The 70,935-nt window shown below is 50.9% G+C and overlaps 2 protein-coding genes across 2 annotated transcripts; both read left to right on the plus strand.

Annotated features, from left to right (window-relative positions):
- The first annotated feature begins 11,330 nt into the window (after positions 1-11,330).
- LOC100477006 (RNA-binding protein Nova-1) lies at positions 11,331-40,698 on the plus strand. Its single transcript, XM_034638996.1, has 5 exons — positions 11,331-11,902; positions 20,429-20,572; positions 25,699-25,865; positions 33,990-34,322; positions 34,358-40,698. The coding sequence occupies exons 1-5, from the start codon at positions 11,818-11,820 to the stop codon at positions 34,682-34,684; spliced, it is 1,056 nt and encodes a 351-aa protein (XP_034494887.1). The 5' UTR covers positions 11,331-11,817; the 3' UTR covers positions 34,685-40,698.
- Positions 40,699-62,768: 22,070 nt separating this feature from the next.
- NANOS2 (nanos C2HC-type zinc finger 2) lies at positions 62,769-63,255 on the plus strand. Its single transcript, XM_002928498.3, has one exon. The coding sequence runs from the start codon at positions 62,769-62,771 to the stop codon at positions 63,183-63,185; it is 417 nt and encodes a 138-aa protein (XP_002928544.2). The 3' UTR covers positions 63,186-63,255.
- The last annotated feature ends 7,680 nt before the right edge of the window (positions 63,256-70,935 follow it).

Raw genomic sequence — 70,935 nt, forward strand, 5'->3', positions numbered from 1 at the left:
TAAACAAACAAACAAATGTAGTTATGTCAGATTATGGTAAGTGCTATGGAGAAGACAAAGCAGAGTAAAGGGGACAGGGTAGTCAGAAGTGTCTCAGAGAAGGTGGCTTAGAAGGGAGACCTGAAGAAAGTGAAGGAACCAGCCTTGCAGGTACAGGGGTGGAACATTCCAGGAAAAGCAAACAATGAGTGCAAAAGCCTGGAGGTGGGAGCCTGCCTGATGCATTTAAAGAACAATGAGGAGGGGCACCTGGCTGGCTTAGTTGGTAGAGCACGTGGCTCTTGATCTCAGGGTCGTGAGTTCAAGCCCCACATTGGAGGTAGAGTTTATTACAAAAACAAAAACCAGGGAGGAGGTCAATATTGAGTGAGTGGGAATGTGGAGGAAGACACCTGGGAGGGAGCCAGAGGCCAAGTCATGTAGGGTGTTGCAAGCCGTTGTGAGGTCTCTGGGTTTTGCTCTGAGATGGGACCCATTGAAGGTGGAGGGCAGCAGGGACACACTTTTACTCATGTCTTAAGTGGTGATTCTGGTGGCTGTGTTAAGAATAGGCTGTTAAGGGCCACCTGGGTGGCACAGTCAGTTAAATGTCCAACTCTTGGTTTCGGCTCAGGTCGTGATCTCATGGGTCATGAGATCGAGCCCCACATCAGGCTCCTCTCTCAACATGGAGTCTGCTTGAGTTTCTCTCTCCCTTTGCCTCTGCCCTCCCCCTGTTCTCTCTTTCTCTCTCTCAAATAAATCAATAAATCCTTTAAAAAAAAAAAGAATCGGCTATTAAAATAATTCAAATGAAATAAAATAGTGCCACTGGTGGAAAACGTTTTGGCAGTTCCTCAAAAAGTTAAACATACGGTTACCATATGACCCAGCAATTCCACTCCTAGGCATTGACCTAAGAGTATTGAACACTGGTGTTCAGACAAATATTTGTACATGAATATTTGCAGCAGTACCATTCATAATAGCCAAAAGGCAGCAGCAACTCAAATGTCTATCCATAGATGAATGGATAGACGGGGTGTGGTATATCCACGCCATGGAATATTATTCAGCCATAAAAGGGAATGGAGTATTGGTCCATGCTACAGCATGGAGGAACCTTGAAAACATGTTGAGTGAAAAGAAGCCAGACACAAAGGTCACACATTGCATGAGTCTATTCATACGAAATGTCCAGAGTAGGCAAATCCGTAGAGACAGAAAGCAGATTAGTGGTGCCAGGGACTGGGGGTGGGGGTAGGGGTGGGAATGGGGGAGTCACTGTTTAATGGGCGTGAGGTCTCCTTTGGGGATGATGAAAGTGTTTTGGAACTAAATGGAGATAAGGCTTTCACAACACTGTGAAGGAACTAGATGCCTCTGACTTGTGCCCTTTAAAATGGTTAATATTTCAAGCAAAAGATTGAAAAAAAATCATTCAAATGAGAGACGATGGCGGCTTTTATGAGGGTAGCAGTGGAGGTGGTGAGACGCGGTCAGAATCTGCATGTTCTGGAGGGTAGAGCTGACAGAATTCACTGATGGATTCGGTGTTGGAAGGGAGATAAAGAATTGAGTCGAAATGATTGTGAGGCTTTTTGATCTGAGGAGCTGCGAAGATGAAGTTTCCATTTATTGAGATTAGATGAATAGCAGGTGGGGGGGGTGCAGGGAGAAGCAGGGATCAGGAGTTTGGTTTTGGACACAAGGAACTACCTAACGGACTTCCAAGTGGAAGTGTTGAGAGGCTAAGTGAATATATGAGTCTGAATTCTGCAGTGAGGTCCAGCCTAGAGAGAGATATAAATTTAGAAGGCCAAGAGAAGACCAAGCACTGAATCCCAATGTTTAAAGATGGGTGCCTGGGTGGCTCAGTCAGTTAGGCATCTGACTCTTGATTTCAGCTTAGGTCGTGATCTCCAGGTCATGAGATCGAGCCCCATGTGGGGCTCCGTGCTGGGTGTGAAGCCTGCTGGCATTCTCTGTCTCCTTCTTCCTCTCCCTCCCCACCCCCAACTCACAAAGAAACCAGAGAAGGAGCAGCCACTGAGATAGGAGGGAAATCATGAGTGTGGAGGGTCTCGGGAGCCAAGGGAAGAGAACAAGCCTAGGAAGAGGGTGTGACGATCACCGAGAAGGCTCAAGTGACATGAGGGCAGGTCACTGGACTGTTGGATTGAGCCACATGGAGGTCACTGGTAACCTCAAGGGTTGATTTGGCCAAGTGGTGAAGCCAAACCCTGGTTGGGATGATTCAAGAAGGATTGAGGAAAGGAACAGGAGACATTAGTACAGATCTCTCTCTCTCTCTCTCTCTCTCTTTTTAGGGTTTTGCTGTAAAACCATAAAGAGCAGCAGAACACTGGAGCTTTACCTAGATGGGGTTAATAAAGCATATTTGTACTAAAGCGTGTTTTATGCCAATGAGAACGATCTAGAAGAGAGAGGACAATGGGTGGTGCAGGAGAGGGAAGGGAGAATTGCTTGATTTATGTCCACAAATAGGTAAGAGAGGACGGAATCTAGCACCTACTAAGAGTGTTTCTGTATTTAACAGGAGGGAAGGCAGAGAATAGGGTCTCAGGTGCAGGTAGGGGGTAGATGCCCCCCCCCCCAACCTTCTGATGGTTTCTCTTCTCTCCACAACAATGGAGCAGGGTCAAGGGTGAGAATGAGGAGAGGGGCGGGGCTAGAGGTTCAAGGGAGAGGAGAAAGTGTGCAGTTATTCCAGGAGCATGAGAGAGTGAATGGACATGAGGAAGGCTTCCAGGCGGTGCCCAGACAAGTGATCGCTGTACCTGTGTCCAGCCACATTCAGCAGGTGCAGCCACAGAGCAGGCAGAGGGCTGGGTGAGAATTGCCCACCAGTCTCATTCACATAAAAGCTGGGAACAGGACCTGGTGCCCAGGGAGTGCTAGAAAGGAGGACAACAGTAATGGCTAGAAGTGCTTTAGGATAGGGACCGGGGTCTTGTTTAATCCTGTCCATTTACAGATAGGGAAACAGAGGCCCGGGTGGGTCCAGGTGTCCCACACCTTGACACCATTTCTTTAAAAATGTTTAAAGATTTTATTTATTTATTTGTCAGAGAGACAGAGAGCACAAGCAGGGGGAGCAGCAGGCAGAGGGAGAAGCAGGCTCCCTGCTGAGCAGGGAGCCCGCTGCGGGGCTCAATCCCAGGACCCTGGGATCATGACCTGAGCCAAAGGCAGACGCTTCACCGACTGAGCCACCCATGATTTTTTTTTTAAATCTGAGGTGCTATAATTATTATGCTTGTATAATGTCCCAATAGATAAACCCATTATCAGATTTACTGAGGCCATCAGCAAACATACCCCAAGCCCCCCTAGATTGTCCTGTCTGGTTATTACAGCTGATTAATATAGAGCAGTCATTAAGACATGGGTGCTTTTCCTGTATGTCTCAGTGAGAGGCAGTGAGGTGGTTAATGAGCCTGTCTGCCTGAGTTTGAATCCCAGCTCTGCTTCTTATTGTCTACTTCTCCATGTCTCAGTTTTCTCATCTGTAAAATGGGGATGATAACAACAGATGTGCCTCATAGCGGTTTTTTGTGAGGAATGAATAGGTTAATACACGTAAAGCTCCTAGCACAGCACCTGCCATGGAGGGAAACACAAAATAACCATGGCCATCGTCATATCTTTGAATCCTCCTAACAGTCTAGGGAAGAGGTAGTATTATGATCCCTTTTTTACTGCGACAGGAACTAAAGTATTAAAGGTTTAGTATTCAAAGCCTTACACACGCACACATACACACACACATAAACAGACACACACGGCTGCATGTGTTTGTAGTAATTCTGGGTGGAAATGAAGAATAAAGAAGCCTAGAGAAGCTAAACCGATCTACGTCAGTACATAAAGCAACATTTTCGCATCCGCTAGATTGGCCAAAATTAGGTGGTCTTGGAACACCGAGTTCTGGAGAAGTATATGAAAGAACAGGTCATCTGGCGTGGATGGCAGGGTATAAACAGGTGCGTCCTTGCTGGAGAGCAATCTGGAATACTCAGAGAAATTAGAGATGAGGATGCCCGACAACCCAATTTCTCCAGTCTCCAGCAGGCCTGTAGGGGAGCTCTCGTACGAGGATGCGAATGGAGTGCAGTTTAGAGGCAAAGAATTGGAGGGAATTTGATGTCCATCATTAGGGCTCGAGAAGCAGAATGTGGACTGTATGGTGGGATACCCCACAGCCACAGAGAAGAGAAAGATGTGCACGTCAGTGCAGTGCTTAGTAAATGCCCGTTGCTAAATGCTTTAAGACGCCAGCTGGCAACGATCCTTATGAGAAAAGTGCCAAATATATATTTTATATATTTTTTTTATTTTTTTAAGACGGAAGGAGATTACAGATTAAACATTAATTTCATTCATTCATTCATTCATTCATTCATTCTCTTAGGGGTGCCTGGGTGGCACAGCGGTTAAGCGTCTGCCTTCCGCTCAGGGCGTGATCCCGGCATTATGGGATCGAGCCCCACATCAGGCTCTTCTGCTATGATCCTGCTTCTTCCTCTCCCTCTCCCCCTGCTTGTGTTCCCTCTCTCGCTGGCTGTCTCTATCTCTGTCGAATAAATAAATAAATAAATAAATCTTTAAAAAAAAAAAAAAGAGGGAAGGAAAGGGAGAGAGAGAATCTTAAGCAGGCTCCACGCCCAGCCCGTGCGCGCAATGCGGGGCTCGATCTCACCATCCTGAGATCATTATCTGAGCCAAAATCAAGAGTCGATGCCTAACAGACTAAACCACTCAGGCACCTCAAAAGTGCTGTTATTTGACAACCTCTCATTCTACACAGAGAGGTTAAGAAACTTGCCCGAGGGCATTCAGTTAGTGCGCAAGCCTGGCGGGTTACTACAACCCAGGCAGCCTCTCGGAAGCCTCTCAAGACTCACTCACCCTGACTAGAAATAAAGCACAGCCACACAGAGAGCTCTCAAAACGCACAGTGAAAGGAAGATAATGAGGTTTGTGGCCCAATGACACTGTTGCAAATTTAAAACACACACAAAGAAACTAACTGTAAGGATACACATGAATCTTAATAAAAGAACAGAAGAAGGATGGAGGCCAAAAATTAAGCACGCTAGAGTGGGTGCCTATGGGAGGGGGCAGATGAAAGGGGGAAATTTCTAAAATTAAATTCAACCAAAGATGATTGCACAGAATCCGCTCAAGTCCGGGCACTTGTGGTTCCAAGGTAGGGAAACATCGAGACTCCTGGAAGGAGGGAGATGGGGGGGGCAGCACATACCTTGGGGAACCTTGGTCAGAGAAGAGGGGCCAGTGAGAAGCAGAGGCAGGGTGGTAAAGTTGTTAAGAGGGTCACTCTGCAGCCAGGCTGCCAGGGTTCAAATCCCAACTCAACCCCATGGGACTTGACTTTTCTGTGCCTTTGTTTCCTGTATTTTCTTTTTTAATGCCAACGTGGGGTTTGAACTCATGACCCCTGAGATCAAGAATCACATGCTCTAGCAACTGAGCCAGCCAGGCACCCACCCACTCTATTATTTGTAAAGCCACAGCCTTGAGGGAGAGAACATAGAAAGCCCCTTCTTCCTCCACAAACCCCGAGGCAAGAAATCTATATTGCTCCTGGATGTTCTTACGGAAATCCCATTTTTTCTTTCTCTTGGATACAACACAGCGTATGATCTGACTTGCCTTTTAAAAGGCTGGCTCTGGCTGCTGTGGAAAGGGGGCAAGAGTAAAAGCGGGGACCCAGGAAGAGGCTCCTGTGAGAGAGTCCAGTGGGGGGCTGTGGGGGGCCCGCACCTTGGTGGTGTTGACAAATGGGGAGGGCAAGACGGGGTCAGATTGAGAATGGAAGGGTGCGGCAGAAAAGGTTTGCCGATGGATTGAATGTAGGTGTGAGGGAAAGAGGGGGTGTCAAGGGCGAATGCGAGGTTTTTGGCCTGAGCAACAGGGAGAGTTTGGAATTTATCCCAGAGGCAGTCGGAAGTCATAGGAAGATGTTGAGGCTGGAGGGGGAGGGGACTGGGTCAGATGCCATAATCACCAAGGAGGCAGCCAGGACTGAGAACACAGGCCTGGGAGACAGGCCATGAGGATGGATTCTAGCCCTGGCCCAGCCCCCAATTCACTGTGGGCTCCTGGGCAGGATACAACTGTTCTCTGGACCTCCATTTCTCCATCCTACAAAGAACCTGGTAGGAATAAAAGACCCCTAAAGGCCCCCTCAGGGCAAATATGTTTGGTCCAAGGTTCTCTGACTCGAATATTCTCAGGATCAGATAAATACACAATCGTTATTCAAGACCAAGCACTTCTTTTTAAACCTCCTCCCCGAAGCCCCCTTGGACAGGACACAGGATTTCTCTGGTCTGGGGAGGCGGGGCGTAGTATCAGTGACAAGGGCAGGCAGTGTTTATTGAGCACATATTTTGTGCCAAGGGCTTTCCGCGCTCTATCACGCTGTTACCAGAACAGGAGCCCTGGGAGATGGGTGCTTTATTATCATCCCCATGTGTAAATGGGGAAACTGAGGCTCTGAAGAGGTGAAATGATTTGCCCAAAGCCATGTCGGAGCACCAGGACTCCAGTGATGTCCCCAACCTGCACGGCTACCTATCACCCTGGTCCAGCCAGCCACCAGCACCTCTCACCTGGGTGGTCACAATTACCTTCTCCCTGGGGGCTCCTTACTTCTAGCCCCCACCCCCACACACACCATGTTTTTCATATGCAACCAAAGGATCTGTGATAGAGCAAATGTCAACTCACATCCCTCCTCTGCTCAAAACTCTCCCATGGCTGTCATCTCACTCTGAGTCAAAGCTAAGACTTTACAGTGGCCCCCAAGGCCCTACACGGTCTGCTCCCTGCCTAACTGGCCTCATTCCTCCCACTCTCCCCTCCCCCACTCTGCTGTAGCTTCCCTGGGCTCCTCTTCTTCCCTCCAACATGCCAGGTGCACTCCTGCCTCAGGGCCTTTGCACCTGCTCTTCTCTCTGCCTGGACCCATATGGCCCTCACCTCCTCCTCCTTCAGGTCTCTGCTCAAATGCCGCCTCCTCCTTGAGGCCTCCCCTGTCCACTATATTTAAACTCAGAGCCCTAGTATCACCCCCTTGTACCCCAACCCCTCATCCCCCTTCCCTGATGTATTTTTCTCCACAGTCCTTATTATCTAACATACTATGTATATGTTTTACTTCTTTTGCGTGTTGTCTATTTCCCTCGAATGTGAGCTCATGAGGTCAGGAATTTGTGTCTGTTTTGTTCACCGCCGTATCTCCAGTGCCTAGAACAGTGCCTAACACACGGCCCATGCTTGGTAAATATTTTTGTCAAGTGGATGAGTAAGGATCTGTCTTCAAGGCTCATAACCACCATATATTGTGTTCAAAACATTGTGTTTACTCTCCATGTATTGGCTTCTGATCACATCTCTCCATCTCTCCTGCCCCTGCCAGTGTCCGGGCAAAGAGCCCCCTCCTCCCTGGAGTCTGTCCCAGCTCCGTCCCAGCCCCCAAGCTGGCCCCTTCCCCTCCATTCCCCCTTTGATGCCCACATCACTCCCCTGTGTAAAATCCTCCAACGATTCTGGGATTACACCCCAAACCGCCACTCTGGGGTTTTTCATCCTGTTGGTCACATCTGGTTAGGGGACTGTGAAATCGACCAACATTTTTCAATAGAAAAGAATAGATCGGAGTCTGTGCACATAGTGTTGACATAGTAGAGACAAAGGTATAGGTGAAGTACGATTTCATGAAACTTTTGTTTCAGTGTCACGTGCGTTGGATCATGATACAATATCTCTTACCGTGAGTCAAAACGGTTTGCAAAATCCTGCACTCCATGGTCCTGACTCCTAAATTCCATGCACAGACGGGACGCAGAATATTAATTTCAGCTCAGATTTCTCTCTTCGCTGGCTGGGCCCCAGGCCAAGTGGTTTCACCTGCTTTTATTCTTGGACACCCCCCCCACCACACCCTAATCACTGTTATGATTCCCAGTTGACAGATGATGAGATGAGGCTCAGACTGGGGAAAGCCCATGCCTGAGGTCACAGGGCTGGCAAGAAGAGACAACCTCCCTTCTCAGACTACCCACTTGCTGGCTTGCCCTGCCCCTCCCGATCTGCTCCCCATCTACATGGAGAGCTCAGTTGTGCCAAACCATCCTCAGCGCCCCAGGTGCAAGGTGCCTCATAGATCCTCCAACACCTTGGCTGGCGGTACCATTTGAACTCCCATTTTGCAGGCCAGAAAACTGAGGCTGGCAAGCATTTCCAGGAATCCACCATTCTGTCACCCTTCTCCAAACTTGTTTAAGTGGCAGGAGAGAGAAATGGCTAAGGTCATGTCTTTGACTGCCTGGGTTCAAATCTCATGTTTCAAAACTCTGTGATCTCAGGCAGCCTCTCTGGGCCTCAGTTTCCCTTCCTGCAAAATGGGAACAATAATAGTACTTACCCATAAGGCCATGCTTAAGACTTAAATAAGTTGGAATACATGCAAAGTTCTTAGCTCAGCAGCCACACCCCTTTGCTGGGAATCATCCAAACAGCCCTAAGTAATTAGATTACTATGTGCCCCCCAACATTGTTGCAGAAACCCCGAGTTCCTTGCCTGAGTTCATACAGCTAGAAAACGGGAGAGTAAGAATTAGGAGGAAGATCGGGCTGGGCTTTTAGCCACTGAGTCACAATAGCCCTTGGGGTATTAGTATCGACAGCAACAGCAGGAACATTTTCCAAATTAAGGAACATGAGACTCAGAGAGGTTAAGGACATGCCCAAGTCACACAGCATGTAAATGTCATAGGCAAGATTCAAACCCAGGCTCGTGTGTGTCCAGGGGCAGGCTGACCTTTGCCCCATGAGCCCCTCCATAAAGCTCTGATAGAGCAGGAGGAAAAAGCAAGTTGAGGGGTGCATTTGCTTGGTCTGGAGGGTCTTGTATCCTTGGCTCCAGCCCCTCCCTATCCGCCCTAAGGTGGCTGCTCCCCTGAAGGCCCTGGGGTGGAGGTCCTGGGGTGGCATGGATGATGGCAGAGGGTGTAGCAGCCCCCTCCTCTGGCCTCTGATTGGGGCCCTGCAATCCCCCAGGATTTGGTGCTTGGAAAGCTGACGTTAGGTTGCTATGGCAATGGGTTTGGGGTGGTTGCCATAGCAGCAGAACTAGCCTGGGTTTAAAAATATCTAGGAGGAGGTTTGTGTTTGTGTGTGAGTGTGAGTGCGTGACCAACCGTGCTGTTGTGTGTGTCCAAATGGGAGGGCTTTGTGGGGGGGGTGTGAGCTGGGGCTGCAGGCATGACTTGGGGGTGGGGGCTGACCAATACTCGGGATTCCGTGTGTATTGAGCATGTCGCTGAGTGGCCTGTGAGATCCCGTGCATTTTGTGCATTAGACGACGAAAGCCGTGTATCTAAATGTGTGTGATTATCCAATTTACGTGGAAGGCAGGATTGAGTCTGTTTGTCAGTCTGTATATCACATGTCACTAACATGTATGCCTTATGTAACATAGGCTGTTTATGTCTTATGGCTTTGATCACGTACTTGTAACTTCTCGGGGGTGTGTGGCCAAGTGTGAAGTTATTTTGGCTTTGAATATGTGCACCTGGGACATACTCGGATATCAGATGTGTGTCTATCTATTTTTGCATGAGAGCCTGTGATATATATGGTCCACATGACTGAATGTGCGTTATGCATTATGGGTGAGTGTGTGTGTGTGTGTGTGTGTGTGTGTGTGTGTACCTATCCCCATGAGTCTTCTTCACACATCAGAGTGTGCCTGTGTGAAACTGTTGAATATACACCTGTGTGTCAGAAGGAGGGCTAGTGTGACTGTGTGTGTGCTGAGGATGTGGAACTTCACGCCAGACTCCATGGGTGTTGGGATATGTACCTGTGTGGTGTGAGTATATGTGAATCAAAGGGTCTAAGGTGTGGATCTCAGCCTGACCCCAGTGCCTCCCTGCATCTCTCTTGCCTCTTCCTTGTCTCCATAGCAACTAGTTCCTCAGCTCCCTCCAGGAAGATGGAGGGGGAGGATCCAGACTGCAGTGGACCACAACCCCCTCGAATCCCCCTTGGCTCCGGGGACAATGGGGGGGAGGGGACAGATGGGAGGCCACTTCATCCTCCCCAGGCCATCTGCTACCCTCCCCATCCTGGGGACCTGAGAGCATGGCAAGGGAGGGGCAGGAGTGGGATGGAGCAGAGGGAGATTCCCCTCCCCAGCTACAATTATCCCCACCCAGGCCCCCTCTGAACCTAATCTTTTTTTTTCTTTAAGATTTTATTTATTTATTTGACAGAGATAGAGACAGCCAGCGAGAGAGGAAACACAAGCAGGGGGAGTGGGAGAAGAAGAAGCAGGCTCATAGTGGAGGAGCCTGATGTGGGGCTCGATCCCAGAATGCTGGGATCACGCCCTGAGCCGAAGGCAGACGCCCAACCGCTGTGCCACCCAGGCGCCCCTGAACCTAATCTTGCCTTTGGCTGACCTAAGGAAGAATCCTTGAAGACAAGGAATTCAGGGAGAAGAAAATTCAATTATCAGAGACCACTGAATATTAGCAATGACCCACTCCAAAGAAGGGCCCCCTACTTCAGGTTCTGAAATTAAGCTTGTCCTGCGTTCAAATCCCAGTTTCCCCTCTGTCGGTCTACCTGTGTGCCCTTGGGTGAGCCACACTCCATTTTCTGAGTGTCCGCTTTGTTGTCTGAACAAAGTTCCCTGTTGTACCCCAGTGTTTGGGACAGTGCCTGACACTTAGTAGGTGGTTCGTAAGTGCTATTGATTGACCTGAGCTCCAACGGGATGTTAAGCTCAGCTCTACACGCTAAACACAGGTATTCACTGAGCTCAATCCCCGGAGCCCTTGCAGTAATCCTGTGTTGATTCTTCAAGAGATGGATGAAAGATTCGTGGGGGGAGCTTTCCGCTGTCAGAGGTGGGAGACATGCGAAGTGAGATTTCTTATCGCGACCAAGTGACGTCAAGGCTCTGAGGTCCAGTTTCCTTCTCTGTAAAACGGGGATAATAAGAGTACCAGAGTCGGTTGCTCTGGGAATTAAACGTGGTAAGGTTTGTGAAGCGCTTACTTAGAACCGGACTTGGCACACGGTAAGTGCTCAATAAACGTACGTTACAGGTAAGGGGTGAGGAAGGTGTGGATGAGTCCAGGGTCCTTCTTGTAGCCTGGGGGATCCTGGTCCCTCTCCCAGCGGCGGGAAGGGGTGTGGTCAACCCAGGGGGCGTGGTCCAGGCTTCAAGGACAGACCAATGGGGGCGCCGAAGGGCGCGGCCCTGACCGGCATGGGCGTGGCTTTGATCGGGTGGGAGGGGCCAGGCCTCTGTGGGAGCCTCCGGGAAGAAGATGCTCGGGCCAGCAGCCACCGCCAGCCCTGCCGCCGCTGCCGCCCGCTCCCACCGCCCCCCGGGTCCCCACTAGCGGCTGCCTCCGCCTCCCACCTCCGGTCCCGCTCCCCGGCCCCCCGCCCCGAGCAGGGTCTGGGGGGCTCGGCCCTCCACCCCGGGGGAGCAAAGAAGGGGGTCCCGACCCCCCCCCAGTGGCGCGGCCAGTCCCTGGCCTTGGTAATCTTGAGAGAGACCCCACCCCTCAGTTCTCTCCGGGCCCTATCGGGGACCCCCCTTGCCCTCCCGTCCTGCCCACATCCGCTCTCCAGGCTCTGTCAGCCCCCCAGAACCAGCTCCCTCCCTCCTTCCCTCTCCAGGGTTCCCCCTCCCCCATCCCTCCGCCACCGCCGCCGCCGCCGCCGCAGCCGCCGCAGCAGCAGCAGCCGCCGCCCCAGGCCCCCCCCATGGAGCCCGAGGCCCCGGATTCCCGCAAGAGGCCCCTCGAAACGCCCCCCGAGGTGGTCTGCACCAAGCGCAGCAACACGGGAGGTGAGAAAGGGTTGCGACTCGGTGTGGGGGAGCGGGCAGGGGGCCTCGCCTTTCTCCATCCTCCTCCCCCCGCCGTGGCAGGTGCAAGGGCTCTGGGGCGGGGAAGGGCGCCCCTCCCTAGACCCGGGAGCTGAGAGGGGCGTTGGGAGGGGGCCGGACCCCCTCCCCCTCTCGCCGCTGCCCGGGGCTGGGAGCTTTGTCTGCGATGAGAGGGGATGGGGGGGAGGGGGTGGTTAAGTGTCCTTGGGGGCCTCAAAGGATGGGGGGCGTGGGTCCCCCTGAGCGGGCGTCTCTGTGTCCTTGAGGGGTGTGTGATGTGACCCTTTCGGGGCAGGGGTGTTCCCGGGCTGGCGTGTCCTGGCGCGGGGGAGGGGAAGGAGTAGAGGAGGCCTGTGGACCCGGAGCTTCCCAGCCTCCCTCCCTGGGGATGTCCTGAGCAAGGGTTGTCCCAGAGGGAGGCATGAGTGGGCCATGGGCGAGATTGTGCGTGGGGACAAGCTGGGCGGGTGTGTTGGGTGAGATGGAGGAATGGGTGGGTGTGTAAAGCTAGGTGGGAGAATGTGTGGCTGGGACAGGTGTGTGTGTGTGTGTGTGTATGTACACTTGTGGGCCCTGTAAGGCCTGGATGTGTGACATTAGGGATCATGGATATGACAGGAAAGAAGATGTGTGTGTGTGTGTGTGTGTGTGTGTGTGTGTGTGTGTATAAGAGACAGGGTGAGATGAGGGGCTGGGCTCTGTGTTTGAGACCCTCAAAGGGGTTCGTGTGGTAAGGGAAAGTGTGTGCATGTCAACCTAGAGGGGGCTGTGGCAGTGTGACACATGAGTGAGAGGGTGTGTGTGACATGCAAGGGGGTGTGTGGGGGAAGCTGAATGGGCCAGCTCTGGGTGTGAGCCATGAGAGGCTGTGTGGATCAAGGAAGGCAGTGTGACACAGGCGTGTCTGGGGCGGGGTGGGACCAGAAGAAGCTGGTGAGGGTATGTGACAAGAAAAGGGTGTGGGTGTGACTCCAAAGAGGCTGTGGCTGGGTGTGACACATGGAGGTGTGCAACAGTGACATCAGAGGGGGCGTGTGCGACAAGGGAAGGTGGGTGTATGACGGGAGAGATTAGAGCTCTGTGGGTGAGCTGCACGAGGGTGTGTAACAAGCAGAGGGAAGGATGGGTGCCCGTGTGACAGGGAATGTGTGTATATGACACCCCAGGGGTGTGAAAAGGGAAGGGGTGTGTGTGTGTATATATATATATATATCTGTAACAAGGGGAGGGTGTGTGTGAAATGGTTGAGTATGTAACACTAGAGATATGGGAGTGATTCTGTGTGTGAGAGAGACAAGGGATTGTGTGTGTGTGTGTATGTGTGTGTGTGATGTCTGAGTGTTTGACAACACAGAAGGTATGCGCGTGTAAGACAGGAGGGCCCCCGCTGTGTGTGTGACCTGAGGAGGTATGTGTACCAGATAAAAGACAAGCTGGGAACTCTAGTGGGTGTCTCTCTGGCCGGGGACTCAGGAAGGAGGTAGGGATTCTCAGCGTCTCAGAGCCCAGTCTATTAACTCCCTGGATGGAGGGAGACCCCAGAGCAGACAAGCCCCTCCCTGCGGTCACCTTGGCCAAAATCGGCTTCCTCTGGCCTTTTCCTCCGGATGGGAGAGGGATGACCTGGGGCAGAGTGCATGCTCCCCAGTCTAGCAGGCCCTGTAGTGGGTGGGTGGGGACCTCCCACCTCTTCCCCGAGATGGAACACAAGCCAAGTCTCTTTCCCCCATTCCGGCGCCGCCCTCCCCACTCCTGTCCAGGTGGGACAGGAATTGGGGACCCCCTGGCTGCCTGTGAGAGGGTGTCCAGCAGAAATTGGAGGAAAGGGAAGTTGGAGGAGGGGTGGGAGGGAGTTTCCTGTCCTTCTTCCTGCTCCCCCCACCCCCAGCACACACATGAATATGTCCCAGCCAACTTCCTTCCCTTCTTCCTGCCCCACTGCCATTCCCAGTCCTGGAGAGAGTTGGGGACCCAGGCGGGGACCCAGGCGGCCCCTGAGCCTGACCTGGCAGCCCAGCCCTGCCCCTGCTTGTGGGGGGGGAGGGGTGTCTCATCCTTCTTTTAAAGGGGCTGAGGTGCTCTAAATCTGATTGCTCAGAGCAGCACAAAACTAACAATGGTGACGCTGCCAAGGACGGTCAGGCCCGAGCGCTTGGCACCTACTAGAAGTCAGGCTCTGAGATATGGGTTAATTTCCAAATACAGCCCTCTGGAGATGATTTGAGCTGCTTTTTCACATGAGGAAAACAGGCTCAGCGAAATGAAGCCACTTGCCCGAAGTCACACAGCTCGTAAGTTGGTGGAGCTGGGATCTATTCAGCCCTGGGCCGTCTGGCCCTGGAGCTCGTGTGCTTAACCACTGGGCATCCTGCCTCCCTCAGCAGCGGGGAAAACTAGGATGAGCCCTTAGGGACCCTCTCCTCCAGATGCTTCCACCTCCCCTCCTGTTGACCCGTGGGGAAACTGAGGCCTGGAGATGCGAAGGGACAGTCCTCCGTTTACAAAAACACTCAGGAGGCAGCGTTGGGCAAGGATCCGGGACTTTCATCTCAAAATTGGGAGCTCCTTGCAATAATACTGTCCTGAGTGGGGGATGCTGGGTCAACCTCACCCCTGTCCTGAGCCTCAAGGGTCACCGTCTGTCAAGTGGGAAAATCACAATAACCACAAGGATAATAGTAATAATCACTACCAATATTATTGCTCACTGCTTTATAGGCAGTATTTCATGTAATCCTCCCAACACTCTATGATGTAATAATTAACCATAATAAATTATAATAATGGCTAATATCTTTGGCCTGCAGTACACCAGGAAGTATTATGGAAAATGCTTGGCACAGACCAATCATGTAATCCTTACAATTCTTTTATGTTACCCTTCTTAACAGATGACAAACTGAGGCACAGAGAGGTTAAGTAACTTGCCCAAGGTCAGTCAGCTAATTAGAGGCAGAGTTGGGCTTTGAACCCGGGAGACTGGCTCTATTATGTGGGTACACACTATAGTGAACCCCATTTTTGGGTGAGGAAACCGAGGCCCAGAGGGTTGAGGGAATCTTCTGGGGTGTCACAACCAGTCGTGGCAGACGGGGCAGATCGAGCTCTCGCCCGCAGCGCCAGCCTGCCACTCCTGCCCATTCTCGGGGGCTGAGAGAGGAGATGGTGTCTGTTCCAACTAATGTCTGGGCGCTGTGACTGCCAGACGCCATTGGGAGGGAGACAAGGCACCTAAGGACAGGAGGACTCGGGTGAAGAAGTTGAATGGAAACTCAGGTTGGGAACTCACTCATCAGAGAGACAAAGGACTGTAGTTTAGCAGGACAATACCAAAGGATGCCCCCCCCCCCTGAGTACAGATGAAACTCCTAAGGTACCACCAGCAATGCATACTCCTAACTGTATTCCCACCTCTGTCACCCCCATATGTACAGAAGCAGCAACTTCCCTCCCCACATACACATGGTCATACGCACCTGTCACCCCTGAACGCGATTCCAGCCGCCAGGTCTTGCTCCCAGCATCCTCCCTGCTTACCATAAAGACAATGTCACCAGGGTCAAGAGCCCCGAGAGTGAGATGGACTTTCCACGGTCTATTCATCTGCCATGGGCTTGGTGTGGGACCCTCGGGCCAGTTATTTCACTGCTCCGAGCCTCAGTCTCCTCATCTGGAAAATGGGAGCCGTAAGATGTGCTAGTAAGCCCCTGGGGCTGTTGTGTGGGTTAAATGAGACTCTATATACGAAGCCCACAGCAAAGCGTCGACACATGATAGTGGTCGTTACTACTGTCAACAGTGCCACCGAGAATGTCATCGGAGGCCTGTTGCACCATCGCGCGGCGCTTCGCCCCAAGGAAATCATACCCATCCACCTTTCTCTCACTCAGAGACAGTGTCACAGCTCAAAGACGGCATCACACCTCCGGCATGCTGTCCCCCCAGGTTCTGTATTGCGCTTCTCACGCGATCGGGCAACACCGTCATTCACAGAGAGACTGCTTCACACACCTGCCGTCCCCGCCCTCCTGAGCGGTGCTGCTCCCACCCCACACCCCGCCGTGTCGTCTTGTCTTCCACCAGCCACATCCCCACATGCTCCCACGACAATGTCAACATCACACCCCTGCCGCCTCACACCTCCGTGGAACACACCGACACTTCCGTCCCCAACCCGCAAGCCAGAGCAGGTCCCATGAGCACGGCACCCCAACTTCGGTTCCCCCTAGAGCTCCTGTCAGTGGAAACACCCCTACAACACACACCCCCATCCCTTCGGCTCTACCTTTGTCATTAATGAACCCCCCTCCCAGCCCGCTTTAAAGCCACCTTTCAGGGTCAACTCTCTGATAAAAAGTGCCACTCTTACCACACAGCACCCCACATCTCTTGGGTAGGTCACCATTATTTAAGGGAAGAGGGGTATTGGTTGCTTTTTGGAAACTCCAGAAGCATTTCTGAAGAAGATGGGCACAACAGGCAGAGGGAGAGAGCAGAGGGAGCTGAGGTGAGGATACTGGACGTTGTAGCAGGAGGAAAACCAGCAGGAGAGAAGTGGGCATCTCTCCTTCTTCAGTCATGGTCAAGGGTAAAGGGAGCTTCCTGAACCCCAGGGGAAAAGCTAAGAGGAGGGTGGAGGTAGGCGGGTGCGGAGTTCTGGCATTCAGATCCTACTTCAGTAGAAGGAAGAACTTTCTCACAGGCAGAGCCTTGGTTGCTCGAACCGGGTGGGGAGCGTGTGAGGTCTGGGGGCTCCGGGTTCAGCTGAGGGTGTGTGTCTCCCCTTGCTGAAAGGCAGGCTGGGAAAGAGAGGCCTGGCTTTTTCCTGGGGGGCGTGGGATTCACACGGGGCCTTAATGGTGGGGGGAGGGGAGTGCTCCCAAATGGGAAAGACATGCAGAAGATTCTGAAGAGTTCAGAGCGGTCTGTTGGCCGGCTGCCGTGGGGACTCCTGGCCTGAGTTCCGACCTTCTGCAGGTGGGAGGTCCTGCCTACTCAGTCTCCATAGGAGGCTGCCCTCAGGTAGAAGCTCCAATTTATACTCGTCTGATACGGGGACCCTCGAGCACCCAGAAGGGGACCCTCGAGCTTGAGTTGGTCCATGGACAAACTTTTTTTTTTTTTTTTTTTGCCATTGTATGTTTATATTCTGTGTCCCGGAGGGGAAAACATCACCACCCTTCAGACTCTGATTATTAGCAGTGTTTTTTTTTTTAAGTGTCCTCTTTACAGAGATGCATTTAAATTTTGAAAGTGAATGGACTTGAAGGAAATGGACTGTCTGTCTTGTTCCCTGCTGTGTCACCAGCACCTCAAACAAGGCCTGGCACAGAGTGGGTGCTCAGGAAGGATTTGTTGGAAGAAGGGAGGGAAGGGGGAGAAAAGGAAGAAAACAGCACCGAGGGAGTCACAGAGATGCTGGGCAGGGTCTCGCGTCCATCAGTGAGATCATTCCTCCTCCAAAAAGCAGGCCTGCCACAGCCCCTAGGGAGCAAGTGATGAAGGAAGTGGGGTCTCCCCTCCTTCTCCCATTGCCCAAGGAGAACCTCAGACCTTAGAGGCTCATCTCCCCATTTGTAGAGCACTTACCCTGGGCCAGACGCTGTGAGAAGAACTTTGCTTGTATTTCTGACATTGGTAATAGTCATGATGATGGTGGGGGTAATGAGAGCTAACATTTCTCAAGTGCTCCAGGTGCCCGAGACCACCCTAAGTACTTTATGGTTTATCACTTGATTAATCACCGTAGCCCTATGAGCTAATACTATCACATCCCCATTTTACCGATGACAATACTGAGGCCCCACGAGGTGAGGTGGTTTGCCCAAGGCCCCGCACCCCATCAGGGACAAAATTCACACTCAGTCTAAGGCTGTTTCTGCTGTTGTATACAGAGATTCCTGGGGAAGGGGAAGGCAGAGGGCACAGAAAACGGGGTGGGGGTGTACCCAGTTTTCTTCAGAGTAGATGAATACCTTCTACCTTCAAGAAGGAAGTTGGGGAAGAGGCCCTGGCTGGAGAGAAAATGGGGATGGAAGTCAAAGAAGGAAAAAGAGGATGGAGTCCTTCATGAGAATGCCCTCCCCATCTTTCGGAGCCTTTCAGGGATGGAGGACTGGTCCCCCATCTCTGTGACAGTTTTAGGGGCGGGCAGTGGGCAGGCAAGAGGCTGCCTCTGTGAGCCCAGGGAAGAAAGTGAATTCAGGGGGGGTCAGAATGATTGATGGGAAGGCACTCTGGGGGGCTAATTACCTAATAGGTTTAATGGTCTGAAGAGGCAAGTTTAAGTGGATTGCCTTGGGCTCAGGGCAACCCCTTCATCCTGGACTCCCTCCCCATGCCTGCAAAGCCACATCCAGCTCCTTGGCCCTATACCCCTATCTTAACACATCAGGGAGCCTGGAACCTTTAATCTTAAGGGATCAGGCAGATATGGGCAGGGCTCCTGGCCCCCCGCCCTGCCCCCACTTTTACCAGAACAGTTTCTCTTTTATCTGCTCTGTGTGTTGGAGTTTCATGTGAGACATTGAAAATAGATTTCCTTTGCTTAAAAGAAAAAAATTTTAAAAACCACTGGGGGATGTTTTAAGACTTAAACTTTGGAAGCAGAGTGGCCTGGCTCCTCCCTTCCTTTCCCCAGTGTTTATTGCATGCCTACTGTGTGCTGAGCACTTCTGTGATACATTGTCCTGAAGGCATGAAACAAACAGAAGGGGATCCATCTCCTCCTCAGGGTTCAAGGAAAGCTTCCAAGAAGAAGCATCATTTGAGTGGGGACCTGAAGGACAAGAGGAATTCACTGGGGGGGGGGGAGTTCCAAGCAAAAGGAATGTGCAAAGGCCCTGAGGTGGGTGGGAGGAGGGAACGTTTAAGGAACAAAGAGGAGGTATGTCTGATGCACATAGAGGAAGATGAGGATGTGAAACTGGAAAGAAGTGCAGGGCCAAATCACAGAGGCTCTTATACTGAGAAGGCTCCAGAATTTGAATTTCTACCCTATGAGAACTTAGGGGCAACATTTGGGTTAGAAGGTGGGAGAGGTGAGGCATGAGCCTTGAGTGCATTAACAAAGCGCTTTACACAGGACCAAGAAAATTGGTCCCTAACAAAGAATGGGACAGTCCCACAAGTGACCAGTGGCACCACCTCACCACTCCTAGGTCTTAGAGACTGTCCTTGAGTGCGTTGGTCTTCAGCCACCAGCATTGGAAGGTGGTAAGTAAGTGAAGGCCAAGAGTGAAGCAGAATTGCATTGGAATCTCAAACCAGTGAATTTCTTGGTGCCCTTGGGCAGCTGACCTTGGGCTGGTGCCTTCACCGCCTCCGTGCCTCAGTTTCCTCCTATGTAAAAACGGAGCTCATTATACCCCCCTCATGGGGAATTGTAGGGAATGGTTGAGGTCAAACTTGCAAAGCACTCAGCACAGGACGGGGTCCATATTAAGTGCTAAGAACATCTCTGGATATTCTCCTCTGGATCCCTCCTCCCCCACCCACCCCTCGATGGTTCCACAAGTCAGCCTGCCACCACCTCCTGCCTCATGAACATCAGAGGGATCTTCTGGAAACCTAAGTCAGATCCCACCCCTCCTCTGCTCCAGAACCATCTCTGGTTCCCCTGGTTCCCATCTCACTTGGAGTAAAAACTAAAGACCTCACTGTGACCCCACCACTACCACCACCTCTCTCTGCCCTCATCCCCTTCCACTCTCCACCTCTCTTCCTCAGCCCCAGCTACACGGGCTACCTCACCTTCCCTCGCACAACTCAGGCACAATCCCACCCCAGGGCCTTTGCACTTGCTATCCCACAGATCCTCATGGTTCCATTCCCACCTCCACAGCCTGGAAACAATCGGTTATAAGGGTCCAGAGCCTGGACTCTAAAGCCAGGTTATAAAGTACTTCTTTCATAGCATCAGTGTGAAAATTAAAAGAACTAGTATTTGTGTAGTACTTGGAACAGAGTCTAGTGTCTGCTAGGTTCTGTAGAAGTATTTTTAAACAAAGAATGCCACATTCTTGGGGAGGGCTTTTCTGGCCACCGGATCTGACACTGCAGCTCCTACAATCCCCCTTCCCTTCTCCTGCCCCTTTTTGTTTTCCTGGTGCTGTCTCCCCCCCTCTAGAAGAATGTAGCTGTGTGAGCTCTTGGCTGAATCACTGAAACTCTCTCGGCCTTATTTGCCTCATTTGCCTGTGAAATCAGGGAGTTTGTCTGTTTTCCTCATGGCTGTTTCACTAAAACAGTGCCAAGCGTGTGGTAGCAGGTGCTCAGTAACTATTCGTGGAATGAATGAATGAATGAATGAATGAGCGAGTGAATGAATGAAGATCATTATTTGTATTATTCTCCCTGCTGCTATTCTCATGGCCATTGCTCCTGTATGTTCCTGTGATGCCAGTGGTTTCCTATGCCCACACCATGCCGAAGGTGAAGACCCCTTCCCCTGCCTCCCTTACCTTCCCTCCCCGTGTGCCCCTGCAGAGGAAGGAGAATACTTCCTGAAGGTGCTGATACCCAGCTACGCGGCAGGCTCCATCATTGGCAAGGGCGGGCAGACCATCGTGCAGCTGCAGAAGGAGACAGGAGCCACCATCAAGCTCTCTAAGTCCAAAGACTTCTATCCGGGTGAGCCCTGGCCCAGGACTCTGCCCTTGGCCTCCTGTTCCTCCCACCTGGGCCCTGGATAAGGGGGAAGAGCTGCCTTTGGGGCAGTCATAGTGATGGGGGGCCTCCCCTCCTCCTAAGGGGACAGAACTGCCCTCAGCCCCAGGGGCCAGGCCTGAGCAGATGGGGATGGGGGCAGGGCAAGACAATGGGCCTGCTGCATATTCATGAGCTCATTTGCATGATGTGCTGGCAGATGTGCCCCTTCCCACACACCTGCCCCTTTGGGTCAGTTGGAGTTGCTGGAGGGGGGTGGGCAGGGAGGCAGGTGTCAGGGTGTCCCTTGGGGTTGGGGGTCCCGCCAGCCATGTTGCATACTCCCCCACACACACTTCTTTCCCCCCACTCTTGCCCTTTGAATTTCTCTGTTACCCCATCCTGCCCAGTTTGAGTCTCGCTGGTTTTCTCAGTCTGTGTCATTCTTCCTATGTCTCTCTCATTCTGTTTCTGACTTTTTCATCTCTTGTTCCCTGACTCTCCGTTCCCATCTGCCTCTCTCTGGCCCCTCCTGCTCTTCTTTTTGCTTCTAACTCTCTGATTCTGTTTGGATGTCCCCACCCCTTGTCCCTATCCATCTGTCCTGTCCATCTCTGCTTTTCCTCCTCCCTCTTTCCCCCCTTCTTGTCTTCCCCCCCTCGCCCCATCTTTGCCTTCCCTCCACCTCTCATAGTCTCACGTTTTTCTTTCTCTTGCTCCTTAACTCTCTGTGGTCAGTCATCCCTCAATGATCTGTTGGATCGCCCCTCATTTCTTCCTGACTCTACTCACTCACCTCTCCCTTCGTGTTTCCTTCCCGGTGTCAGCCCTCACGTGCTTTTTCTTTCCTTCCTCCAAACCCAGTCCCTTTTCTGCCTCTCCTCCAGCTTGCTTTCTCCCCACAACCACAACACTTCCAAGGCCCCTCCACTCCCTCTACTGCCCCCCTGCGTTATCTGTCCCCCCCCATCTCCCCCTCCCAAGACCAGTGCCTGAGCTTGGACATCTAGGGATGTCCCCCAGAGAAGGCCCCCAGAATCGCATCTTTGGTCCAGAGCTGATTCTAGTTCATCCTTAATCCCCTTGGATTTTTTAGGTCAAACACCAGAGCTGGAGCTCAGGGTCAGGACACATTCATATTCTCCCTCTCTCTCCCTCCTCCCTCCACCTGCCCTGCCTCCCATCTCACTAAGCAGCTTTGGCAAGAGGTTTAGAGAACTGTCCAGGGAACCAGGTACGCCCCCCACCCCGCTTTCCTCTTCCGCCCTGGCCCAGTTTCCCCCATATGACCCCTAGGCCATAAGATATGAATAAGACCTCTGCTTGGGGCATTTATCCGAGGACACTTTGTTCCTTAAGACTGGATCACATTCTGTGACATGAGACACATCATCTCCACCCAACTCAGTGACACACCCCACAGGCCAGGCAACTGAGAACCCAGAGGATGGGACAGTCATTGGCTTCTTGGGCCAAATACTGTTCAAACAAGCAACGTGAGCCAGCATTTCTCTCCAGCCCCAGGACATGTGTCCAGTGCCCCATCCCCACTGCTGACGTGGAATTTCCAGATCATATGGCTTGTGCCACCTCAGAGATGCGGGACATGGCCCCCTACATCCTAGTCCTGCTCCTAGGACTTCCCAGGACCCACAGGAACACAAGAAATGAAGGTGCTACTGCTTGAAAGGAAGAGCATATTTTCCTCTGCTCCTGGCTAACACCCTTTCGTTCATTTATTCAACCTACATTCTCTGAGCACCTGTTCTGTGGACAGAGATGAGCACATAGCAGTGATTGACATATCCCCCACTTTTCCTCACAGATCTCACAGCCCAGTAGGGAAGACAGACTGAACACCAGCAATGATCCAGCGTGGTCAGGGCTAGGAAGGGGAAGCCCAGAGGATGGTGGCAGCCCAGACGGGGCACCTGACCCAGCCTGGAAAGGTCAGGGAGGGCTTCCTGGAGGAGGGGCCCGGAACAATAAGTAAGAGTGAGCTAGATAAAAGCAGGGAAGAGTACTCCAGGAAGATGAACTCGCAGGTTCAAAGGCTGGAGGGGGAGTTTGTTCACTGTGACTGAAACATACAGAACAGATGAGAAATGACAATGGAGAAACACACAGACAGATGGACACACACGCGCACTTGCACTCACACTGCACTTGTGTCTACTACATGAAACAAAAACCTACCCGACCCTTAACCCCAAGAGAGGGGCAGAGCACAAAGGGTGTCCCCTCCTTGGCACAGGAAACACCAAGTTCCAGACTCTGTCCTTCCAGATCATTCATGGAGAAACTGAGACCTAGAAAGAAGCAGGCATCTGCCCAAAGCCACACACACAGACTTCCATACATCCACTCCGACACCGTAGTGATTCCAAACTCCTTCTGACTTTGAGCATCTGCCTGAAGCTCTGTCCCCCAAAGAAAAGCACAGACACACACTTTAAAAAAAAATTATTGATTTATCATATACTGCTTTAAAGTACAAAATCTTAAGTGACTACTTAATAAATCCATACATATTCTTTTTTACTATCAAAAATACAATAACAAAAATGAAGGTGTCTTATGGCCTCCTCCCAACACACACACAAGCACACACAAGAGTTTGTACCCCCCCCCAAATTGAGCACAGGGTGGCTCCAGGGTTAAAAGCCCAGACTCTGAAGCCAGACACCTGGGTGTGAATCCAGGAACTTTCACTACTGGCTGAGTGAACTCGGACAGATCCCAAACCTTTTCTGTGTCCTTAGCAGTAAATCGAGAATAATAATATTGCCTACCTCCTACATTAAGTGCACAAATATATTCAAAGTGCTTAGGATAGTGCCTAACACTTGGTATTTTGTAAGCACCAGCTGTCATTATTGGACACTCTTTCAGGGACTAACCAAGCCCCCCAAAGCCCTCGTGGACCCCACTAGACAACTACAAAGGGTGGGAAATCCCAGACTTCTGGAGCTGGAAGGGAGCCTCGCAGGAATGGAGAGCGGAGCCACTTCAGCCAGGCTTTCCCTAGGGCCACCCCGCCCCCCCCCCAGTTCCCACCCTGACCCACACCCTTTCCTATTTACACCCAGACGGAGGCAGCCTGCACGCTGACTCACCCTTGGCTCAGACCAGTCCATTGTTCTGGGGTCGGGGGGAATCAGTGAGGAACCGTAACCCAGAGGAGATGGAGGATGTCAACCACCCAAGTGCCCCTAAGACAGTGACACTCGGACACATGGCGAGACTGGCCCACCAGGCTGAGATGGCCAGAGAGGGGTCAGGGTAGTGGCACCACCATGCTGCGGTAGAATGCCCACAGGAGACTGGACCCTTACCCCCAAATGTCCCAGACACTCAGGCACATGGAGCCTGGCACACACTCAAGACCTTTTACAGACCCAGGGAGCTAACTGGTCCCTGCAGGCAAAGTCCCACCCAGAGAGAGACACAGACACCCACTCCACACACCAAATACATGCAGCTCAGCCAGGCATGCACACTGTCACACCAGCCGGTCACCAAGACGGTAGAGCCATCTTTGTCCTGCTGTAACGCATACACCCAGACAGACAGACAGACACACACACACACACACACACATCAGTCCTCCTGTCATGCTGACCCTTGAGTCTGCCTGTCGGTCTCCCTCTCTCTTTCTCACATTGACACACACCAGTGATAGAGTCTTGTCTGTCTGTCTGTCTCCTACACACAGGCTCACGCACATATACACACATACCACACACCAGTCATCCAAATGGTCTTTTGAACACCAAAAGGTGTCTGATTGTCTCTTTTCTGCCAACACTCACGCTGACATCCGGTCTCAAAGTGATATTCATTCATCATACAGCCCCAGTGCTGCTTCATGGGACTCTGTTCCTTTCTCTCAGACTCTCCTGTACAAGCAGCTTGGTCTCACAAACAGTACATACATAACCTTGAACATCACAGTGACACCCGAAGTCTTTCCCGCGTGCAGGATTGCACAATCTCTACTGGATTCACTGTGTCATGTTGTCTGTTGACATCTCAGGCTCTCCCACGCTTTCTCTTATACATATACACAGATAAAGATAACTTAGCCAGTCCTGCCCAGGTATACACATGCATTGAAATGTGTGCATACGCGCACACACACACACACACACACGACTCACCCAAACAGCCTCACAGATGTATTCACACTGGTCAGAGTGTCCCCAGAGTCTCTGTCCCGCACACATATATCCCAACATCACCCAGAGTTGGCTTCTTTTCACCCCACTGCCTCCCTACCTTTCGTACACACACACACACACACACACACACACACACACAAACACACACAGTAAGGATGCTTAGGTTAAAACCATAGCCAAAATCTAGACAATCTCCAGCAAAGGCATCCACCCCACCCTCCTTTCTCCATCCCTGAGTCCCTACCCTTCCACAAGTTGCCTCTGCTCTCCCCTGTCCACACCCTCGCCCTCCCCCACCCTTCGGCCCTCCATCTGGTGGGTCCAGGCGGGTACTCTAGCCTCTCTTCTGTCTTCCCCATCCCCCAGCCCTTCCCCATCCTCTCCAAAAGCCCAGAGGCCTTCGCTGCAGGCTTTCAGAGGTTGCCACGGCAACGGGGCTTCGTCCCTCGTCCCCCTGGGGGTGGGCTGAGGACCCGGCCAGCCAGACCGATAAGGGGGTTCCAGTTACTGTGGCAACCGTTGCAGGCCTGAGCTCCCGGCTTCTGGGGGTGGGGGGGGAGTGAGTGAATGGTTGCCAGGGCAACCGGGAGCCGGCAAGGACTGGGAAGAGGCAGCTGAGCCCTGTCTCCCCTGCCCAGGGCTGCTGTGGGCATCGCAAAGCGCTTAAGTATCATTCTTCCATCCCCTGGGGTTGTTTTGGGGGAGGGACACGAAGTGCAGATTATAAAACAGGCATTCCACTCACTTTCCCAGCTACCCACCATGGCCTGGGAGCCCATGCCAGCTTCCCCAGGCTTACCATGTGACCTGGGCCCAGTCAGGTCCACTTTTTGGATCTAGGTTTTCTCTTTCCATTAAATGGGGCCCGTCTCCCAGGAATCTTCCCATTCCTGTGTGATGAGGGTGCCCTCTCTCTCCCTTGCTCAACAGGAACCACAGAACGAGTATGCCTGGTACAGGGCACAGCAGAGGCCTTGAATGCTGTGCACAGCTTTATTGCTGAGAAGGTCCGAGAAATCCCACAAGCAATGACCAAGCCTGAGGTGGTCAACATCCTTCAACCCCAAACCACGATGAACCCTGACAGAGCCAAGCAGGTCAGCAGGGGCAAAGACTGGGTTTCTGTAAAGCCGGTGAGGTTCGGGAGAAGACACTTCTCCCATATCACTGGATTACTGTGGGAGTTGAATGGGATAAGGCCGATAAGACGTTTGCCAATCAAATACGTGGTAGTAGTTAGTCGTATTATTAGGGAGTCAGCCTAGGGACGCCAAACCTCTTAGAGTGGGCTTCATGCAGAGAGAGTGAGGGTCTGGGAGACTTTGCCCTGGACCACCTCCCACGCCCCCCCCCATCTTATCCCTCCTTCCTGGGATTCCCTAGACCCTCTTCTTCCTTCCACCTCATCCCATCGTCTCCCAGAGCAACCTGCCTCCCACTTCCGGTTGTCACCGGAAGTGACTTCATTGACAGCCCATCCACATCCAGAAGAGTTTAGAAATGTCCTCATACTCCCTCTTTCCATTAATTATTGTATGGGATAGCCACCATTTTGAAGAAATGGTGTTTTGCTAGCGAGGGAGGGGGCAGGTCCCTCTCCTACACAGGACTCTCTAAGGAGGGATGGAAGGAGGAGGACAGCGCCTCTTGGTTGCCTCAGTTACGGGGAAGCGGTGGCGTAGGGGCGTGGTACGGAGCGGACCAATCACTACTCCGGCCTCTCTGGTTGCCATGACCACGGTGCTCGCCAAGGGCAGGTGGGCTTGCTGCAAAGCCCCTGGCGTGGCCCTGGATGGGTAGGAGGCGGAGGGGAGGGGAACTGCGTACAATCCCCGTGTTCTCTCCCCTTCCCCACTCCCATATACTTGCACACACAACGCAGAGGGGAGAGAGCCCCTGGCAGGAGGACAGGCCACTTGTGAGGGCTCCTTAGCGTGTGCCTAGAAGCAAAGACGAGGAGAGACCCTCGGTAAAAGGAATCTGGAATTCTTGGGAATCCTTGTTACTCTGAGATGGGAGAAACCACCGACCTGAGTACCCCCAAGCTCCTGGGGAACCGGTGGGCGGAAAGCCCTGGAAGAATGCTGCCAAGCGGATCATTCCCAAAAAAGACTTCGGGTTTGGGGCTTGGAGCGTGGCTGCTGTCCTTGGTGCTGAAGCGGCTCTGCCAGGTCTCTCCCGAATCCCTTCCCACCAGCAGGCCACACCGTTTACACGGTGGCAAGGATATTGCCTCTTCCCTCTGCCTTGGTCACGGCCACAAAGAGCTCAGAGTTCATGAAGGGTTTGCACGTGTTTCAGGGAAGATGGGGTCAGCACCATCTGCGCCCTATCCTTTCACCCCACCCCCTAATCCACAGGAACTCTGAGATAGTGGAATCAAAAGTTTATAGAACCAGGATTTTTCCTCTCCTTATATATTACTTAGGGGGCTCTAAAGAATGAAAGAGATAATGGCTGAAGGCTCAGGCTCTGGAGTCAGATGTTGAGTTGAATCTTACTCTGATAACTTACTTCTTTACCTGTGCGACCTTGAACAAGTGACTTGATTTCTCCGTGCCTCATTTTTCTCATCTGCAAAATGAGATTCATGATGACACCTACTTAAGGGCAGTGATCAGTGTTCACTGATGTTGAAAAAGCGCTTAACCTGAATGCCTAATTCATAGAAAGTTCTCAAAAAATGTTAGCTGCTTATATTATTATGGGATTTTTAAGTAAGAAGACAGGTCTACTCTCTTTCTACATTGGACTTGCTGTGTTACTCTGGGTTCCTTTCCCTTCTGTAAGCCTCAGTTTCCTTTCTTTACAGTGTGGAAGCTGGGCCAAATCAGGGATTATAAATTGAAATGCCTCCAAGATTCAGCAAGGGAACATAAAGAATTGAGGCCTCATCAGAGAGATATAATGTGATTCAAATCTTGCCCTTTGGGAATGTAGACAAAGTGCTGCCACATCTTACAAATTTTTCAGAAGAAGCCAGAAACATGTGAAATCAACTGATTTTCAAAGGCTGGCTCTATCTTAAAACCACTATGTGGCTGTGGGCTGTCTGTGGCCTGAGGACCACCAATTTGCCGCCTCTGGGATAGACTGGTGGTTCTCAGGCCTGGCTGGTATCTGAATCATATAGGCAGCTTAGAATGCAGATTCCTGGGTCCCAGCCCAGAGCCACTGAATCCGAATTTCTGGGGTGAAGCCTTGGGAATCTGAACAGAGATTCCGGACTGGGATCAGATCCTGGCTCTATTACTATCTGTGTGACCTTGAGCAAGTTACTTAACCTCTCTTGCCTCTGTTTTCCAAGCCATAAAATGCGATAATAATAGTGCCTGCCTCTTCTTGTAGGGTAGTGACTATATGAAAGTGTTTACCAAAGTGTCTGGCAAATGGAAGCACTGTTAGCAGTGTAATTATTATTGTATTATGACTATTTGAAAATCTCCACAGACTTGCAAATCATGGGGAGAGATGTGCTCTGAGGTCTTTCAGGCCCTAAAACTCCTACAATTCTACGGCTCTGTGATTTCAAGATTCTCGACGTACATTATTCTAAGACTCCACTGTTCTGACTGACATCCTGGCACTCCAGGATTCTATGAAACTGCACCTGTGATGTCTCTAAGATGCTGTGGGTCTACCACCTGGGCCTATCCTGAAGACAGTTAACGATTTGCTAAGGGCTTCCCATGTGCCAGGCACTCTAGTCATTTACTATTCCCAATGGTTGTGTGGAGTAGCTGTGGTTACATCCGTGTTGGAAGAAAGGAAACAAGGTGCAGAAAGGTGAAGGCGTTTGCTCTTACCATTTCTTGGTGAACAGTTACTTCATCCTTCCTTTTTCCCTCTGAAATGCTGTATCATACTAAATACCTCTTGACTCTTGGGTCTGGTTTCATACATTCTGTTCTATCCTCTTGACTTGGACTTTTTTTCTGATGATTTTTTTTTGCATATATAAATTGAGATATAATTCACGTGCTGTACAGTTCACCATTTTAAAGTATACCATTTAGTGGTGTTTAGTATATTCACAAAGTCACGCATTGATCACCTAATGTAATTCCAAAATGTTTTCGCCACTCCAAAAAGAAGCCCCGTATTACGCTTTGGCAGTCACTGTCCATTCTCCCGGCTCCCCCTCCCTGTCCCAACCACTAACCTACTTTTGGTGTTTATGGATTTGCCTATTCTGGATGTTTTATATAAATTGAATGACATAATACATGGCCTTTTGTGTCTGGCTTCTTTCCCTTAGCAAACTGTTTTCAAGATTAATCCGTATCGTAACATATATCAAAACTTCATTCCTTTTTATGGCCAAATAATATTACGGATATACCACACTTTGGCCATCAGTTGATAGTCATCTGGGCTCTTTCTTTTGAGCTATTATGAAGAATGCTGCTATGAACACATGTGTGGGTATGGTTTTCAGTTCTTTGGACTATATACCTAGGGATGGAATTGGGTCAGATGATACGTCTAACTGAAGAACCGTCAAACTATTTTGCAAAGCACCTGTACCACAGATGTGAGATTTAAATCCAGGTCTACCCATGTGGGTGACAATGACGACAACCATTTCTTGAGTATCTACTAGGAGCACATATGACCTGCACCCTCCCATGGCACCCTATGTTTAGCACATCATAGGTGGTCAGCAAATGTTGCTTGTTTGAATGAATGGATGATGATATGCCCATAAGGGCCAAGCAGAAACATAACTAAGGGGCACTAGCCCCTGAATCAAACTCATCATTTCATGAATGATCTCAGTTCGGCTTCACAATAATTCTGTGGAGGAGAGATGGATATCCCCATTTTATTTTTATTTTTTTAAAAGATGTTATTTATTTATTTGACAGAGAGAGAGCCAGCAAGAGAGGGAACACAAGCAGGGGGAGTGGGAAAGGAAGAAGCAGGCTCCCAGCGGAGCAGGGAGCCCGATGCGGGGCTCGATCCCAGGACAGTGGGATCACGCCCTGAGCCGAAGGCAGACGCTTAACGACTGAGCCACCCAGGTGCCCTGATATCCCCATTTTATAGACCAAAAAACTGAGTCTCAAAGAGGTTGGGTCCCTTGCCCAGCATTAGTGGTGGAGCCAGGATTTCAAACCTGAGCAAGTGAGCAAGTGTCTCCAGAGTCCAAGGCAACTTTTCAGGGATTCGTATGGACAGACTGCAAACTAGTGGTCTGGCTACTACACAGTAGTTCCAGTAGTTCATAGACCTTTTGAAGAGGTAGCCAATAGATAAAAACTAAGGTGCCTCCCATTTTACAAATCAGAATGTCCAATTAATCTAGAAAACTCAGATCAGGCTGCGTTTGTGTAGGCAAATGCACAGCACTCTACTTCCCCACCTCCACACACACACCACCACCACCACCACCAGGTGAGATAACCTGGGCACCTCCATCCAGTCCCATTCCTGCTTGGTCCTGTGGGCACATCACCGTTCCTTCTTTCATCCATCCATTCATTCACACGCTGTTTGCTGAATGCATACCAGGCATTCCCCTAGGCATCAAGAACCCCGCAGTAAACAGTACAGACAGAAATCTCTACCCTTGTGGATCTTACATTCTTTCACAGGGAAACCAAAAAACAAGCCAGTGAATAAGTAAATGTCAGAGAGTGAAAAGTGCTATGATGAAAAATAAAGCATAAAAAGGGGGGGAAAGAGTCCTGGGGCATTTTTTTCTCCAAACTTTTTATTTTGAAAAGTTGAAGAATAATACAGTGAACTCCCTACACACTACACTTAGATTCACTAGTCATTAACATTTGCTTTATCTCTTTACACACACACACAAACACACACACATACTAACATGCACAAGCACTGGCTGGCTTTATTTGCTTGTTTTTTTTGGGTGGTTTTTTGTTTTTGCCGATCCATTTGAAAATAAGTATAAACCCCATGACTCTTCATCCCCAAGTTCTTCAGCATGCCTCTCCCAAGACTAAGGACGTGTCCTATATTGTTACGTTACTGTTATCACACCTACAAAAATTAACACCAATTCCATGCCATTAGTCAATAAAGAGTTCATACTCACATTGTCCCAAAATATCTTCTATGTCTATAAAGTATTTTTCTATCCAAGATTCAGTCAATATTCATGCATTGCATGGGGTTGTTATACCTCATTAGTCTCTTTTAATCTAGAATAGTCTACTATATATATATTTCTTAAGATTTTATTTTTTTAAAGTAATCTCTACACCCAACATGGGGCTCGAACTTACAACCCCGAGATCAAGAGTCACACACTCCACTGACTGAGCCAGCCAGGCACCCTGTCTACTATACATTTTGAAGGTAGAGGCAACAGAATTGCTGATCGGATGTTGAGTAGGAGGGAAAGAGAGGACTCCTAGTGTTGAGCCTGAGGAGTGAAAGGGTGCATTTTCCATGTACTGGAATGAGGAAGACCCTGGTAGAAACACATTTGAGCAGATGAAGAGTTCCACTTTAGATTTTAAGTTTGAGGTGTCCACTCGACATCATTCTAGAGATGTGAAGTTAGCAGTCAGATACAAGTCTGGAGGTGTCTGTGCTAGGGACATAAAATAAGCAAATAAGGCCTCTCTGAGGAGGTGCACTTGTGCAAAGACCTGAACGATGAAAGAGGTGAGCCTCCTTTTCTGGGAAGGAGCATTCTAAGTGAGGGCATAGCAGGTGCAAAGGCCCTGATTCCGGACCAAGCTTGGGACTTGGAGGAACAGCAGGGAGTCTAGTATGCCTGCCATGGAGTCAGCAAGAGGGAGGGAGGGAAAAGTTGAAGGCAGATCAACAACGAACAGAGCAACTAGAGCAGTGGTTCTCAGCCTTGTCAAACCCCGTGTCCTCTTTCCCCCACAAATATTTTCCCAGCCCGCTTACCTCTGAAATTACACACACGCACACACACATACTAATTTCAGTACATGGAAAATGCATATCATGTAGATATATTACCTATCTAAATCTGTGAGATTTTTAACAGTTTTATCGAGATGCTAATTCACACACATACAACGCACCCATTGAAAGCATGCAGTTCCAAGCTTTTATTATATTCAGAATTGTGCATCCAGGCCCACAGTCAATTTTAGAATATTTCATTTCCTCAGAAAGAAATCTTGATCCCCTTAGCTATCACTCCTCAATCCCCACAGCTCAGCACCACCCCCCAGCCCTAAGCCACCACTAATCTACTTTCTGTCTCTATAGATTTCCCTGTTCTGAACATCCGTATAAATGGAATCCTACAATACATGGTCTTTTGTGTCTGGCTTCATTCACACAGCGTGTTTTCTAGCTTCACCCATGTTGTAACCCGGATCAGTACTTTGTTCATTTAAATTGATTGCCAAGGAATATTCCACTGTACGTATGTACATTTTCTTTCTCCCGGAAAACTCTTTTAGATAAAGGAGTGATGTGGTATAAAATGAGATGCATTTTCATAGGTTAATGTTACAGATCGCTACAGTAGAACTAAGGAACGACTCAGCCACTCACACCTAACATAGGCTGAGAGAGACAGAGACAAACACGGGATCCAGGGTGTCATATCGGAGATGTAAATAAGACACGTGGCATTACTACTGTTGTCATGGTTTTTTTTAAGTGATGAACCACTCTGGGTAAAGTTCAGAACAAAACAAAATACAATCCTCCCTTCATTGGCCAGTTAGTCACATTCCTGGAAATTTCAGCAGATCTTATGGATCGCGGGGTTCAGGTCTGGGCTCTGAGGTTTATAAACAGGCTTTTCACCAACATGAATGTCCGGGGAGTCACTCAAAAGCCATACGGCAGGACCCAGACGGTTGTAAAGAACTGAGTCTCAGGTTGTGGGGTGTAAACATCCAAGGACCTGCCCACTGCATGCTGGCATCTGCACCCCCAAGTCGTCATGACAACCAAAAGCGCTCCCACAGATTTCCCAAACACCTCTGGGGTCTGGCTCAGGGGGCGAAGAGGAAAGTCAGGGGCTTCAGGGGGTGGAATCCACTGGTCTGAGAGGACGTGGGAAGGATTGAGCAAGAGGAACTTACGTGTAGAAGTATCCTTGGGTATGTGAAAGGAGAGACTTTTGGTTTTGAAATCTCCCCCTCCGCCACCCCCAGAATTAAGATGGATAGGATTTGCAGCTGCAAAGGATGGGCCTTTCTGGACCCGAGAAGGGGTCCTCTGTATTTAAGTGCCCAATTGCCTCCCTGCCTCCTGAGATGTAAGGTTTTCTATCTTCATTTTACAGATAGGACAAGTGCGTTCGATTGCTTGGGGGCCCTAACAGCGTACCGCAGACCAGGTGGCCTAAGCAACAGAAATCCATTTTCTCACAGTTCCGTAGGCTAGAAGTCTGAGATCTGGGGCAGGGATGGTTTCTTCCGAGGCCTCTCTCCTGGGTTTGGAGATGGTCGTCCTCTGCATTCTCACACCGGCTTTCCTCTGTGTGTGCCTGTGTCCTAATCTCTTCTTCCTATAAGGACACCAGTCATATTGGATTAGGGCCCACCCCAATAACCTCACTTAAACTTCATTGCCTCTTTAAAGACCCTCTCTCAAAATACAGTCATATCATGAGGTACTGGGGGGGCTTAGGACTTCAACATCTGAATGGCGGGGGGGGGGGCATACAAAAAGAGGTTAAGTGCAGTGACCTTGCCTCAGGAGGGGAAACACGATGGAGCAGGAATCCAAGAGGCTGAATTGCAGCTCCTCGGCTGCTCTGGGTAACTTTGGGGCAAGCCCCTTCATCTCCCAGGTCTCAAGTGGCTCCTTTGTCAAGTGAGACTTAATGTCCCCTTTTCTGGGGCTGGGAGTCAGAGTCTTTAATGATCTAGAAGGCGTGAGCACCAATGTAAGCTGGGAGCACCCGCTGTCCTGGAGGGCACCTACTGGGTCAGCCATTAAGCCTTTAAGGTGCTGGATGAAAGGGAGGCCCCCGGGGGCCCCAGGCGTAAGGGACAAGGTGGCTGAGAGCCTACTGAGAGGACGTGGAGTACTAGCTCTTTTTTTTTTTTTTTAGCCAACCAATGTGGAAGAATTTCACTATTTTAACAAGCAGTCCGACCATACCCGCATCTATCAAGGGGCACAGCGGGCTTGATTTGGGACACGTGAGAGCGGGGGCGAGTTAAGACGGCAAGCCCTAGCCTAATGCTGCTGTTCGGTCCCCCCCCCCACCACCCTAAAGAACCTCCCTCTCACCCCATACGCAGGCCAAGCTGATCGTCCCCAACAGCACCGCGGGCCTCATCATCGGCAAGGGGGGCGCCACAGTGAAAGCCGTGATGGAACAGTCGGGCGCCTGGGTGCAGCTGTCGCAGAAGCCAGAGGGCATCAACCTTCAGGAGCGTGTGGTGACAGTCAGCGGCGAACCCGAGCAGGTGCACAAGGCCGTGAGCGCCATCGTGCAGAAGGTACAGGAAGACCCCCAGAGCAGCAGCTGCCTCAACATCAGCTACGCCAACGTGGCTGGCCCCGTGGCCAACTCCAACCCCACCGGCTCACCGTACGCCAGCCCGGCCGATGTGCTGCCCGCCGCTGCCGCTGCCTCANTTTTTTTTTTTTTTTTTTTTTGGCCGCCGCAGCTGCAGCCGGGGCCGCCGGGGGCTTCCTGACGGCAGAGAAGTTGGCAGCTGAGAGTGCCAAGGAGCTGGTGGAGATTGCGGTGCCTGAGAACCTGGTGGGGGCCATTCTGGGCAAAGGGGGCAAGACGTTGGTGGAGTACCAGGAGCTGACAGGCGCGCGCATCCAGATCTCCAAGAAGGGGGAGTTCCTGCCTGGCACGCGGAACCGGCGGGTCACCATCACGGGCAGCCCTGCGGCCACGCAAGCCGCTCAATACCTCATCAGCCAGCGGGTCACCTACGAGCAGGGAGTGAGGGCCTCAAACCCCCAGAAAGTGGGATGAGGCCTGTGGTGTGTGCTCCCACCCTTCTCCCGGCCCCTTCTCCTCCTCTTCCTTCTCCTCCCTTCCCCCCCACCCCAACTCCTGACCTCAGCTCGGGTGTAGTCCTGCTCCTCGTGGGATGGGGCTGGGGTAGGCCTGACTGCACCCCCCCCCCTTCTGGTAGTCATAGGCAGGATTGAGCGATGGCTGGGGATGGGGCCCAGAAGCTCCCTCCCCAGCTCTGAACTGACCCCTTCTTCCTTCCTCCCTACGCTTGACTGGACCGGACCCTCCTCCCAGGGCCCGGGTCTGTGTGATATTTGTATATATTGCATTTTGTTGATTTTAATAGAAAACAAAGCGTTATTTTCTCTTTCTTTCCCTCCTTTTTTTTTTCTTTTTCCTTTTTTCTTTTCTTTTTTTCCTTTTTTTTTTTCCTTTTTCTTTTCTTATTTACTTTCTTTTTTTTTTTTGGTAAGGATTTTTCCCCCTTTGTAAGTTTTTGTTTCCATATGGGAGGAGGGGAGGGAGCCTCTGGGCCACCTAGAATGAGGGGCCTCCCCCAAACAACACCCCACCTCTCCTGCTTTCAGTTCCAGATCTGAGAGAAGGGATGGGAGTAGAGGTAGCAGAGGGGTCTGCGTTGAAATGGGGTATTTGGAGCAGGGACCCCAGAGTTCCCAGATTTTCTCAGCGACTCTACCCCTCCTTGGAGTTGCCCCTCCTAGGTGGGACTGTTCACTGTTTAGTTGTCAGGTCGTATAGGGGGAGGGGGTGCAGTGCTGCTGGGAATGAGGCCAGCTCTGGGATTGGTCCAGTCCTATGCGCAAGACTCTTGTGAGAGGCTTCGACAACTTCCCGTGGCATCTTCTATGGTTTTACCTAGAGTAATGGGAGTGAAGTTCCCTGTCAGGATGTCACTGAGTTAAGTACTTTCTGGGGTGCCGCTGACACTCCTTATGATGTCACGGGAAGTAGCTCCCCAGAGGTCACTTCCTGTGATGACAGGACAGATAGGTACTTCCTATGATGTCTCAATGGGCCTTCCTCGAAAGTTACTTCAGCGACATCGTGGGGGCATGTACTTCCTGTGGTATCTCCGGGTTATTTCCTGTGACGTCATTGGGATGGAGCATGCACTTCCTGAATTGGGCCATGGCCAGTCACTGACACTCCTTCTCCACCTGCACCCCTCTTTGGTGGGTCCTGGCCTGGGGGTCTGCCTAGAAGGAGAATAAGGGGTGGGACTTGGATCATATCTGGAGGGCTCGAAGGAAAAAGACCCAGTATTGTCAGGGTCATCTCTATCCAAATACACCAAGTCTGTGAACTCACCTGGCAGGGATGGGTGGGAGGTGGAGCTAGTGAAAACTGTTAAAGACCCCATTCCCACCCCCGCCTTTTGTGTGCATGCTTGTGTCTGCGTGGCTTTGTTCCATTGAGTCTGGTGAGCCAAACGTGTGGTGGCTCTGTCAGGCCATCATGACCCAGTGTCGAGTTCAGTGAGCCACGGTAGAGTCCCTTGAGCCCGAATGCTTCGTGTGGTCTAATAGATTAGATTGGCTTGTGGTTTTCAGCAAGCTGGAGTACTTTGGTAGTATTGGAGGGATCAGAATGCTTTGGTGCTCTCGCCATGGACTCTGAGGAGCTAGAATGTTCTGATGGAGTCTGCCAAGCCAGGCAGCCCTGAGAGTTGGTTTGGGAGTGGCTCCCTGAGCACTGCGACTGTGGTCAGCTCTAAGGCTTTGTTGGTAGGCTGAGATTTCAGGGCCTGACAACCCTATGGACTTAGGATAGCTGAGACCCACCTCTACCCTCATCCATCTCCCCTCCCCCTTGGAGACCACCTCCACTTCCTCCAACCCAAAGCAGGGCCTCCAGGTGCCCTGGTTCCATCATCAGCATCTCTGGGGGAGGGGCACCCCATGCCTACCCTCTCCCCCATTTGTCCCCCTCCTAGGTCTTCCAGACCCTTCTCTACTCCATGGCTTTGGGGGAATTAGGCCTCCTTGTCTCTCTCCCACAAAGGGAGAGAAGAAAAGCCAGAGACAATTCCCACCCCCAAAGCCTGGGAGACCCCTGCCCCTCGCTAGAGAGCCACCCCTAAATTAAAATGTGAAAATCCCTAGAAAGCAATAGCCTTCAAGGTACCTTGCACTGAATTTCCCACCCCGGCCCTTCCACCTGATGGGAGGCTGTAGCTTGGGCACTAGGGTGACTTTTTCCATGCCCTTTTCATCTCCAGGGTGGGGGGCAGGCCCCATTTCCCCATCCCCCATCTCCCATCGCTGCTGCCCCCACCCCTAATCTCCAGACTGAACCCAGATGGAGATTCGAGTGCCAAAACAATTCTTGATGTAACTTTGTACATATCTTCTGCGGGGGGGGGGGGGGGCGCCTCTTGGAGTTAGAGGTGGAGGTGGCCCTGTGGGCCACTGCTCCCCTCTGCCTCTCAGAAGACCCTATGGTATTTCACAGTATCTCCACCCACAGTGGGCATTGTAGTGTCTAGCTGGAATTTCCCCCCTACAGCCCCCCAGGCCCCCATGAGGAGGGGAAGGAGCCAGGGAGAGGTAAAACACGGTCTGGGAGTGGGGAGGTGGGATTTGAAAGCACTCATTTGCATATCATTTGCATCCTCAGCTGCCCTGGTTTGTCAGATGCTTTCTATAGCCCCTTTCATGGGAGTCTGGGTCCCCATCAGCGGGACCCAGTACTCCTCTCACACAGACACGTCTCTGGAGGCTGGGCCTCCCGAAAAGTGTTCCCTTGGGGTATCTGTGTGACAACCCCCTCCCTATTCAAATTTTCGGGGACCCCCTACCCCACCAGCCAGGGCTATCTGAAAGGTAGTTTGCTAGCTCAGTGAGCTAGTTCACTCACCAGGCTGGTGAGTGGAGAGCCACATACCTTTCCCCGTTTTTACCCTAGGAAACCCACTCTACCATCTTCCCCATCCCGTGAAAGTCTCTTCTGCATTCTGACCTCAATCTTTTGTGCTGCAGTATGTCCAGAGGGGACACAGATGTGGGGTCAGGGATGGGGATCATTGAAAAACCCACCGCCTCTTTTCCTCCTCTTCCCTGTTAGCCAGTCAGATCTCAGAGACTCTGAGTGGCCTCCTTGCACCCTGCTCTTCAGCACCCAGTAGGTGCTTAATAAGTGTTTGCTGCATTGAATTGTCTCCCCGTTCTTTCCCATTTGCCCTCCAGCTCCCAACATCTTCCTCCAGAGTCTCCCTCTCTCTCTCTTTCTCTTTTTCTTTCTCGGGCTCCCTATGGCTTTCTACTTTCTCTCTTGTGGCTCCCATTGTTACCTGTCCTGTCTCTATCTTTGTCTGTCTTTTCCCCTCTTCTCACCCCCCTTAACTCTCTCTCCTCCCCCACCTTCCCATTGATTAAAAAAAGTGCCAAACTTCCTTGGAACTGAGCCGCTCTGCGGGGGAGGGAACCTCAGATAGAGGGGAGGAAATGGGACCACCTCTCTCTGGGGAGGCCCCTAAGAGGCATTGAAAAAGTCTGTGGACACTTAGCTAAAATGGGTCCCCCTTCCTCACCCCTCCCACCCTGAGTTTTTCTTAGAATCTTTGTAAGAAAAAAAAAAAAGACAGAAAAAAACTCCCCTTCAGCTAATCCCTAACCTTTGGATCCCCCATTTCCACCAGCCGGGGAGAACCCCACTTGCCTCCTTCGGGCAAATCTGTAGAAATTGGGGAGGGGGGAAACAAGTTCGACCCCTCTTCTCCTGGCCCCAGGGACGGTGCCACCTGGATTCCAGAGAAGGACCTCAAAGCACTTATGAGAAGAAGGGATTCAATGTGCCAAATTCACCTCCTTCATCCCCCGTCTTGGGGGCTCTGAGCCAACCTGCCCCAGCCACCTTCTGCCCTGTCCCAACCATCTCTCCATGGGCAAGGAGTCTTCACTGCAATAATTATTAGGGGATCAGAAGGTGAAGATCGTGCCATCTTTATCTGCCCTAATGCCTGCCCTGGACTTGTAGGTGGAGATTATTATGGGTACCCCAAGCGGAGTTTGGTAAGAGTCGACTTATAGACGGTTGGGGACCTATACTTGGAAGAATATGGTACCACTTTTCTCTGAGTGGTATTTCTTCTCCCCCTTCTTAACCCCCAAGTCCTTGATATCCCCTTTCTGTTTCTCTTGCCTTTTCCTCCATCCCACGCCCTCCTTATTTTGTTTCTGATTGGTGGCCTACTGTTTGGAAAGTGAGAGGATCCCCCTGCATTGATTATTGCTGTTGCAAGACGAGGATGTGAGGTCGTGATGCGCTGAGCGGTGGAAGAAGTAAGGACTAAGAGTGGCGACGAGGGTGGCAATTTGGGCGTCCAGGCTGCTGACTGGGTGCACACCTCTCGCGACAGCCAGGCAGGCCTTCGCGCTGTTTGCCACGCACCTGCCCCGCCGACTTGGAACTCCGAGGCCGGCTGTCGCGAAAGCCTGAACCGGATGTCACGACGGGGAGAACGGGATCGCGATGCCCAAGTTGGGGCCCTGAGGGCCGGGGACACAAGTTTACGGCTCTCGTGGAGTCGCGACACCCAGCCCTGCTATCCGATCCCTCCCCACTGCAGTCAGCTGTCTGGACGCCGTGGTGGAGGGGCTTGTCTCCGTGGCGCCGCTGCAGGTGTGTGTAAGGTCCGTCTCAGTGCCCTCTGCCAGTCGCGTTGGGGATTGCTGGGTGGCAGGGAGGGAGATGGGGAACGCCTGGAGGGGTTGGGGGGGCTGCTAGTTTTTAACCCCTTCTCAGCCAGTCCAGGACACTCTTGTCTCCCAGAGATATTTGGGGGGACCGCCTAATCCCCCTCCCCCACACCTTTCCTCCTCCCTACCCGCCCCCCCCAAAACCACCAACCTCTCATCTTCTAAGTGACTCCATCACCACCGGCCACCGGGACCTGCGGCCTCATTGCTCCAGCCCGCCCCACTCGACCGTCAGACTCGCTCATCGAACTCTTTTTGATTAACCCTTTCTGTGTTCATCCCACGGAAAACTGTGTGTCCGGCGAGGGGGAGGGGAGAGGCGAGGGGCAGTAGCTACCTTTCCTCCATCTCCTCCCACTGCCCATGCCTCCCCACCCGCACCCCATCCCATGCCCTACCCCACCCCTCACCTCTAGGGTCCTCCCCGCCCTGGGGAGAGTGACCTTTATAAATATCTCAGCTGTTTGGCTTTGTCCCTTTCAAAGGCGGGGCCAGGGCCGTGGCCTCCTGGCAGTGGAGGGCTCGCTCTGGCCCCACTCCTTTCTGTGCCCCCCCCCACTCCCCACCCCTTCATTGTAAATAGTCACTTTTGTACTGGGTTTGAGCCAGGGGACGTGGGGAGTCATTTTTTTTTCTTTGTGTTGGCATCTCAGGCCACTGGAGGCATGGCCCACATCCCGGTTACATTTGGGAGAATCCCAAGGTGTGTCCTCTCCCCTGCCCCCAGTGCTAAGGATTTCAAGACATCAGTATTACTCCTAGAGGGACGCGGTGCGCAGATCCCCTTGGAGGGAGGTGGGAGAGAGGCATGGAAAGGAGTAGTCTGACAAGGAATGGCTCAGTTGTCCCCATCTACGAAATGGGTTCACCCTCCGGGTTCCCTGAGGAGCCTCAATGAGATCATGGTGGAGTTAGAATCTCTCTTCCCCCTTTCTCTGTTTGGGACAGACAGGGTAGGAGAGTGGGGGTGAGGGGGTGACTATCTTTGGACAACTGACTGCTAAATCCTTATTGGGACCTTAAGCTTGCCTCTCCCCAGGCTTGTTCTCTCTCTTGGAAATGGGAAGCTTGGAGGACCCATAAGGTCCCTTGGGTGTCCCCAGTCCTTAGATTAACGGCCCAAGCCCAGAGCTGGCCCGCTGACTGCTGTCCCACCCCTACATTCCATTTCTTGGGCCCAGACCATCCGCCATGTGGCCATGCCTCCCGTGCCTCCATTCAACCCCCTCTAACTGATTCCTTCCATCCTCTGCGACCAGAGACGCCGCCCACCCCCACCCCACCCCCCCCTCCCTCGGCGACTTCACCTTTTTTTGCCGCGATAAACGCCATCTCAGCATCTGTGTCTAATGTTGTCTTTTTTGCTTGACATCACACACTCCTTCTTAACCCATCCCCTTCCCTCTCCCTCCTCTCCGCACCTCCACCCTCATCCTAAATTCTTTCCCCCCTTTCCCTCTGGGCTCTTGGGGATGTTGGGGAGGGGGTGGGGGGACCCCTGAGGATGGGCCCAGGAGGAGGAAGGAGGGGAGGGGTGGATTATTCTCTCTGGCCTGGGTGAGCGCCCAGGGCAAGTGTGTCCGAGGGAAGCAAGTGTCCGGGTTCAGCTTCGGGGGCGTCAGTGGCCAATCAGGAGGGTCGATGCCACCATCGCCACCACATATACTCGGCACCACAGTCCCACAAACGCGTCCCTGGACCCACATCCACACCCATAGCATTGCAAACGCACAACCCCAAGTCGAGTCAGGATAGCCTAGGGTTATGGTTTTGGAGTCAGGTGAGATCCAGAGTGCTGCTCTGGATCCCTGGGATTTTGCCCCACAGAGCCTCCATCTCCCTGTGTATAAAAAAGGAGATGTTTTTAATGTTATTTCTATGGTCGATGCTAGGATTCAATACACCATCCACTTAAGAAAAACTGGTGAGCACGTACAGTGTGTAAGGCACCTTTCTGGGTGCTGGAGATAAAGCCGTTAACAAAACAGACCCCAAAATCTCTGCCATCATGGAGCATATATTCTACTGGAATCTGGAAATTCTCCTTTGGCACATGGGACTAAAAATAATTCAGAGGTTGCAAACCATCGGCCGGCAGGCCTATCTGGGGCACACATAATCTCGTTTGACCTAAACAGCGTTTTGTGTGAATTTGGTGCCAGCATTTAAACCTCGGGAGACTTCTGGAAATGTGGGTTGCAAGACCCTCTTGAGAAATCAGATGTGGCATCTCTGAGTGGTCCTAACTGGCTGGAGGGGGCCAGGCACTTCTCATCAGCCCAGGCAGGCAGCCTCAGCGCCCCCGACCCTGCGATACTCTTGTGTTATATGCCCAGCCTCCGGACACATTTAAGTTTGCAACCCCTGTGGTCAGTGTTTAATACTAATACCCTTACATCTTGGAGATGTCAGGGATGGCTGGGCAGGTGACGCTGTGCCAGGCAGGAGGCAGAATGACGTGTGAGTTGGAGAGACAGGTTTAGGGTGAGGCCAGACGTGTTAGTTCTGGTGTGACCAGGGCACCTCGTTTCCTCTCTCTGGGTCTCAGTGTCCACATATGAAAAAGACCCTACAAAGCGGTACTTACCTTCCGGAATATTCCAGAAGGATTCCACAAGCGCCTCACCCCATCAGTGCCTGACGCAGAAGAGATGCTCAGCACGTGGTGGTCACTGTAGAGACCCCCTGACTGAAAATTAACAATAAAATGACTCTGGGGAGGGACAGAAACCGAGAGAGAGGGGAGGGGAGGAAGGAAACAGACCAGAGACAAAGTGAGAAAGAGACAGTGATGGGAATGAAGAGAGTAGCAGACATGGAGAAGGGTTCTCAACTGCTTGGGGTGTGTTTTTTCGTTCATTCACTCATTCATTCGTTCATTCATTGTTCAAAAGACATTTATTGAGCACCTCCTATGTTCTCAGGTCTAGGGACATGGCAACAGCCACGACAAGTCACTGTTCCCATGTTGCCAGCCCGAAAGCCATATCCCCAACTCTCAGCACGTAGTAGGTGCTCAGATTCTACCATTCCTTGCACCACAGGCATCTCTGGCCCTGGCCTGCGGGCCCTCAAGTTTTGCCTGCAGTTCAGAAATATTGCCAAGCCAGGCCATTTTCTGACAAAGTTAGAGGAGTTTTCCACCAGGAAGCTGGGAACTAAGAAGGGATTTGGGGGAAAGGGTGGAGTTTGGTCTCTATTCTGCTGTGTGACTTTGGGAAACTCTCTGACCTCTCTGACCCAGGAGGTGGAAAGGAAAGATGAGGCCGGGATGCAGGTGAGTAATGGGGGATTCCTAACTCCCTCAAAGCCTCCAAACTTTCTCTTCTGGTGGGGCCAGGGGTGGGTTTCAGGGGTGGGGGGCCTTGACGAGAAGAGAGATGAAGAAAGAAGAAGGAGGAGTTGCCTGGAGGAGGGAGATGGCCCTAGAGATGGGGCTGGGATGGGAGGATGGAGGGAGGAGGGGGCCTAGGTGGGGGTGTGGGGAACTCAGGAGTGGCTCTGAGAGGCCATCACACATCAGACCAAGGTTATCTGGAGAGAACAGAGAAGGGAGAGGTGGACTGGGACAGTGGGAAAAACAAGCACAAAGAGGAGACAAAAAGAGGCAGAAACAAGACAGAGATGGGGATTGGGTGGCCAGGTGTAGCAAATAAAAATTCAGTATGGCCAATGAGATTTGAATTTCAGATTTAAAAAAAAAAGAATTTTCTTAAGTGTAAATATATCCCATGCACTATTGGGGCCATACTTACGCTAAATATTAGCTGTCACTTCTCTAAAATCCAAGTGTAACAGGGCATTCTGGATTTTATCTGCCAACCCTAGAAGGAAGAGAACAAAGACATCTGAGGGGCAAGAGCGAAGCCAGGACAACTAGTCAGAGAAGCCAGGTCATCCAAGTTACTACCTGGAATCCTAAATCTGGCCTGCCAAGCTCACTGCCCCTGTCCCTCCCCTGGGTCCCCCTCTCTCTGCCCCTGGGTCGGCCTCTTTCTTCCTCAGTCTCTCCAGCTCTCTGCCTCTCAGTCCCCCCTTTTTGTCCATTCAGTCTCGCTCTCTTGAAGACCCTCTCTCTGTTCCCTTCACTCCTCTTAGTCGCTCGGTCTTCCTCTACCCTCAGGAATCGGCCTCAGTCCTCAAAGGTGGTTGGGCCACCACTGTCACTCCTGCCCAAGTCAAGTGGGCTGGTCTTTCGGGGCAAGGCCTGAGAGGCGAGTGGCCGGCAGGTGAAGAGTCCATTCAGGGACTCTATGCTTTCCTCAGGCAGCCCTGTTGAAGCTTGGGGCTGGGAATAAGCATGGGGAAACAGAGACATTCTACTGGGAAAACACTCCATCAGCAGGCCAGGCCTTGGTGAGTCTGGCAAGTCAGGGACCTTCCCAGGGCCCCTCCAATCTCTGGCCCCCAACTCTGCCTTCTGGCATTTAGTCTCTAAAGGGTCCTCTCCACCAACACTCCCCCGCCAGCATCCTGGGGAGAGCTCTGGGACACTGTTTCTGGCCCCCCGCCCTTGCCTCTGCTCCTCTCTGCCTCAGTTTACCTTCAATATTTCTCTGGATGTCTGTGTCACCCCATCTTCCTCCTTCCATCGCTCTTTTTCTCCCCCTCCCCTTAAAAAAAAAAATCATCTCATTGTATCCCTGCAGGGCTCTGTCTCTCTCCTTGTCCCCGCGGGGGGAGGAGGGGGGATCTCTCTGACTCACTTTCGGTTTCTGCCCTCCTCTGCATCTCTTTCTCCCTGTCTGTGTACCCAGTATTGCTCAGTGAAAGCGAACAGAATCCACTGTGGCCACTGTAAATAGAAAGGGACTTATTAAGGGACACAGAGCCTGTCCGAAGAAATATTCTAGGCTGAGACTTCAAGGCACCCTCAAATCCACCCTCCAGAAATATCCGCCCGGCAATTGCCGCTCCTCCTGAGCGGTCAGGCAGCCGGCCGCGGGCTCCGCAATCGCACCAGCTCTGAGAAATACCGACTCAGGGCGGCGGCCTCGCGGCTACCTTCCTCCCGAGCCGACTTGAGTTAGAAATTCAAGCTTCCCGCGAAGGCATCTGATTGGTGGAACCTAAACCTCCTTCCGGGAACCCACCGTAAGGCATTCTGGGAAGTGTAGTTTTGGACCTGCCAGTCCCTGCAGTCACAGGAAAGTGCTGCGAGAATAAATGTTGGGGGGACCCTTTTTCTCCACATTATTGCACACACTCTCTGTCCATCTCTGTTTCTATGTGCCTGTGCTTCTCACCTTCGGTCTTTCTGTTTGTCTCTATTTTTCTCTCTTTTGCCTCTTTTTCACCGGCCACTTGTATTTCAGCCCTTCCATCTCTATGGCCTTCTCTCTCCTCCTTCTTCGCCACTGGCTGTGCCGAGCCCCACGGTGTTCCTGCCTCATCCTCACCCTTATACCCAGTTCCAGTTCCAGCTCCAGCGTTGAGGGGGAGTCTCTCTCTTGGCCCTCACCCCATTCTCAGCTGAGCTGGATGGAAGCTCAGACCCGCAAGGGAGGGGGAATATATGGGTGCCCCCGGTTCCACGGACAAACTGGGAAGAGAAACCAGGCTTTCGCGTTTCTCAGCTGCTCTCGCTGCAGGTGGACATGAACGAAAAGCTTAGTGAGTTCCTGGCCAGGGCGGAAAAGTGGCCACAGGGACTTGGGGACAGAGCCACATCCTCTGTGGGCCAGGTGTAATCCAACACTGAACCTGCTTTTCTGGAAGCTGTGGCCACCCCCTCTTCACTCTTCTTCCTTCTACCCAGTCATCTTAGAACTACAGGGAAATGGAGCTGCAGCCTTCTCAGGAAGCACATGGTCATTCAAAAAATATTCATTAAGCGTCTACTATGTGCCAGGCACTGTTCTAGACATTGAGTAACAAAAGAGACAACAATTTTCCCTATCCTGGGGAGCTTGTACTCTGTGGGAGGAAATGGACAGTAAACAAGATAAATAAGTTAACCACACACTGCACTAGTTGGTAATAGATGTCATGAAGAAAAATGAGGCAGAGAAGGGAAACAGAGAATTCTGGAAGAGAGAGGCACTGAAATTTTCAATAAGCTGAATGGGAAGACTTTACTGGAAATGTGACATGTGAGTAAAGACCTGAAGGAGAGTTGGAGGTGGGCATATGGATATCTGGGGAAGGAGCATTCCAGACAGATAAAACAGCAAGTGCAAAGGCCCTGGGGTGGGATGTGCCTGCAGTATGCATGGACTAGCAAGGAGGCCAGGGTGGCTAGAACAGAGTGAGCAAGAAAAGGGTGGGAGGAAAGGAGGTCAGAAAGGAGACAAAGGGGGCCATATTACTTAGGAACTTGGGGGCCAATGTAGGACTTTGACTTTTACTCCTAGTGAGATGGAAACCATGGAAGAGTTCTGAGCAGAGAGATTTGCTGACTCAGGTTTTAACAAGATCACTCTGGGTTGGGGGCTAGGACAGTAGAATGAACAGGGAGCCCAGGGGGAGGATGACTGCAGCGGTCCAGGAAGAAGATGACGGTAGCCGGACCTGGTGACCGTGGAGGTGGAAAGGAACGGTCGGACACTGATAGAATGTGAAGGTTGCACTCCCAGCATTGACGAGCAGGCTGGACATGCGGAGTGAAAGAGAAAGAAGAGTCAGGGATGGCTCTAAATCATGTGAAACTCTTAGAACTGGAGTTTGGTTCCAATTAGGATTAGAAATTAAGAATCAAGCTAAGGCTAAGATTAAGGATCAGTAGCAGTCAGTATCGGTGGAGTTTGGTCTGGGGTTGAGGACAGGGTTAAGATTCGGGTAAAGGTCACAACTAGCACTAGTGTTTGGGTTATGGTCATGGCTGGGGGTAGGTACCCAGGGCCTGGGTAAAATTGGGTATAGAGTTAAGACAGCTAGACTCAAAATCAAGGCCAGGATTATACCTAAAATCAGGGCTGGGTTTGGATCTAGGCCTGGATTGGGGCTGACGCCTGGGATCAAGGTCAGGGTGAATCTCTGCTCAAGACCAGGGTTAAGGTTAAGACTTGTGATATAAGTGGTTCATAGTCATCAGACTTAGAGTTAAGGGTTGCATCAGGGCCAAGGTCATTAGGAAGAGCATTAGGCTAAGTCAGTGGTGGCATTAAGGACAAAGTCGAAGTTAGGTTTATAACAGAAACAGAGCTAGGGATTAACCTGAGGTCAGAGTCAGGTTAGGTCAAAGGTAGAGCTGAGACTAAGATTGGGGTAAGATTACCTTTCAATGTTGACTCAGCTTTTGGCAGGATGTGGTTTGGGTCCTAATATGAGAGGACATTGTCCCACCATTGGAGATGATGTGAGTTGAAAATTCAGGAATTTTAGCATTGGGAATTTGTCAGCTTTCTGTACGGGAAGGTAGGGTGGGCATGGTATTAGGTAAGGTAACATTAGCTGCTGTAACAAATAAAGCCTGACATCTCAGTGGCTTAGGACAACAATAGGTTAACTCCTGCTCTCATAACAGTATAATGCGGGCCTAAAGCTGGTGTCCATTTATGGGTTCCACCATCACCAATGCGTGCTGCCCCGGGGAAGGGGAGGGGAAGGTGGAGACTTCCTAACTTCTTTCTTTCGCTTCTGCTAATCTTCCATTCACGAACACTAGTCACTTGGCCCTTACCAGTGATACAAAAGGGGACTCTGGGAGGAGAAGAGTGGATTAACAGCCCTGGAACTGACGGGGAGAAATATCCATGGACAGTCTTCAGCCCCGGGGTTGGAGGTCTGAGAAGGGTTATGGCTAAAAGTCCAGATAGACGGCAGAGATTGAGAAGGCAGAGAAACTCAGAGACAGAGAGAAACGGACAGAGACCGCAGAGAGGAGGGGAGAAGTCAGATAGAGGGACAAGAGACTTAGATAGGGGACAGAGACACAATAAAGAGGGAGCTAGAGAGATGGGGGATGGAGACCCAGAGAGAGGGAGACAGAGATCAAGAGGGGGTGAGTAGAGACCCAGAGAAAGAGGAGAACTGAAAATAGAGAAACCCAGGCAGGGTGGCTGGGGGCAGAATCCAGAAGCCCCTTCCTCAAATTCCCTGGAACCACCTTCCCCCCCCCAGTTCACTCAGTGACGCATGACCCCCACTCTGGGTCATTCCAAAGTGACAGCTCTGTGTCGCTCATTTGTTGATTTTAGTAAATGAAGTGTCATTTTCCTTTCTTTTTCTTTTCTTTTTTTTTTTTAAGTTTTGTATCTTAGAGGCAAGAGGGAGCCTACCCAATTCTGACCACCCCTCTTTAGAAACAAAGCAAAACAATCATAACGCCTTCCTCTCTTGCTATAGATTCCAGAGATTGGGTGGAACTTTGAGGATGAAGGTAGAAAACAAGTGGCCTTTGGTGAGGGGTATCCCCACATCACCCCAGGTGCCTTTGGCTCTCTTCTCCCCACCAGAAGACTGATCCCTGGAGATGTTTTTGAAATACAGATCACTTACGGACAAAGAAGGGATGGACAGAGGTCTCCGGGTCGGCTTCTGCCTACCCCCCAAGGCCCAGAGATTCATGTGTCCCTAGGGCAAGATGTACTTCGCCAACCTCCCACGGCAAGACCATTTTGCGGGCAAATAAAGTCTCCAGGATCCACACCCCTCCACAATCTAGTGACTGCTCAAGGTCTAAGGCATTTGAGGGGGCGGGGCGGGGCCAGGTGCTAGACTGGGGTGGGCCGGGGGCGGTGCTAAACCAGGTTGGGGGGAGAAGGCGTGGCTAGAGCGGGAAGGGAGGGAGGCGAGTAAAGTGTGGGAGACCTGGAATTGACAGGTGGGCGTGGCTTCATGGCCTTCTGCCTGGGATTGGAGGGCTGAGGCGTGACCGCAGGGAGTTGGGCATGGCTAAGGAACGCAGGCCTCCGGGAGAGGGACGGTAGCTATCGTTTTCTAGCCCCGGGATGGCAGGGCTGGTGAGGGGGAGTGGTGAGGGAGCCCGGGTTCGTGCCGGGGTCTGAGTGAGACTGGATGCCAGGGGTAACCTTGTAACTAGCCCTGGGAACAGAAGATCTTAAAGTATCAGGAATGCGGGGGATGGCAGACGTAACACCCAGAGGACGCACAGTGAAGCGGATGGGACTGTCACTCAGCACACACTGCCGAATGACACACTAGATCGAACAGGCTGCCCTTGAGGAGTCCCCCCGCCACAGGCTGGGTGGCACCTGACATGCACCATCTCCTTGAAGCCTCCCTCACAAGGCCTTATGAGGTAGAAATTGTGATCATCTCCATTTTAAAGACAAGGAAAAGTAGGCACAGAGACGCTAAGTAACTTGTCGGAAATCGTCCAGCTAGTGAGCGGTGAGCGGGAGTTGAAGCCATGCAACCTCCTTCCAGAGCCTGTGCTCTGATTTACTAAGACTCAAATACTCCCATGGACCCCAGGAGCAGACACAAGATAACAAGCAGCAAATGCCCACAACGAACACCCTGACTGGATGATCCCCTCCCCCTGCCCACCTTGCCAGCGGAGGGACTCCACAACCAGCCTCCCCGCCTTTCAAGTTTGGGGTCCTCCCCTGACCCAACAATGACAGCCCTTGCTTTGTCCAGCTTTCCTGGCACAGCTGGGCTCAGATTACCAAAGTTTCCAGCCACTGAGCCCGAGACCTTTGGAAAGACCCAGCATGGACTTCAGAGTGTCCTTGACCTCTGAGATTGGGTTTACTTGGAGGGAGTCCTCACCTAATAGCTAAGAGAGACTGCAGGTCCGTCACTCTTCCTTTGTCATTGACTACCAATGGGGTCATGGGCAAGGCTGTCTCTGATTCTCTTTTTCCCATTTATATAATGGGGATCATCAAGGACCTTCCTTTTTGGGTTGTTGGAAAGACTGGGTTATCTGTTTATAAAGCACTTAGAACACAGCCTGATACAGACTACGGACTCAGTAGTTGCTAGTTATTAGTAAACGTGAGTCTCAGTTTATCTGTCTGGTGGGGGAGGGGTGTGTGTGGCATGGACCAAACCAGACAGTCTGAACCCCCTGAAACTGCACACAAAATTGCATGTGTCTACATACAGCTTTTATTAGATTCCCCAGTGGGTCCCCCAAATGGTAAGAGAAGTCTACAGAAAGGCACAAAGAGGTAGGTGCCTTTCTCTATAGCAGAGGACCCCTCATCACATCACTCTCTGCTTACAACCCCTGCCCTGACCCCAGGCTTCCCATGTAAAATCCACACCACCGGCCATGGTCTGCAAAGTCCCACTCCACTGGCCAACCCATCAGCCTGATCTTGAGGGGACCTGGATTCAGCCCGGCTGGCTCTCCTTCCCTGCCCCCATTCCTGATCCTCTCTCGGCTCATCAACACACCAAATTCTGTCTTGCCTCAGGGACCTTTTACATTTGCTTTTCATCTTCTTTCCAGCTTAACATCTTACCTAAAATAGCCACACGACTCACCTCAGCCCACCTCAGAGTCTCTAACGAGTCTCCTGTTTTAGAGTCTTTATAGCACCGAACACCATTCATTCACTGATTTCAACATGTCTTTATAAAGTGTACGTGCCAGGTGCCGATCTAGGCAACAGACGCAGCAGTAAACAAGACAAAGTCGTTGCCTTCACAGGGCTCACACTCTGAACCTCTTAACTATTTGCTTATTTGCTGCTCTGTTTTCTTCCTCCCCCATCCCACCCCCAAATAAAATGTTTACTCCCTGAGAGCAAGGAGTATTCCTGTCTCCTGTTCTCTAACACTTTTTTAAAAAGGTTAAAATGTATCCTAAACAGGATCTTCACATGGTCTCAAAGTGTCATTCCCGACGTGACTTGGTAATTCCAAAGGGGAGAAGGCATCTCTACGTGGTGAGATCCGAACGCCACCTTAACCAAGGGATGGAACTCAGCATCACCGATAATGACACACACGGATGTCACGTGCCCCCACGTGACACCCCACCCCACACAGGATAGGTTAGCACCTTTGCCCTTTGATTGCCTGAAATGCACAAATCTAATCCTGGGGAAATATCAGACAAACCCAAATTGAGGGACACTCTACCAAATACCTGGTCTATTTTTTTTTAAAGACCAATCTCATGGGAAAGAAAAAAAAAGGTAGGGGACTCTTCTAGATGAAAGGAGAGGGAACAGCCGTTATCACTGAATGCAGCGTGGTTCCTGGATTGAGAAAAATGAAGCCAACAGTTATAAACGACATTATTGAAATTATGAGGAAAATTTGAATATCTATATTTGATAATAGTACTCTGTTTGTATTTTAAGTTCCCTGAATTGGATCACGGTACTACAGTTGTTGGAGAGAAAGTACCGCCTGTTAGGATCTGCATACATACTGAAATATGTACCAGAGTATGTCATGAATGATGTCTGGGACTCTTAAAGAAAAAAAAAAAAATATATATATATATATATGAATTTCAAATTTGGACATCTGAATTTTGAACCCTTGAATTTTTGATAGTAATGGGGTGCCTGGTTAGCTCAGCTGGTGGAGTGTGCCTGACTCTTTATCTTGGGGTTGTGAGTTTGAGCCCCACGTTGGGTGTAGAGATTCCTTAAAAATAAAATCTTTTTTAAAGGAATATTTGATATATTAAGAAATTATTATTAATATTTAGGTATCCTACTGTATTGCTATACTTTAAATCTTAGAGTTACCTACTCTAATATATGTGGTTGAAATGATACTAGGGCTGGGGTTTGTTTTAAATAATCTAGCAGGGGCGCCTGGGTGGCTCAGGCGGTTAAGCGCCTGACTCTTGGTCTCGGCTCAGGTCTTGATCTCAGGGTCGTGAGATCCAGCCCCACGTGGGGCCCCACTCAGTGGGGAGTCTGCTTGAGATCCTCTTTTCTCCCTCTGCCCCTCCCCTGATCCTGCTCACACACACTCTCTCTCCCGCTCTAAAATAAATCAATGAATCTTTAAATAATCTAGCAGATTCCGGAGGCGTGGTGGGAGCAGAGAATGGCCATGTGTCTATAACAGTGGAGGCGGGGTGATGAGTGTGTGAAGCTTCACTAAGCCACGTTCTCCACTTCTGTGTGTGTCTTCATCCGCTCAGGCTGCTATAGCAAAAACCATAGACTGGGTGGCTTAAATAGTGGAAATATATTTTCTTATAGTCCTTGAAGTCCAAGACCAGGGTTCCATCCAGTATGGTTTCTGGTGAGAGCTCTCTTCCTGGCTTGCAGACAGCCACCTTCTCTCCTTCTCAGGTGTCCTTATGTGATGTTTGCTATGCGCTGGTGGGGACGGGAGAGAGACACAGAGAGAGAGAGAGTGCTCTCTGCTGTCTCTTCCTCTCCAAGGACACCAGTTTCATCAGATTAGGGCCCCACTCTTAGGTTCTCATTTAACCCTAATTACCTCCCCCAAAGACCCCATCACCAAATACCATATGACTGGGGCTGGAAGGGAGCCACAATTCAGCCCATAACAGTATAATTTGAAATTTTCCATAATAAAAAGTTCTTCAGGAAAATTCTCAAATGTCACTGTGCGTCAGAATCACCCAGAGTGCTGGGTTAAAATGCAGCTACTGGGGTGCCCTGCGGCTCAGTGGGTTACGGGTCTGACTTTGGCTCAGGTCATGATCTCAGGCTCCTGGGATCAAGTCCCACGTCTGGCTCCCCACTCAGCAGGGAGCCTGCTTCTCCCTCTCCCTCTGCTCCTCCCCCTGCTTGTGCTCCCTTGCTCTCTCAAATAAATAAATCTTTAAAAAAAGAAAAGGGTTTTTCAAAACATCACTAAAATACGAAGATCACACCTAAAAATTTTTGTAGAATAATTCCTAATATCACTTGATAAAAGAGCTATGTCCTTCAGCATGTTTGGACCTTTGAGAGGAGTTTTTTTAAGTTTCTTTTTTTCTTTAGTAATCTCTCCATCCAGTGTGGGGTTCGAACTCATGACCCTGAAGTCAAGAGTCACGTGCTCCTCCTAGTGAGCAGCCAGGCACCGCAAGGAGCTTCCAGCCTTAGGGTGAGGAATTTTTCGTGGTGGGAGATTAGGCCAACAACTACAGACGGCAAATGTTCGATCTCATGAAAACAAAAAGTTGTCCAAGAAAAGACATGTAATCATAGTATATAGAAGGCTCAGCTGGGGGCAGGATTTTACTTAGTCATAATAATATAAGCATGAATAGTGATCTAATAATAAATTGGGAAGCAATTCCACAGTGAGGAAGGAGAGGGCGAGTGTCTTCAGGGGAGGGGGCGTGTGTGGGAGAAACTCCCATCTCCCTTCCACGGTGGAAGTCAATGGATAATAGAACTAGAAAAATAAGAAGTGGCCATTTAAACACATAATCTAGCATCCTTGGAGTAAAACACCAAAAGAAGGGGTTATAAGAGTTCAAAGTGGTTGGGTTAAGAATAAAAATTAAATTAGGGGCGTCTGGGTGGCACAGCGGTTAAGCGTCTGCCTTCGGCTCAGGGCGTGATCCCAGCGTTCTGGGTTCGAGCCCCACATCAGGCTCCTCTGCTATGAGCCTGCTTCTTCCTCTCCCACTCCCCTGCTTGTGTTCCCTCCCTCGCTGGCTGTCTCTCTCTCTGTCGAATAAATAAATAAAATCTTAAAAAAAAAAAAAAAGAAGCAGCACTGAGGAGAAAACATCTTGACCGTTTGTTCTAACACGAATCAGGCACTTACCACAGAAGCCGGCGATTACACTTTCCCAGAGAAATGAAAACACATGTTCTCATACACACAACTGGCCCATGAGTGGTTATGGCAGCTTTATTCAAATAGCCAAAACTCTAAACAAATAATCTGGATGTCTTTCAACAGGTAAACGGTTACACCCACACCATGGACCGCGACTCAGCATTAAATTGGAATGAACTATTGGCACGTACAACAGCTTGGATGAATTTCCAGAGAATTATGCTGTGTGTGTGGGGGGGGTGGGGAGCCAATCCCAAAAGGTTGTGTACTGTATTATTCTATTTCTGTAACATTCTTGAAACGACAAAAATCATAGAAATGGAGACTAGAATATGTTGCCAGGGATGAAGAAGAGGGTAGGAGCCAGGTGAGAGGTGAGAGTGTTTATAAAAGGGCAGCCAGGTGATCCTTGGGGTGACGGAAATGTTCTGTATCTTGATAACGATGGTAGGTATGCAAACCTACTCGTTCGTTATAAAAACCACATAGAACTAAACATACACACACACCGATGGGTTCAAGGAAATGCAAAATCTGGGCACGATCAGCGGATTGTAGCCATGGTACATCCTGGTTGTGGTATCATATTACTGTTCTGTGAAATATTATCATTTAGGCAAACTGAGTTAAGAGCACACGGGATCTCTATTTTTTTTTTAAAGATTTTTTAATTTCTTTATTCGATAGAGATAGAGACAGCCAGCGAGAGAGGGAACACAAGCAGGGGGAGTGGGAGAGGAAGAAGCAGGCTCATAGCGGAAGAGCCTGATGTGGGTCTCGATCCCATTATGCCGGGATCACGCCCTGAGCCGAAGGCAGACGCTTAACCGCTGTGCCACCCAGGCGCCCCAAGGGATCTCTATTATTTCTTATGGCTGGATGTGGACTCTACAGTTTATCTTAAAATAAAAAGTTTAATTTTCAGGGGCACCTGGGTGGCTCAGTCGGTTATGCGTCTCCCTTCGACTCAGGTCGTGATCCCGGGGTCCTTGGATTGAGCCCCGTGTGGGACTCCCTGCTCCGCGGGGAGTCTGCTTCTCCCTTTCCCACTGCCCCTCCCCCCCATTCACACGTGCAAGCACATATTTAAAAAACCGTTTGATTTTCAAAAAAGCAATGATAAGATGCACACACAGGCTGGATAAAAACAGGCAGCGTTTACGGTATAAGCAGATGCAAGAATATAGGGAAGGTGCTGTCTCCTAAGAGTGTTTTCTGGGCGTGCACAAATGGGTTTCATACTGTGGCCCCCAGGGGGAGGGAATTAGAATGGAAGACCCTCCCACCATAAACTGGGACCCCAAAGTGTTGTTTCTGAGTTAGGGCAAGCCAGATCTTGTAAGGCTGCCCCTGTCCCAACGCCAGGCACAACAGCATTGACCCTGAGCAGAGCAGGAGAAGGAATTCTCAAAAGCCTCTTTTGAAGTTGTGACCTCAGAAATGACTCAGGAGAAGACTGCCACCCGTGGAACAGATAACTGGGTGAGTCAAGGAACTTTAAGGCAGAACTGGGTCGGAGGTGGCTCTGATTGCAAGCATAGCCCCAGAGCGCGGCCAAACCAGACATAGCCGCTGGCATTGGCACACCCCTATCAGGACTAGGGGAAATCCCACAGTCAAATGTAAACATTGGTGATCATTAGTCAGCTCTTCGGGTCACGAGGAAATACTGCAACACCCACAAGAGCCAAGAGCGCAGAACAGGTGTGCTCAGACTTCAGGGGCTGGAATGATTAGACACTGGTTTTAAAAGTTCTGCTTACAGACCGCTTTGAACTAAGGACGTGCACATTTGGGAATATCTGCTGAGAATGAGGAAACCATAAAAAGTGACACTGTTTTTCAAAAGATAACCAAACAACCAGAAATGAAAAAGACGAGCACTGAAATTTAAAACTCCACAGGTGTGTTTAACAGCTGGATGGACCCCAAAGAAGAGAAGGCGGAAGAAATTATGCAGGACATCGCACCAAGAAAGGGAAAAATGGAAAACACAAGTGGAGAAGCTAATAGACAATCTAAGGAAAAGGTCTAACACATATACTTAATTCCAATCCTAAAAGGAAAGAAAAGAGAAAATGGGGCAGAGTTCATATCTGCAGAACAGCTGAAAAATTTCCAGAACCGATACAAGACATCAGACTACAATTGAAGAAGCCAGCAAGTCCAAAACAAGACAAAAAGGATTAGACACACTGAGAACTCATAGCAAAACAGTTCAGAGCAGCCAGGGAAGGAAATAGATTACTTTTGGCAGAAGGCTGTTAACCTGGAAGTGACTTTGGGGCGCCTAGCCGGCTCAGTCAGAAGAGCGTGCAACCCTTGATCTTAGCCTGGTGAGTTCGAGCCCCATGTTGGGTGTAGAGATTGCTTAAATAAATAAAACTTAAAAAAAAAAAAAAAAAGCAAAAACCAGATGTGACTTCACAATAGCACCAGTGGAAGTCACAAGAACATGAAATGAAATCTCCAGTGTGATGAAAGAATATAACTTCAAGTGTAAAATTTCTATACCCTGCAAAAATAACTTTTAAGAATGTAGGTTTGGGAGATGGACGCCAGGGTGGCTCAGTGGTTAAGCGTCTGCCTTCAGCTCAGGTCATGATCCCAGGGTCCTAGGATCGAGTCCCACATCGGGCTCTTTGCTCAGCAGGGAGCCTGCTTCTCCCTCTGCCTGCTGTTCCCTCTGCTTGTGCTCTCGCTCTCTGTCAAATACATAAACAAAATTAAAAAAAAAAAAAGAAACCTTATTCTGTTGTTATGTAATATTTAACATCCAATGCTTCCTTCCACTTCTTCTCTGCCTACACCTGCCCAAGCCACCATCACCTCTCCTGCAAACTGAACTGGGCTCCCGGCTTCCATCCTCAACTCCCATAGTCTTTTCCCCCACCCAGCAGCCAGCACCCCTTAGATCTTGAATCTAATCATGTCCCTTCTCTGCTCAGAAGACCCCACCCTGCATGGCTCCCACCTCACTCAGACCACAAGCCAAATTTCTTACAGTAGCCCACGGGTCCTGCATCATCTCTCACCTCCCCCTGCTCTCCCTCTCAGTCTACCCAACCACGACGTTCCTTGAATACCTAAGTCATCCTCTGACCTCGGGGTCTTTGCACTGGCTGTTCCCTCTGCCTGAGACATTATTTCCCCACATGTCTGTAAGATTCCCTCTCTTACCTCCTCCAAGAGACCTTCCCTGACCACTCTCTATCTCCCTACACCCTTTATTTTTTTCTCTATAATATATAGCCTTATCCAGCATCTTATCTATCATTTGTCTGTCTTATTTGTTATCTTTATAAAGTTCCAGCTCCATGAAGTCAGACATGTCTGTATGTTTTGCTTAGTTCTGTATCTTCAGCACCTAGAATAGTGCCAGACACACATTGAGTAATCAGTAAATATTTGTTGAATGAATGAGCAAATCTTCTCCCCATCTCTCTGTGCCTTTGCATAGCATTCCTCAGTAAATCTTAGTGAGGGAATCAAATTAACCATAATGCCTAAAGTGCACTACGTACATCCCTATGCTAATGACTTTACCTGTGCTGTCAGCTGTCATCCTCAAAACAGCCCCATAATGGAAGTCGGCAATGATCCCCCTTTTGGTTAAACGGAGGAAACAGAAGTCCAGAGTGGTGCCATTACTTGCTCACAACCACACAGTTAAGGACGCCTGGGTGGCTCAGTCAGTTAAGCATCTGCCTTCAGCTCAGGTCATGATCTTAGGGTCCTGGGATCAAGTCCCGCATCAGGATCTTTGCTCAGCGGGGAGCCTGCTTCTCCCTCTGTCTGCCGCTTGCCCTGCTTGTGCTCTCTGATAAATAAATAAATAAAATCTTAAACATACACACACACAACTGGAAGTGGCAGTGCGAAGATTTCCCCAGCCCTCTGGTTACAGGGGCCACACTGGCAACCACCAGACTACATATCCTACTATTCTCATTTTCTGTCTCTTGTTTCCATCTTTCTCTGCTGGAGCCTCTCTCCTACAAGTGTGAGGGTGTCCTTCATCTCTCTCTGCAGACCTGCATTTGAAATCCAGGCTGACTGGACATCAATGAGAGATGTTGCCTCTCTGAGCCTCAGTTTCCTGCTCTGCAAAATGGGCATATTAGAAGACTACTTGTCAGAGCTGTTGGGAGGCTTCCATGAGATCCCACTGGTCAGTACTCAGCAGAGATCATGAGGACGATGACCCTGACTTCCTTGGTCCTGGGGAAGTCTCTCACCTCCCCATCTTTCTTTCTTTTTTAAAAAATATTTTTATTTATTCATTCATTTATTTATTTATTTATTTATTTGAGAGAAAGCAGGAGAGAGGATGAGCAGGGGGAGGGACAGGGGATGTGGGGTGGGGGAGAGGGGCAAGGAGACTCCCCTGCTGAGGCAGGAGCTGGGTGCGGGGCTCCCTGTGGGAGCTCGAGGCCAGGCTCAGTGCCAGGACCCCAAGATCATGACCTGATCTGAAATCAGACACTTAACTGACTGAGCCACCCAGGCACCCCGTCACCGCCCCATCTTGGTCTCTGCACAAGCATGCCCCTCGGTCCCTCTGGGAATCGCAACTGCTTTTCTAGGTGTGCCTCCCCAGAAAGTTCTCTGGGTCCCCCTCCTCCTGACTCACCCTTGCCCCACTCGCCCCTTTCTGGACTTCCAGGCACCAGGCTGAGAGGGAAACTCACGAGTAAACAGGGCAGCCTTGGAGTCTGGAGACAGAGCGGCAGTGGCGGGGGTGGAGGTTGTAATGGAGTAAACACCAGGGCTGATGAATTTCTCATCAGTATCATCTCGGCCTTTCCCTCAGTACAGCCCCAGCCACTCCAGGGAAGAAGGCTTGTCTGAGGAGGGATGTCCTTCAGTTACTGAGCCAGTAAAACGCCACCGGGAGGGGGAGGAAGGGTAGCCACGGCCCTAATAACAGAGTCCTAGGAAAAAACGACCGGGGGTGGGGAGTGGAGGTGGGGCGCGTAATAAGCAATAAAGAAAAAAAAAAATCAAAACCCACAGACTTGCAAGCAACAGAATCTGAGAGTCTCCAGACAGTAGGTGCCATTATTAAGGGGAGTCATGGAACCTTGGAACCTCCACCTGTCCATAGTCACCCTCACAGTGCTGCGGATGCCACAGCTGCGGCGACCGGCACTCGTGTCCCTATCCACATGCAAGGGCTCCTACCTGCTGAGCGAAAGGTCTGGCTGTGACTTTATGGAAAGCACTTAGCCCAGACACCCCCATACTCGTCCTGGCCCCTCCCTCCTGGAGCCTTCTTATACATGGTGGATTCTGGTCTCTTCTGCCTTCAAGAAGGTCCACCCCTGGCGGGCAGGTCTCATGGGTTCTCCCTGTGAAAATCTGTGTGGCTCAGCTACCCCCATCTTTCCGTTTCCCCCCTCATCCTACAGTCCCTACACCTGGCAAGTCCCATCCCACTCCCCTGCTTTTTTTTGGGGGGGTGGAGGAGAGAGAGAGAGAATCTTAAGCAGGCTCCACGCCCAGCGCAGAGCCCTACACGGGGTTTGATCCCACGACCCTGAGATCGTGACCTGAGCCAAAATCAAGAGTCAGACACTTAACTGACTAAGCCACCGAGGCTCCCCACCCCTGCTTTCTGCTACCCACTTTTGCAGACTTTCACAGGAATACGAGGATATCCTCAGTTCGGCTCCAGCCTACCCTCGCTGTCCATGTAACCTTGGACAAGTCCCTCTGCCCCTCCGCGCTTCCCGTTGCGCATCTGTAGAATGGGGCTCTTAATACACCCTATTCACAGAGTTGGGTAGAGCACGATGGTGACCCAAAGGAGATGCTCAGTGCTTAAGTGCCCTCAAGGGGCACCGGGGGGCTCAGTCTTTAAGCGGCTGCCTTCAGCTCAGGTCATGATCCCAGGGTCCTGGCATCGAGCCCCACATCGGGCTCCCTGCTCAGGGGGAAGCCTAGTACTTCCTCTCCCACTCCCCCTGCTTGTGTTCCCTCTCTCGCTGTGTCTCTCTCTGTCAAATAAATAAAATCTTAAAAAAAAATAAGTGCCCTTAAAATTATCGCCTTAACTGAGTCTTAATGATCCTAGCTAATATTTAATAAACACATTCAATGAGCAGGTGGCAAGGCTGGTCTACAACCTGGGGCTGATTACTGAGCATTTACCCATGATGCTTTCCAACTAACCTGGGGTGTTTTGCGCTCGAGTCACCCCACTGCCTGACCAAGGGCACCACACCCTAGAACAGAGAGGTCTGACTCACTTCTTCAGGGAGGTGAACCAGCAGAAACTTCACAGCCCACTATATAACCAGGGGTGTACTTTTATTTATAGGTTTTCCAGAAAGTGCTTGGTGTGCACATGAATGCAGGGACCTTGGCCAGGAACCGTGGCTCAAAGAACTGAATTCTTGAATCCTTCCCATCCAGAGGCCTGTTTCCACATCTGCAAAATAAGAAAGTGGAGCGAGCTAGCCCAGGTGGTCTGGAAGGCTCTCTGGAGCTCTTGGACGCATGCATTTATTTATTATTGTGCTGATAAGTATCTATTGAGGCAGCATAGGGCAGTGGTTAAGGCCAAAGACTTTGGGCTCTGGCAGACCCGGGTTGGAATCCTAGCTCTGCTGCCTGCCAGCTGTGTGACCATAGACAAGTCACCTAACCTCTCTGAGCATCAGTTGCCACCTTTGCAAATCACGACGAATAATAGCACTTAACTGAAGAAAGGGACGAGGGTTAAGTGACTTGAGGGACAGCCTCAGCCCTGCCCTCAGGGGCCCACAGTCCAGAGGGAGAGACAGACCCATTCCCAGTCAGTGGTAACTCAGAGTGGGCAGGACTAGGACGTGGTCACCTAGAGAAGTTGACCCAGGGGTTCCGCCTGAAGGTCAAGAGGGCTTCCTGGAGGAGGAGACATTAGAGCTGAACAGTGACAGCTATCGTAAATACTCAAGATATAGGAGTCACCGTGTGAAAACTTATAACTGGCCTGTGGATGTTTAGAGCAAGAAACGAGAATGTGGTCTGGAGAGTCAGATCACCTCCGTCCATTCATTCATCTTTTTTTTTTTTTTAAGATTTTATTTATTTATTTGACAGAGAGAGAGACAGCCAGCGAGAGAGTGAACACAAGCAGGGGGAGTGGGAGAGGAAGAAGCAGGCTCCCAGTGGAGGAGCCTGATGCGGGGCTCGATCCCAGAACGCTGGGATCACACCCTGAGCCGAAGGCAGACACTTAACGACTGCACCACCCAGATGCCCCTGAAATGCCTTTTTAATATCTGAAATTAGGGGTACCTGGGTGGCTCAGTCTGTTAAGCGTCTGTCTTGGGCTCGGGTCGTGATCTCGGGGTCCTGGGATCGACTCCCTGCTCAGCTGCGAGTCTGCTTCTCCCTCTCCTTCTGTGATCTCTCTTTCTCTGTCTTTCTGACAAATAAATAAATAAAATCTTTAAAAAAAATAAAAATAATTTAAAATAAAATAATAATAATGATAATAATAATAATATTTCAAAATTAAACTCATAGGTAATATAGCCCACCAACACACAGTTTGTATTTTCAAAAATTAATATCATGTCCTAACAGAGCTACAAAGGGGAAATAAAAGACAGCCATTTACAATAAAATAATGATCTATTTTCATGTACAGATGCTCAGAGAGGGCCGATCTAAAACACATCTCATCAGGCAGATACTAGCATCTCTGTGTAGACGCCCACGAATGAGACAGGGACAAACTGTGTGTTGTTTGGACAGTTGCCACAGTTGGCATGGCCTGGGGTGGTGGGGCTTCTAGAAACAGTGAACGGCTCTGAATAACAATGTATACAGTAGTTGCGTTCCAGGAAAAGTCTGTGTATCTGTAAATACCATAAGAGCACTAGTGTTCATGTGCAAAGCACGGCTAAGTTCCAGACTCAGATCATGACGAATGGGGTTTTCTACAGATATGGGTGTCCAGGGGGGACGCTGGATGGAGAAGTGGGGCCCAAGACCAATCTTGGTCATGTGGATTATTGAGATACCCAGCATCCCTGGTCCCTGCCCACTAAATGCAGTCACACTGCCAGTCTCCATGACAAACCCAGGGGGCCCGCACCGTTGCCAAAATATCCCCTAAAGGCAATCCACGGTCTGATGCCTTCCGGCCCCCACACATGGGGCTGGCTTATCTTGGGATCCTTGCTCTGTTCCGTCCGCCCCACCCCCCTTGCTGTCTCCAAACTTTAGGCCTCCATAGCTTGTGTCCCTCTTTCTGGAAGATTCTTCTTCGTGGTCTCAGCTTCTAGGCTACGTCCCCCAGCTCAGTCTCCCTTTGGAGCACCCCGTCTGTATGTAATCGGGTGTTTTGGGTCTATTGTTTTGTCATTTGCGGGCTGTTCCCCCCATGGGCTGGTAGCTCGCGAAACCCGCGTCAGATTCACGAAACCCGCGTCAGATTTGCCGGGTCACTGCTGGGTTTCCAGCATCCAACATAAAGAGCTTCAGTGACTCCGCCCTGAATGGTCAAGGCGACAGATGGAGGTTAGTGGAGGAAGAATTCCTGGAGGGGGTGTGGGCAGGAGGCAAGGTTTTTCTGGCTCCCAAGGTTAGGTAGGATGTGGGACAATGCACAGGGCCACAGCGGAGCGTTCAAAGTGACACTGTACCAGGCCACTGTCCTCCACTGCCTCTAAGATCGATACCCAGTATTTCCAGTGTCAGACTGATTGTGAATTCCAACTGTGCCATTTCCCTGCTGAGCAACCTTAAGTACATTCCTTAACCTCTCTGAGCTTCATAGCCTTCTCTGTAAACTGCAAGTGGTAATGCCCAACTCCCCGAGTGGTTATGAGGCTCAAAGCATGTGGATCTCATAGATCTCATTTCTAGAACATAGACCTCATTTCTACAACATTGAACACCGTAGTGTGCACTCAAAAAATATTTGTTGGGGCGCCTGGGTGGCACAGCGGTTAAGCGTCTGCCTTCAGCTCAGGGCGTGATCCCGGCGTTATGGGATCGAGCCCCACATCAGGCTCCTCTGCTATGAGCCTGCTTCTTCCTCTTCCACTCCCCCTGCTTGTGTTCCCTCTCTCGCTGGCTGTCTCTATCTCTGTCAAATAAATAAATAAAATCTTTTTAAAAAAATTTTGTTAAATATATGGCTCTCAGTTCAGGACCTGGGTCAGAGTCCCAGCTCGGACACTTGCATGCTCTGTGACTCGAGGCCAGTGAGTATCCCTCTCTGAGCTTCAGGTAACTCGTCTATCATGTGGGACTCACAACTGTGTTTCCCACACAGACGTTGTGAGAATGAGATCAGATCACTCACGTAACTGTGCAGCACAGCGCCTGGCTCTTGGTGAGGACCTGTTATTATTATCAGGAATGGTTCTGGAGTATTTGGAGACCCCCAGCCTTGGAGTAAGGGAAGATGGGGACGAGGGGGCATTTGCACACATGGGAATGGGTAGGGAAATGGAGGCCCAGGGAAAGGAAGGGCCTTTCCAGAAGTCGCAGGGCACCCTGGAGGCCGAGCAAGCAGCAGAGACAAGGGGAAGGGCCTCCTTCCCCATCTCTGTGGGGGATTACAATCAGATGGAGATCGTGGGCAGGGAGTGGGCCCTTTAAATCCTAAGCTCCACCTTTGCTTAGAAGGGTCTTTGGGGGAGTATAAAAGGGGGGTGCAGTTCCTCTCTGCTCCAGAAAAGCACCTGCTGTTGCTGCCCCGAGACCCTGGCCTCCCTCTAGCCGCCCCCCGCCTCTGCCTGGGAGCCATGCAGCTGCCGCCCTTTGACATGTGGAAGGACTACTTCAACCTGAGCCAGGTGGTGTTGGCCCTGATCCAGAGTGGGGGGCAAAGGCCAGAGGCCCAGGGGGATGGGGAGCTGAAGCCGGGGCCCCTGCTGGGGCAGGAGCAGGGTCTGGGAGGGCTGGGGGCCAGCAGAGGCCTGGCCACCCTGTGCAATTTCTGCAAGCACAACGGGGAATCGCGCCACGTCTACTCCTCCCACCAGCTGAAGACCCCAGAGGGCGTGGTGGTGTGCCCCATCCTGCGGCATTATGTGTGTCCCCTGTGCGGGGCCACTGGGGGCCAGGCCCACACGCTCAAGTACTGCCCGCTCAACGGCGGCCAGCAGTCTCTCTACCGCCGCAGCGGGCGCAATTCGGCCGGCCGCAAGGTCAAGCGCTGAGGACCGCGAGATGCCCACCCCACACCCCCCCAACCCTCCTGGTTCGATCCCTGCCAAGTCCCTGGACCCTCCCCCGACTCACCCAGCCCTTGAGAGCTTCTGGCTCCCCGAGCTACATCCCTTCTGGATCCTGAAACAATGGAGGCCGTTGGGGAGCCAGGCCGGCTCTGCCCCCTGGGACCTCTCAGGCCTTGGGGTTCAGAACTAGGGGTGTCTGTGGATTCTGGGTGCGGCAGGACCGCTGCCCCTGGACCGCACGGCCTTGTGGCTCCTTCTGGGCCCCGGTTCATGGATCTTTCGTCTTTCCGGGGCTGCTGGTGACACGAGCCCTGCCCCCTTGACTTCTCAGCCCCATGATTCTATTCCTTCTGGAATTTCTTGGACCATGGGACCTACAGGACCCAGCGCGCTCTCCCAGGCCCACCCTTAGAATTTGGAGAGAGTGAACAAGACTGGCTTGGCCACTCTAGCCCAAGAACTTCCAAGATGGGATTCTGACTTGAGACCCGCCTTGTCCACCTTCTTCAGCCACCTGTAGACCCACGGTTTCATCACGGACCTCCCTGAACTGTTCCTTCCCTGCCCCAGCAGCCCATCCATCAAGAGCTGGGGAAGGGAGGGGACACGCTGCAGGGGTGGGGAGCACTTGGTCTTCCAAGGCTTATCTAGGAGCGAAGAGCCTTGGGGTGCGCTGACACCCTTCAACTCCCCCTGATTGACCTTCTTGTTGATTCTGTTTCACTGCACTCCCGCCCCCAACCGCAAATCACCCATGGGTGTTTCCCCCAGCAGGAGGGCGTCCCTCCACTGCCTCCCACCCACCTTTCAAATCCCCATCCTTTGCTAAAGGCCTTTTTTTTCCCCCTCCCATTTTTTTTTTCATCCTCCAACACTTAATCTACGAAGCTCCAACAAGAAAGGGGTTTTAGTGCCCAGATGGAAAGGCTACTGCCTAGATTTTCTTTTAGGGGCAAAGAAAAGAAAGAGCTCCGGTCAGATTTTAAGTTGCTCAGTTTTGGGGCTCAGGGCTGGGGCGCAGGTGTTCAGCTCCGGTGAATAAAGAGCGTTTCTGGTTGTGTTTGAAATTACTCTCGTTCGGTCTTATCAACTGGAGGCTGGGGGAGGGAACCACGTTTGTCCCAATGCCGGGCAAATAGGAGGCAGAACAAGAAGGGGTCCTGGGCCCCTCTCATGACGTGCCCCCCCATGTCCCCCGACACAGGTCAACTAGGGACTGGTCCCCACGTCCCAGCCTTCAACTTAACCCCAGATTCCTTTTTTTTTTTTTTAAGATTTTATTTATTCATTTGACACAGAGAGAGAAACAGCCAGCGAGAGAGGGAACACAAGCAGGGGGAGTGGGAGAGGAAGAAGCAGGCTCCCAGCAGAAGAGCCCAACGTGGGGCTCGATCCCAGAACTCCGGGACCACGCCCCGAGTCAAAGGCAGATACTTAACTCCTGAGCCACCCAGGCGCCCCTTAACCCCAGATTCCTTTTCCATGTCCTTCTGGGGGCTCTGTCCAGGGGTCCCTCTCCCGCCCCGCTAGACCACAGGTCTTCCAGGACCAACTTTATGGTAGTTCTTAAACTTTGGGCTCCCAGACCCCCTTTGGAGAGGCAACGGAAGACACGGTCCCTGGCCCCTCGGAAATGTACACACGCACAAATCATCTCAGGGTTTCTTTGATTCCACCGGGCCACAAATATTTATCGATCACTTACTTCGTGCCAGGCACCTTTCGAGGCACTGGTGGGTACATCAGGCAACAAAGCAGATGATACTCCCGCCCTCGCGGAGCTGACTTTCTTGTGGGGCAGGGGGCGCATTGACCATCCATCAACAAGCACGTAATAACATGTCAGGTGGGTGAGAAGAGCTCTGCAGGAAAGGCAGGTAGGGTAAAGGGATGCAGGGAAAAAGGAGAGACTGTTTTCTACGGGGCAGTCAGGGAAGGCCTTTCTGTGGAGGTGACGTGTGAGCAAAATCCAAATGAAATGAGGCAAGCAGAGACTATGGAGACTATGTGGAGGAATGGCATTCCGGGCAGAGGGGACGGCAGGTTCAAAGGCCCTGTGGTGGCAGGAGGCTGGCTGAGTGATAAGAGCGAAGATCAGAGTCACATGGGGAGGGCAGTTAAGAATCTTGCAGACCCTGGGGAGAACTTGACCTTTATGGCACTTCCCCAGAATTGCACTGTGGGCCCCTTCGTACATACACTAGTCACACAGAGAACCAAAGAGCCCAGTTCAGGACCTCATAAAACACAGCTTTTCCAAACACACAGCTCTGTGCACAACAGAGACTCCCAAGTGAAGCCAAAAGATAAAAAGAGGACACTCCAACCCCAGAGCCGTGGTGGGCCCCAGGCAGCAGGGGGAGCCCCGGAGGAAGAGAGAGCTGCATCGGGCCGCAAAGTGATGGTCTTTCAAATGGGGCGATGGAGGAGAGCTTCCTAGTTTAAGGGACCATGTCTGACAAAGCGTGGGCACCAGGTATGGAAAGGGACAAGAGGTCACGTGCCATACTTGGAGGCATTACAATGGGTGGGGGGGTGCACTTTAGACCCAGAGACATGAGAAAGAAAGATGCTGAGGTGGGTCTGGAGTGTGGAGGCTGGGAGGCTCGTGCAGATATCCACAAGTGCTTCACAAGGTGACGCATCCTGGAAGCTTCTAGACACCTGCGATGGGGCTCCGAGGAGAGGGCTGGAGATGAGCGATTAGTGGCTATCAAGTTGGCGGGGTTTGTTTTTATAATGAGTTAAGTGATTTATTCAACAGATGAGTAAGTCGCAGGGTAGCTGACAGAAGGTGAGGACACTAAAGCCAAGGGAACAATGGACCCCGAGCTCTGTCTCCTCCAGCACCTCACGCCTGCAGGGCTCCGTGCACCTGTGCCAACAGCTCCCCCCTGGCAGGCTACTCATGACCTCCACACCAGACTGAGACCCAGCTCCCCCCTCAGCCCAGCCTCCCCACGAGTCACAACATCCTGGCTGCCTCCTGGGACGCCCAGGGGAAGGGAGATGTGAGGGTGACATGCGGTTGCCCCTAGATTCCGGTTGGGGGTATGGGGTCAGTTAGGTCATGGGGAGCAAAAGGTGCTCCATGGGTGCTTGGAGTTGAATTTTGTTCCCCCCCCAAAAAAGATATGTTGAAGCCCTCACCCCCAGTACTTCAGAACGTGACCTTCTTTGGACATCAGGTCATCAGAGATGTAATCAGTTAAGATGAGGTCACACTAGAGTAGGGGGCGCGCTTAACCCAACATGACTGGTGTCCTTATAAGAAGAGGAAAGTGGGTGCCTGGGGGGCTCAGTTGGTGAAGCGTCTGCCTTTGGCTCAGGTCATGATCCTGAGGTCCTGCGGTTGAGCACAGAGTCGTGGGGTTGGCTCCCTGCTCAGCGGGGAGTCTGCTTCTTCCTCTGCCTCTGCCCCTCCCCCCGCTCATGTGCCCTCTCTCTCTCTCAAATAAATAAAATCTTAAAAAAAAAAAAAGGGGGGCCCAGGACAGCCAGAGGCTGCAAGAGGCAAGGAAGGCTCCCAGAGCCTTCGGAGGGAGTGCAGCACTGCCAACAGCTTGGTTTCAGGATTTCTAGCTTCCAGAACTGGGGGAGTACATATGTGTTGTTCTTTTTTTTTTTTTTTAAGATTTTATTTATTTATTTGACAGAGAGAGAGATAGAGACAGCCAGCGAGAGAGGGAACACAAGCAGGGGGAGTGGGAGAGGAGAAGCAGGCTCCCAGCAGAGCATGGAGCCTGATGCAGGGCTGGATCCCAGAACACTGGGATCACGCCCTGAGCTGAAGGCAGGTGCTTAACGACTAAGCCACCCAGGTGCCCCCCATTTGTGTTGTTCTAAGCCACCCACTTTGTGGTATTGTTATGGCTGCCCTTGGAAACTGAGGCATCCCAGAGAAACCAATACACAGGGCATTCAGGGAAGGCTTCCAGAATGCTCTTCGTGCCAGGGGGAGTCTGGGTTGAGAGGGGGGCTCAGTCTAAATCAGCTAATGAGAAGGCTGGAGACAGGGAGCCATGGGCAGAAGTGAGGCGTCTGGAGCTCTGCAGGTGTGGGTAAGTTGAGGCAGGATGCAAGCAGGCTGGCGTCCTCCAGCACCTCCCCCGTCCCCCATGAGCACAGAGACTAGGCAGCTAGGCAGATCGACAGCTCACGAGGCAGCCTCCTGGGCTCAGAGCCGGCAGACAAGGGGCAGGGTGGGCTGGGAGGGCAACCAGAAACTTCTCAGGGGCTTTGTGCGGCCACTCTGTGCCTTCTCGAACAGAACAGAGGAGGAGACAGAGGCTGCACTCCATGCAGGGGAGTGAATGCTTGGAAGTGACTCCTCCCTCCAGGTTCACTTTGGGCTTAGAAGGCGCAGTTCTGCACCCACTTAGCGCTGGGGAAGGAAAATCAGAGCCACTAAAGATTGATCTAGAACCCCACAGAGTTCCCATTGTGCCCTGAAGCGTGCGAGCCTAAGGTTGAATCCCTGAACCTCAGGTTGCCACTGTGTGCATGGGTGCCTACCATTTTGTGGGTTTCGGAAATTGAGTTTGTGTACCCGTGGAGGTCCAAGTGTCCTGGGGACGTGTAACTAGAAGTTAAAGCTGATTTCCACTGTTGACCAGAATTGGGGCCAGTCTGGAGGATTTCTTTTCTTTTTCTCTTTCTTTTTTTTCTTTTTAAGATTTTATTTATTTGACACACAGAGCGCATAAGCAGGGGGAGCAGCAGAGGGAAAGGGAGAAGCAGGCTCCCCACTGAGCAGGGAGCCTGACGTGGGGCTCAACCCCAGGACCCCAGGATCATGACCTGAGCCGAAAGGCAGATGCTTAATCGACTGAGCCCCCCAGGCGTCCCCATTCTGGAGGATTTCATACGAAGCAGAGGAAAAGGTAGCTCCGTTAACTAACGTCTTTTTAACTTTAATCTGTATTGACCACGCTGAGAGATCACTTTTTAGGTTTCTCTTCCTGTTGCTTTATGTGTCTTTCAGTCTGTCCTTTTGGTCTCTTCCCTCCCTTCCTCTCCTTATCTTCCCTTTCTTCCTTTTCCCCTTTCCCCTCCCATCTGTCCTTCCCTCTCCTCTGTCAGTCATTCTGACAAATACAAACCTTTCTCCCAGATTCCACTCTCGTCACGCATCACTTGCTCTATGTCCCATTATATCCAAAACAGAAATCCTGTCTGACCTACTCTCAGAGCACTCCAGAATCTGACCATCTCCCCCTAGCCCGCTACTACCTATCTAATCCCCACAACCTCTCACCAGGACTGAGGCAGTCACCTCCTCACTGGTGACCCTGCTTCTGCTCTTGACCTCCCAGAGTATGCTTCAAAACCCAACAAAAGTGATCCCATTAAAACACAAGTCCGCTGGTGCTCCTCCTCAGCTCAGAGCCCTGTCTCACTAAGTAAAAGCCCAAGTCCTGCCCTCTCTCTCAGACCTCTTTTCCCACCCATTCTTTCCTCCCTGTTCCTTGAATGCTCCAGGAACATTCCTGCCCCAGGGCCTTTGCACTTACCCTTCCCCCTCCTTGGATTGCCCTTGCCCCAGATAGTCACATGACTTCCTTCCTTGCTTTCTATGGTTCTTTGCTTGTATGTCACCTTCTCTGTGAGGCCTTCCCATCCTTACACTCCTAATCTTTCTTACCCTGTTCTCCTTTTCTTTCCTCCTTAACACCTCCCACCAATCAGCAGGCTTGACTGCTTATTTGTTGATTATGTCTGTGGTTATGGTGGTCAGTTTGATGTGTCAGCTTGGCGAGGCTACAGTCCCCAGCTATGGAAACACTAATCCTGGTGTTGCCACGGAGGTATTTTGTAGACACGATTAAAGTGTATATTTAGTTCACTTTAAGTAAGGAAGATTATCCTGGATAATCGGGGTGGGCCTGATCCAATTAGTTGACAGGTTTAAAGAACAGAGCTGAGACTTCCTCTCCTAAATTCTGTTCCTTTCACTTTTTACTGCAAACCGCAAGGAGAAATTCATTTCGCATCTTGATTCAACATACGCACACACTCACACACACCCGGAACAAAAGTTTCACAGAATAATAATCTTGGTAATATTAGCGGGACGATTATTACAACTAGGAGCCCCTCAGATACTTGGTACATATTGACCCATCACAGTCCAATGATGCAGATTCTGGGGTTAATCCCCACTTTCCGGAGAGGAAAAGTAAGGCCCGGAGAGGTTAAGTAAGCTATCGAACATTACTTTTTTTTTTTTTAAGATTTATTGATTTATTTATTTATTGCCAGAGATAGAGACAGCGAGAGAGGGAACACAAGCAGGGGGAGTGGGAGAGGAAGAAGCAGGCTCACAGCGGAAGAGCCTGATGTGGGGCTCGATCCCATAACACCGGGATCACACCCTGAGCCGTAGGCAGACACTTAACAATGCTGCCACCCAGGAGCCCCAACTATCGAACATTACTTAACAAGTAAGTGGGAGAATTTGAACCCTGATAGGCTGGCTCCGGAGTTGAGCAATTTCCACTATCCTGAGACATGTCTCAAGAATCTAAAAATATATAACAAACCAAAGTTATAACAAACCAAAGTTCCTCAGGGCAATACTTACCTTACTCCATACGGCACAGTCTGACTTTTTTTCTGTTCTGCTTTATTTTTGTTTCTTTAATGCTTGTTGCAATCCAGTAAGTATTTTTCAGGACCCACAGTTTGGAAAACAAGCCTTAGAAAGGCTTCCCTGATCTACCCCATCCCAGGGCCCTTGCTCTCTGACCTCCTATACCCACGACTGCAGAGCTCCACACGCCTCACCTCTGCCTGTGGCTCTCTGACTCCCGCCTTCTCATGAGCTCCAGACCTGATTTAGATCCAACTTCCCCCAACCCAGTCTTCTGTGGGGCCACCAGCGTCCTGGATGCCTCCTTTTGATGCCCAGCGTGTGAGTTTCCCCCAGGTTGTCATAACCAACTACAACAAACCAGTGACTTGAAACACAAAGGTACTCCCCCAGTTCTGGAGGCTAGAAATCCAAAATCAAGGTGTTGGAAGTATTGTTCTCCCTCTGAAGGCTCCAGGGGGGGCATCCTTCCTTGCCTCTTGCAGCCTCTGGCTGCCCCGGGCTTTCCTTGGCTTGCAGCAGGATCACTCCAATCTCTGTCTCTGTCTTTCCTCTGTGTACCTCTTTCCTCTTTTTATAAAGACACCAGTCATGTTGGGTTAAGAGCGCCCCCTACGCCAGTATGACCTCATCTTAACTGATTACATCTCTAAAGACCCTATGTCCAAAAAAGGTCATGTTCCAAAGTACTGGGGGTTAGGACTTCAGCATATCTCTTTTGGGGGGAAAATTCAACCCATAATACCCATTGAGCACCTTATACTCACCATGTCCTAACCGAGTCCATACCTCCAATCGGAACCTGGACCAGAATACTGCTGTCACCTACAGGGCTCCCTTCCACTCCCCCGACTGACAGTCACATGCCCCGTACATACTACCTCTCGACTGTCTTCCAATTCATTTCTACCCTTCCCACTGTCCTTGCTCAGTCTCCTCCACCCCGCTTCCTCTCCCCCTCCTGCCCCTGCCCCAGATTTCTCCTTTGAGTCTAGCCAATAATCTTCCCTCTTCCCATCTACTCTCTATACAACAGAGGGGTGGAGAGGGGTGGTGTCTTTCTAAAGCACAAATCAGACTCTGTCCTTCCTTGCTCAGAACCCACTGCCTATAGGATTTCATTCAAGCTTCTTAACGTTG

The sequence above is a fragment of the Ailuropoda melanoleuca genome, chromosome 12 (genome assembly GCF_002007445.2).
Source record: "Ailuropoda melanoleuca isolate Jingjing chromosome 12, ASM200744v2, whole genome shotgun sequence".
Taxonomy (NCBI): Eukaryota; Metazoa; Chordata; class Mammalia; order Carnivora; family Ursidae; genus Ailuropoda; species Ailuropoda melanoleuca.

Excerpts from the sequence above, each read along its gene's own strand:
- LOC100477006 (XM_034638996.1), top strand. The coding sequence starts at position 11,818 with ATGGAGCCCGAGGCCCCGGATTCCCGCAAGAGGCCCCTCGAAACGCCC. Across the intron at positions 11,903-20,428 it reads CAAGCGCAGCAACACGGGAG|AGGAAGGAGAATACTTCCTG; the intron begins GTGAGAAAGGGT and ends GTGCCCCTGCAG. Across the intron at positions 20,573-25,698 it reads GTCCAAAGACTTCTATCCGG|GAACCACAGAACGAGTATGC; the intron begins GTGAGCCCTGGC and ends CTTGCTCAACAG.
- NANOS2 (XM_002928498.3), top strand. The coding sequence starts at position 62,769 with ATGCAGCTGCCGCCCTTTGACATGTGGAAGGACTACTTCAACCTGAGC.